A 68,610-nucleotide genomic window follows, 5' to 3' on the forward strand; every position below is an offset into this window, starting at 1 on the left:
GCCTGGACCTTCCGTGAGGGGCCTTCTTACCTCTGGCCCCCCAGGGGGAGTCCTGGGGCGCCCAGGCTGCAGGAGGTCGCTGCAGCCCCTGGGAGTTCCTGTCTAAAGCTCGTAAGGACAGCCATGCTCACGCGAAGCCGCCAGGAGCTCAGGCCTGGCACAGGGAGAAAGAAAATCCACCTGCACGGAGGTGTCCCGGACAGTCACAGCTGCGGGGGGCCGGGCGGCCATGTGGTGGGTGCGTGTCTACACCTCTCCTCTCCTGCAGTGACTACCCCGACTTCTCAGATGGAGTCAGGATCATGGGCTTAGAACTTCCTAGAACAATGCTCAGGTCTCCAGCTTCAAATAAGAAAGGGCAGAGTGTTTGGGGATGGAGCTCAGTGGTAGAGACTTGCCTAGCATGCACAAGGCCCTGGGGGGAAGGAAGAGGAAGAGGAAAAAGAGGTGGAGGAGGAAGAAGAGGAGGAGAAGAAGGAGAAGGAGCAGGAAGAGGAGGAGGAGGAGCAGCAGGAGGAGGAGGAGGAAGAAAGTTCAGGCTGTGAGGTGGAGGCTGTGTACGAGACATCAGTGTCTGTGCCTGGCTGGGGGTCAAGGCCCCAAACAGCCATTAATGCCGGGCCCACTTCGGCCCTCCCACAGCCCTGCAGCCTGGCTGCTAACTTTGGGAAGGGACCACATGGGGCAGGCTTAAGAAGGGGCGTGTCTGTGTTAGGCCTGCATCCTGGGACACTTTGGTCTGCTCTGGTCCCCAGGGAAACTTGCCCCCAGCAGGTGAGACTGGCTGGAGGCAGAGGAAGAGGAAGGGGGAGGAGAGAACGGAGCTGACCTTCCTGGGCTCAGACTTGGCTCTGGTCTTTGCGCTGAGTGCTGGGGATAGCGCCAGTTCCAGCATCTCCAGGGGAGACGTGCCTGGAGTCATGGGTCCAAGCAACAGAAAACTCTAGCTTATGGAGGCAGAAAAGTAAGTAGCTCTAAGCCGGGCACCGGTGACTCACACCTGTCATCCTAGCTCTCAGGAGGCTGAGATCTGAGGATCAAGGTTCAAAGTCAGGCTGGGTAGGCAAGTTTGTGAAACTCTTATCATCGATTAACTACCAAAAAGCCAGAAATTGAGCTGTTGCTCAAGTGGAAGAGCATCAGTCGGCTGGGGCAGCCCAGCATCTCCTAGCTTCCTGCCTCAAGTCCGCACTGTACACAAAGCACCTGGGTGGCTAAGGTGGTTCTCACGATGGGCGCGCTGCCACCTTCTGAGTTCCTGCAGGGCAGACGAAAGGAGGGATGGTGAAGATAGTGGAGGCAAACCGTGAGCTCTGCCAGGCACACAGGGAGACCCTGCCCCCCCGCCCCCCACCCTGCAGCAGCACGCCCCGAGACCCAGCACCGTGCTTCAAGTGGCCGGAGCCTAGATGGTATCCAGGGGGCACTCCAGCCACTGAGGCCCCAGGACCTTTTCCTGAGCCCGCCCTGGCTGAGAGGCTCACCGCTCTGGGGAAGAGCAGATCGGCCCGCGGCGACCGCCTCTGAGGCTGGGTCTCTCTGCAGGCTGTGTGCGGGGCAGGGCCAGAGGGAAGACAGGCGGGGAACGGTAATTATAGCAAATGGACTGAGCACAGGGCCATCCCCACATGGAGACTCCTAGGACAGCACTGCGTGCAGGCCGGCTCTGGAGCTCCGGAAAAGATGGAGGGCTTCCAGGCAGAGGGGGACAGCCACCACCGCTGACAGGGAGGAGTCTCATGCTGCCAGGGACGCCCGTGGCAGAAGGACTGGCCTGCCTGAGCTGGGCATTGCCTTCCAGTGGTTAAGCTCCCTTTCTGCTGGGCCCGGCGGCTGACCAGCTCCAGGCCATCCCTTCCCAAGGCTGTGTGACACTCGGCAACAGTCCCACAAGAGTGGAGACTTGGCACTCCAGCAAATGGGACCAGGAGCAAGCAGCCCCCTCAAGGACACCCACCAAGCCCCCTGGGTAATGCTCTGCCTTCCCGCTCCGCCCCCCCCCCCCCCCCCGCCAGCCTGGCGCTCCCTCCCTGGCTGGCTCTGCTGCCCTGACTGGCTGACACCAGCCCTACACTGGGTCACTGGGGAAGCCAGGCTGGCAGTGTGCCCAGTTGTAGGCAGTTGGCTGGGCCCAGTGGCCATGGGCCCCTTCCAGGTCAGGAGGTTGCTTGCCAAGGCCATGCTGGCCTAACCAAGTCTTTTGCCCTGGACTGTCTGTGGGACAGTGGCCCTGGGGCATTCCCTCTACAGGGTTGCAGCACGAGGCCAGGGCATGTGGGGAGGGGCCTGGGGCCATATGCTGGCTGTACTTGCTGGGTGGTACCAGGTGCTTTTTTCCACCTGGGCCTCTCTCTTCCTCTCCGCAGCTCAGTAGTGTTTGTGTCCTGATCCCTGAGCCAGGGATCAACAACTCAGGATGTGGTGTTAGGTATGCAGATTTTCTAAGCCTTACCCAAAAGCTCAGGGCTGAGTCCCCGCCTGGGCCCCAACATGCCTTCCGGGCTTCTTGGAGGACCGCTGGCCTGCACAGGGTCCTCGGGTTCCTTCTGAGCTCTTCTCCATGTGAGGTGCTGAGAGAGGAAAATGCAAAGGTCGACCAGATGTATCGTTAGCAGCAAAAGGCCATTTCTTTTCTTGGCTGGCTATGTGCTACTTGTCACTTGACACTCACCTCAAATGTCTAGCCCAGGCCAGCAGGATGTTGAGGTCCCCTCAGCTGCACACAGCCGTGCCAGCATGGCCCTTGGTGGGTGGGACTTCCTGTTGCTCATGGTGCGCCAAGGCAGAGAAGGGGGTCTTGTTCTCTCAGGTCCCTGTGCCCCTGGGCAAGCAGGGCCCTTCTCTTCTCCCTCCTGTAGGCCAGGCTAGTCCAGGCTCTGCCAGGCACCTGCCTAGTGCCTGGCCCCGGGGACCGCTATACCCACCTGGGTCTTTCCTTGGGCAAAAGCTGAGGGTGGGGACCAGGGTGGTTGGACTAATGTCATTCCTTCACCCTGTGCATGGCCTGGCTGTCACTAAAGACAGAACACACAGGGTTTGGGGTGCCCCAGCTGCATGGCAGGCAGGCAGCCAGCCACTGCAGGAGGAGGGGGCGCGGCAGCCCCTGCAGGAACAACGCAGCCCTTTTCCCAGAGGAGCATGGCTTTGAATCTGGTGGGAGCTGCCCACAGCTTGCAGCCCTGCGCAGATGCTCTCCACTGCTCTTCACAGCCCCATGGCTGCAAGGAAAGAAACCCTGGACCTGAGTCACACGATGGAGATCCCGGGCCCTATCGCTCACTAGCGGGCAAGGACCACCGTTACTTGATCTATTGCTCAGCTCCTTCATCTAGAAACTGGGGCCAACACGGTCAAAAGGGCACCGGGGCAGCATCTAGCATGATGCAGAGCTACTCTTGGTGATTGATGGCACCTCTCGTTCCAGATCAGGCATCATGATTTCTCTCCTGGGCAACATGGTCTGAGGGAACCTTCTAGGCCTCAGTTTCCCCATCTGTAAATGAATGGATGGACCAGGATGACACATGCCTCAACTACTGCTGCTAAGCCCTCTGGATCTTAGCCCCAGGGCTCCTAGGGGAGGAGCTAGGAGCCGAGGGATGGCTGCAGACTCCTGCAGTTACTCGGCAGGTCTGTGGACAGAGGGGCACCATTGGTCAATCACTTAGTAGGTTTAGCCAACCAGATCAACTACCAAGCACCCAATCAGTCTATAGCATGTTCTGGTCCCTGTGCTACTTCCAGCAGCCTGAACTCACAAGAGAAGGAGAATGGCAGGAAGAATGGGTGGACCCAAGCCTCCGCAGGCAGCGGAGCCTCCTCTCCACCTCTCCCTGACCTCCTGCCCAGCTGGCAGGCAGGTGGGGGCAGGGAAAGCAGCGGCCACAAACTGCTTTGTTCCTGGCCAGCTCCAGCGCTGGGCTCTAGTCCAAGGCTGAAACACTAAAGAGCTGTGAAGCTCAGCTAGTGGCCTGTGACCTGGAGAAGGGCTGATGCAGGACTAGAGGGTCAAGGGGGAGAGCGCTGTCCCTGCGGTCACTCCTCAGAAGCGGCTAGGCTAGGTGGGCCTTCAGTCAGCTCCTCCAAGGTCAAGGGGGAAAGAAGAGCGGCCTTGGCTGAACGTGGATTCGCACATCTGGATCAGAAGGCCCAAGCAGATCTGCTCGAGACGCCCAGGTCTGCAATTCCTCTGATCACAAGAGTTCAAACCAATTTGGGAGCTGCCATGGGGTGGGGGTCATGCTTTCTGTCACACGTCAGGTTGTTGCACGCCATCTGTGGTCACCATCATGCCATAAAAGACAGGGGGAAAAAAGGAGGATATAATCTTAAATGGTATTTTGTACATAATTTTTGTTGTTGTTGGGTCCGATCGTGGGGCTTGAACTCTGGGCCTGGGCGCTGTCCCTCAGCTCTTCAGCTCAAGGCTAGCGCTCTACCACTTGAGCCACAACACCTCATCTGGCTTTTTTTCTTTTTGCTCATGTGGTGCTGGGGAATCGAACCCAAGGCCTGAGGCATGCAAGACAAGCTCTACCACTGAGCCACCTTCCCAGCCCCTTGTACATAATTCTTTTTTTTTTTTGTCGGTCGTGGGGCTTGAACTCTGGGCCTGGGCGCTGTCCCTCAGCTCTTCAGCTCAAGGCGAGCGCTCTACCACTTGAGCTACAGCACCACTTCCGGTTTTCTGGTGGTTTATTGGAGATAGGAGTCTCACGGTCTCTCCTGCCCGGGCTGGCTTTGAACCGCGATCCTCAGATCTCAGCCTCCTGAGTAGCTAGGATTACAGGCGTGAGCCACCAGCGCCCGGCCCTTGTACATAATTAACTCTATGTTTCGTCCATTTTGAACCACTTATAACACAGTATCCCAAGCTGGGCACTTTTATAATCAACCTGCTAATATTCCAATAACACTGAAAAGATCAAGTTCAATCTCAACATTGGTTCATAGTTCTAAAGGCTGGGAAGTTCAAGTTCAAGGCACCAGTTCTGGTGATGGGCTTCTTGCAGTGCCATCCCAGGGCAGAAGTGCAAAGAGAGGGCAAAGAAAAGAGCAAGAGCGTGAGCAAAGGGCTCGTGCTTCTCCTTTTGTAAGGGCCCCAGGGGTTGAGTCCGCTCATTAGAGAATGACCCCGCATGGAGTAACAGCTGCTGCTGCTGCTGCTGCTCCTTCCTCTTCCTCCTCCTTCTTCTTTTTGTTGTTGTTGGTGGTGGTGGTGGTCGTGGGGCTTGAACTCTGGGCCTCGGCGCTGTCCCTCAGCTCTTCAGCTCAAGGCTAGAGCTCCACCACTTGAGCCACAGCGCCACTTCTGGATTTTTCTGTTTATGTGGTACTGAGGAATCGAACCCAGGGCCTCATGCATGCAAGGCAAGCACTCTACCACTGAGCCACCTTCCCAGCCCAAATAACGGCTTCTTAAAGGTCCCAACACATCACACAGGAAATTTCCAACATGTGCAAGTTGCCACGCACATTACAACCAGAGCATCACTGGGGGGAGGGGCGGGGGGAGAGGGGCTTGACATTTTTTCTTATTCATAACAAAACCACAAAAATTAATATGAGCAGAGTCCAAGGCTGCCTAGAAATCCAGAGCCTGATCCTACCTCAATTCTGCACGTCATAAGGCAGACTCAAGGACCTGCTCAAGGGACCTGCGAGTTATACCAGGACTTACAGGAACCTAATCAGTTGTCCAGGGCTGTTCTGCCGTTTGTGCTGGGTTCTTGGCACCGGGGGTGGGGGTGGGGGTGGGGGGGGGGTCGGGTGGGGGGCGTGACTGTCTGTTGTCTTTCCCACCCTCTCTGGGTCAATTCCAGCTTCTCAGGACACCCAGCCTCGGCCTCACCAGAGCCTCGCCTCCAGCCCGTGGCTGTTCCTCACAGCTCACTAAGATGGTGGAACACACATGGAGCACCCTGACCTCTCCTCAATTCTAGAATGTCCCTGCATCTCCAGCCGGCTTACCTTTCTTATCCCTGCCCCCCATGCCCACAACAAAGCAAGTCCCTTCTTCTGCCTACCCATGGCTTCCTGTCTTGTGTTCCCCTTCTCCCCCTTCACCAGCCCCTTTTCCCCATCAGCCCCTCCCTGATTTGCATACTTTTTTCTCCCCTGACTCCGCCCTTCAGTGGGGTGAAAGGTCACAGCAGCATGCTAGACAGCAGCAGCTTGTTGATCTCTGGTCATAAAACCCACACACACCCCTCTCAGAATTTTCACCTCAGCCTCACCCATAACAGCTCCAGACCTCCAACAATCCTAGGGTCAACAACAAACTGATACATTGTGGTTTTTCTACTATTCAGCAATGCCAATGAACAAAGCCCAACCCCATGTAACAGCACACTGGGAGAAATGACCAGGCCCAGAGCTGCAGCAGGCCTGATTCTATGTTTTTAATACATGAAGAATCAAGCAGTGCAAGCTGGGTGGTCCGGTGCCTCATGACTGAAATCCTGGCTGCTCAAGATGCGGAGATCTGAGAACTGCAATTCGAAGCTAACCAGGGCAGAAGAATACACAAGACTTCATCTCTAAGCAGCAAAAATGCCGAACTGGAGGCATGCCCAGGATTAGCACACGCACGCTCTCGTGTACACACATAAGCTCATTAACTTGAACACATCAATTATTATATTTTCCTATGGCCATAATAACACAAAAACATTTTTTTAAAGCAATGAAACTTCAATGAGAAAAGAGGAGGGGAGAGGAGGGAAGGGTAGGGTGGGAGGAGAGAAAAGGGAAGGGTAAGGTAGGAGGGGAGAGAAGCCAGAAAAGGGAAGGAGGTGCACAGAGCCCTTAACTCCACCATTGCCCTTCTGGGAGCTAGTCCTACAGGTATTCTTGCAAATGGGCAAACAATGGATAGTCACGATGTTCCTGCAAATGGCAAGCAACCTAAACCCTCAATGCTATGGCATATTACTTAACCATTACAAAGAATGAAACTGATCTTTAGGGCTTGGTACTCTATAGTAATAGTCCAGACCTATTGTGAAGTGCACGAGCCAGGCTCTGAAGGGTTTAGTGTGCTATGCTCTGGACAGTAGCGTGCATGCACACACAGACTGGGGAGACACACAGGAGTGGTGGCATTCTGGCTTGGGGGTTCATGGTTAAGTCTGCCCAGTAGACCACACTCTTTAGAAGAGCTATAAGGGTTTCAGTGACCATTGAATGGATAACCTGCCATGGTCTCCAGCTTATAAACAGTATCAACATCCCTGTGACTACCGGCATGGCCCCATCAGCTACCACCTGCCTGCCTGACCAGAAGATGGGCTAGCGGAGGGAACAACTGGGGCTTATCCCTGAAAGGCCCCGAGTCAATCCCTTCCCACCCAGCGTATACCTGACCTCCAAGTACAGGGACAGTCTGGGGCAAGCCCAGCTGCCATGCCAGGTCTTGAGGTCTGCAGGAGTGAAGCAGGCCGGGGACGTGGCTAAGGTTATATTGTCAGAGCATGATCCAGGTGGGCCCAGGACCCACCAGTACAGCCTTGTGCAAGCCGTACAGCCACTTGAGGGAGCAGCAGGATCTAAGTAGATCTGCACTGGCATGTTTCAGGCCACCAGTAAAACAAAGATGGTGACTTGGCCTACACTGAATGCTTGGGGCTGGAAAGGGGGCAGGAAGGCCGAGGAGAGACAATGAGGGGAGTCTGCTGGAAATAATGCAGGAAGTGCTGGCTGCAGTTAGATTAAGGGATCTCTGGCTGGTTGGATGCCAACTGAAGGTTTGCTATCATCTCTACTGCGGGAAGATCCTTCTCGTGGTGTGAGGGCAGCGTCTGGGGGTCAGGCTGGAGATCGTGAGACCCCTTGAAAGGCAGTGACAGTCACTCGGGTGAGCCAGCCTGGTGGCCTGGCCCAAGGCAGGGGTGGGTGAGAGATGTTTTGAGAGGTGTTTGGGAAGAAAAAGCACTTAATCAGAAAAAGGAAACAAACAAAGGAAGAGAAGTCAGAGCTAACTGGAACTTCTAGATCAAGGAACAAGGTACAAGATATCCACCTTGGACAGGAGAACCCCAGATTTGGTAAAATAGTTCAGAGGTGTCTGAGGTTTGCCTGGAGAGGTCAGCAGGTGTTCACCTTCGGTCACTCAGTCCATTAACAGCTGTTAAGCATGTACCTACATGGACAAGTGAGACAAGATCCCTGGAGAAGACAGGCAGTGAGCAAGCAACCAACCAGGAAAGGTACAGATCAGGAAATGTGCTATAGAGCCAATAGACAAGGAGAGGGCAGAGGAACAAGAACTAGGCCACATCTGGACTGTTGGGACAGGAGACAGGAGACCTACTGGGGAACAACAGGTAAGATCAGAGCATGTACATTAGTAAAAGCATTCTAGGAACAGAAAATGCTATTGGAAAGCCAGATGCCAATGCTCACCCCTGTCATCCTAGCTACTCAGGAGGCTGAGATCTGAGGATCACAGTTGGAAGCCAGTCCAGGAAGACAAATCCAAGAGACTCTTATCTTCAATTAATCAGGGGAAAAAAAAAAAAAAGTGAAGCTGTGGCTCAAGTGGCAGAGCATTAGCCTTAAGCAGAAAAAGCTCAGCAACAGTGCTCAGGCCCTGAGTGCAAGTAGAGGCAACCAGGCAAAACAGCCAACTTTAACTGGCAGAGGAACTTCTGGGCAGATCCGTTTTCCTTCCTAAGAGACTCTAGAGGACTTTAGGGAAACAATTAAACGTAGTTAATTCATCTGTAAACATTTCCACGGTCACTTGGAACATTTCCCTCTCTTTCTACGCAACCTGCAGGAACGAGGGCCCTGGTCTAGCTCGGTGCTGGCTGGTGGGAGGTGAGGCCAGTCGGCCTGGGTGCCAGGCTCCTGGCTGCTCTCTCGTGCTGTGAGCTTTTCTGCCTCTCGCTGGGCCGATCAGAGCTCTGCAAACAGGGGCTCCGGGGTGTCCCATTTTTGTCCTGCAGATGGGACACGGACACACACACGCACACACGCACGCACCACGGCTCCTGCTTTCCAAGAATTTAGAGCCGTATAAACGCATCGCATGCCCTGAGGTGTGCACATTATTAGTACAGAGGCCAGCTGTCGGTCACCCGAGCCAGAGACTGACCACCTGCCCTGGGAACAACCGGGACACTTCCGATACCCCTCGGCTTCCCGGGCCGCCCGGAGACGCCTGGTGCGGGGGTACCGGGTTCCGGATCTGCAGGAACGGGAACGGGACGCGCTCCTACGGCAGAACTGAGCCCTCCGGGTGGGCCTCCTCTGCCGGACCCGGCGAACTCGGAGGGAGTGCCGCCCCTCCGCGGGCTGCAGGCGGCCCGGGTCCGCGCCGTCCGTGTCCCCGGCGCGCGGGCCCGGCAGGGACTTCCCCGCCGCCGCCGCGCCGCCGCCGGGACCTTTCCCCTACTTTCCAGGCCTCAGGCCCCGCCCCCTGCCCCCGACCAAAACACGTGCCGCCTCTCGCTCGGCCTGATCACGCCGCGGCCAGGCTCCGATCACGCGGCCCTCCTCAGCGCCCATTGGCCGGCCGCGTTCGAGCCGAGCGCGGATTGGCTGGGGGCGGCAGGCCCGCCCCCTCCAGGGCGCGGTGTATTTTGGTTTGCCCGCGCGCCCCGCCCCCGGCCGCTCCCTCCGCGGCGTCCCGCCCCCCGCGCCGCGAGGGCCGCGCCGGGGCTGAGCCGCGCGGGCGGGCGGAGGCGCACGCCGGCCGCTAGAGCTCCGGTCGCCGCGCAGCCCGCGTGCCCGTGCGGCTGCCGCCGCGCGCCGAGCTAACACTCGGGGCTTTGTCGCCTCCAGGCCGCCGGCATCATGCACGCGCCGGGATCTGCGGGCCCGGGCGACGCGCGCGCGGTGAGTGGCGCGGGCGTGGACTCGGGTCTGAGTTAGGGGCGAGGTTGCGGACGTGCGGCGGTGCGGGGCCGGAGCGCGCGCGCTGGGCGGGGGGGGTGGGGAGTGCGCGGGCCCTCGCCGCGGCGGCCCGGCGGGTTCTGCGGCGGGGCGGGGCGGGGCGGCGGCGGCGCGGGGTCGGCCGGGCTGGGCCGGCCCGGGGGGCGTGCCCCGCGCCGCCGCCGCTCAGCTTTGTCTCGAGGCCCGCGGCCGCCCCTCCCGGCGCGGGGTTATTTCCAGCCATGACGTCACCCGGGCCCTGTGTGGCAGGCGGCCGTTGGGGGGGCGCGGCTGGCGGGAACGCGCCACGAGGGGGGCGGGGCCGGGCGGGGCGGGGCCGGGGCGCCTGGCGGGAACGCTGCCCGCCGAGGGCGGGGCTCTACCTGTTGGGTTCTGGGCGCTGCACTGTGGGCCCGACTGGGGTCGGGCGATGGCGAGGCGCAAGGTGATGGCGAGACCGCTTCCACCTGCCGGGAGGGCCGTCTTTGACCTCAGGGCTGGTTTTGTGACACCCTGCTGGGGGGCAGTTGCAGAGGTTGCCTTACCGCTGCCCACCCACCGGGAAGCAGGGTGGCAGAGCGCTGCCCCACCTCCCCACCCGGGGCAGGGGCAGGCGAGGCGGGAGGATGCCCTCCGACCTCCTGCTGCCAGCCGTGACCCTGACTGCATGGTTCTGAATTTGCTGAGGACATACTTGCGTTGGAGCCCGGAGAGCTAGTTCCCTCCATCCTTGGGAGATTGAGCTTGGGGATATGGGTGAGTGCTGCCATCTTTAAAAATGCTTCTGCAAGCCCGGCACCGGAGGCTCACACGAGGAGGCTGAAATCTGAGGATCATGGTTCAAAGCCAGCCCAGGCAGGAAAGTGCAGGAGACTCTTACCTCCAGTTAATGACCCAGAAAAGCTGGAGGTGGAGTTGTTGTGGCTCAAATGGTAGAGAGACTACTTTGATGACTACTGCAGAGATACTACTTTGATGACTTTGCCAACTCAACTTCATCTGAGTGCCTCTCACACCAGATTTTGCCTCCTCTTCCCTTCATCTTCCCGGTGACACACCTTCCTGCTAGCCTTTTTAGCTTAATATACCCTGGAGATAGCCTTAAGTATCATTTACACAAGAAAAAAACTTAGTCTTTAAGAGTCATAGTTTTAACCAGGTGTTGGTTGCCTGTCTTTGTAATTCTAGTTACTCAGGAGGCTGAGATTTTAGGATTAAGATTCAAAGTCAGCCCAGCCAGATAAAAGTTTGTGAGATCTTTATCTCAGTTAGCCATAAGCTAAAAATGGAGCTATGACTCAAGTGGTAGAATGTCATCCTCGAACAGGAAAAGCTAAGGGATGGCACCTAGGCTCTGAGTTCAAATCCTAATACTGGCGTGCAAGCGCGCACACACACAAAAGGAAAGAAAAAAAGAATCTGAATCAGTGCAAACCACTTCCTAACCAAGTCCAGTCTTTGTTTGTGTATGTTTGTGCTCACTCGTAGTAGTATTAAAGCTTGAATCGAGGGCCCTGTAGTCTCCTGTTGTTTTTTTTTCAAGGCTGGTGTTCTAAACTTGAGCACACCTCCACTTCTGGCTTTTTGCTGGTTAATTGGAGATAAAAGTCTCACAGACTTCTGTGCCTGCCCTGGCTTTGACCATGATCCTCAGGTTTCGGCCTCCTGAGTAGGTAGGGTCACAGGCATGGGCCACCCTAGGTCAGCTCCATCCAAGTCCAGTCAAAGCAAAGCTGCCATGAACGTACCAAGGAAGGTTTATACTAGAACACAGCTGTCTGCTCCGTAGTGGTACATGTGTGTCACTCGAGTAGTGGAGGCTGCTGGTGCGCTCAGCCGTGCCTGTGAGTATTCCTTCCCGGTTTCTCTCCTGCACTGAGAGGTCACTGTGTTGTGTTGCCTTCAGGTTGCTATCATGGGCATCTGTGAGTCGATCCTGGAGCGGAAGCGGCACGACAGCGAGAGGTCCACATGCAGCATCTTGGAGCAGACAGACATTGAAGCTGTCGAGGCTCTTGTTTGCATGAGCTCCTGGGGCCAGAGAGTCCAGAAAGGTGACCTGTTAAAGATGAGACCCCTCACACCTATCTCCGACTCTGGGGATGTCAGCAACAGCGTGCTGATGGATGCCACTGTACCTGAGCTGCCAAAGGACTTCCACTCTTTTTCAACTCTGGTAAGTGTGTGGGTGGTGGGGCGGGGCACACTTTGTGAGCTTCCTAGAGTGACGTCAGTAAATGTGTTGAAGAACTTGGGCAGCCAGGAGCTGGTGGCTCACTCCTATACTCCTAGCTACTCAGGGGGCTTAGCTCTGAGGATCGTGGTTTGAAACCAGCCCAGACAGAAAAGTCCCCAGGAGACACCTCCAATAAACTACTCAGAAAAATCCAGAAGTGGCTCTGTGGCCCTAGTGATAAATGTATTAGGCTAGAGCACAAAGAGGCTTAGAGACAGCATCTGGGCCCTGAGTTCAAGTCCCAGGACCAGGGAGGGAAAAAAAAACAAAACTGTGGAAAGATTCACTGGGGTGCTAGCCAGCAAGTAGCCTGTCCTACTCTGTGGATGCAAAAGGGTAAAACCCTTCCTCTCTTGCAAATGTTGCTTAATCCTAACTGCAATAGCTGCATGGCCGCGTGCATCTGATGAAACCTGCTGTTGGAGGATGGATGTGGGAAAGTGAAACTCACCTTGCTAGGGAGACTTGAGGTGGGGTCTTAGATTTTCCCAGTGACCCAACTTAGGGTCCATGTCGGGGCGGGGCGGGGGGGGGGGTGGGGGGGGGCAGGGAGAGGAGGAGAGATGAGAAAAGCTGGGCCTTGGCTTGTCTTGCTTGCCAAAACTGGTATCTCTGCCTGCTAGGAAAATGGATTTTGTGTGATTTAGGTGCAGAAGTGACTGTCTTTTACTTTTAATTCATAATGTACTACATGTAAGAAATAGCTTAGAGAAACTAGTATGTTAGAGTGAAGTTGAGACCTATACATTACTAACAAAACAGATGGGAGGGCTCAGGCAGGAAGCTGCCACTGCAGAAGCGCAGGTTTGGAGAGGGCAAAGGCTTGTGAGCTCTGGCCTGGCTATGGGTTGTTCAGTTCTCAGAATCGGCCCTTCCATGGAGTAGCTGGAGAGGATTTGGAATTATTGGGGAGCAGTACAGAGACAGTGGGTTCAAGCCACTCTAGACATTTTGAGAATCTGAAAGTATTGTGGAAAGCTCTAGTTTGGAAGGATGGATTTGCTTTTGTGTAGTCTTGATGCTGGAATTACTCTTTTCCATAGCCAGGCATGCAGGGCCCGAGGGGCTTATCACTCCCTCCCACAGAGCACAAGTGTTGCTTGGAGGAAAGGAGGGGTTCTATGATGGGAGAAGCCTGCCTCTTGTAGCCGGGAGACCTGCTGGGGTGTTGAATGGTTCAGACCAGCTTTCTCTAGATGCATACTTTCTGTGTGTCTGCCTGTCCTGCCTGGGACTTGAGCTCAGGATCTGAGTTAGTGCTCTACTACCTGAGTCACAGCTCCGCTTCTGGCTTTTTGCTGGACTTTCTTACCTTGTCTGGCTTTGAACTTCAATCCTCAGATCTCAGCCTCCTGAGTAGCTCAGATTAGAGTCCTGACCCAGCCGCACCTGCTAGCCACATCTTTTTTTTAAGGCATTTAGGGCAGTCTGATCGAGGAAGTTCCATTTGAACTTTGACCAAAGCATCCTGGGATTGCTACCCAGCACTGGTAAAAAGCCAACGCAAAAAGTTTAGGTAAAAATAAGAGCTGTTAGTAAATTTGGAAGATGACATAGTATTAAGAAAAAATAGCCGGGCGCTGGTGGCTCACGCCTGTAATCCTAGCTACTCAGGAGGCTGAGATCTGAGGATCACGGTTCAAAGCCAGCCCGGGCAGGAGAGACCGTGAGACTCCTATCTCCAATAACCACCAGAAAACCGGAAGTGGCACTGTAGCTCAAGTGGTAGAGCGCTCGCCTTGAGCTGAAGAGCTGAGGGACAGCGCCCAGGCCCAGAGTTCAAGCCCCACGACCGACAAAAAAAAAGAAAAAGAAAAAGAAAAAATATAACCAACCTGGACAACTGGTGGCTCATGCTGTAGTCCAAGCTACTCAAGAGGGTGAAATCTGAAGATTGGGGGTTCAAAGCCAGCCTGGGCAGGAAAGTCCATGAGACTTTTATCTCCAGTTAACTACTAAAAAGCCAGAAGCGGGGCTGTGGCTCAAATAATAGAGTGCTGGCCTTGAGCAAAAAAGCTCAGGGTCAGAACGCAAGCCCTAAATTCAAGCTGCCAAACTGGCATGTGTGTGTGTGCGCGTGTGTGCGCATGTACACACACGCACACACATGTATGTATGCATGCATGCATGTATGTATGTATGTATAAAGCAAAACAGTCTTTCACGTGGTACTTTTTTTCTGCTTTTAAGTGCATAACTCCTCCGCAGAGCCCGGAGCTCATGGAGCCATCCACAGGGACGCCTGCACCCACCCAAGTAACGGATTCCAAAGCGCCCTCCGCGGCGGGGATGTCGGTGCTCAGCGGGAGCGAGGAAAAGGGCTCCCTGGAGCCTGCCCCCAGCCTGCTGTGCAGGGCTATGGCCACGAGCGTGACCCGTCACACTGGGCTGAGTCCTGTCCCGGCCTGCTTTCCCTCCACCCAGGCTCACGAGCAGCAGCCAGCCACGGGCAGAGAAGGAGCGGCGCGGTCTGCGGGACGCGCTGGGCATCCTGAGGCTTTGGCGGATGCACACCCGGCAGCAGATGTCCTCACCACTAACTTCCTTTCCTGTCAGCCTCACTTGCACTCATTGGAAGGTCTGCTGCCCGCCTCCCAAGGCCAGCAGGCCAGGTGGCCCACGGCAGCGCAGGCCTGCTCACCAAAGAAAGTTGAAAATGACTTGCCAAGGAAAAGCACCCCTGTGGTTTCCATCCCTGTCGCCAGCCCCCCTGTCCTTTGCCAAATGATCCCCATGTCCGGACCGAGCACCGTGCTGTCAGCTGTCCTGAAGCCCCCCCTCCTGCCATCCTCGGGGACTGTCAAGCCCATCCTACCCCAGGCCACGCCGGCGCCTCCGCAGGTGCTCGTGGGCCCGCCTGTGCCTCAGGGAAGTGTGATGCTGGTGCTGCCACAGGGCACCTTTCCCCAGCCTGCCGCCTGCCCGTCCAGCGTCGTGGCTATTGGCAACACCAAGTTGCTGCCCCTGGCCCCTGCCCCGGTGTTCATTGCCTCTAGCCCAAACTGTGCCCCTCAGGTAGACTTTTCCCGAAGGAGGAACTACGTCTGCAGCTTTCCCGGCTGCCGGAAGACCTACTTCAAAAGCTCCCACCTCAAGGCCCATCTTCGCACACACACGGGTGAGTACTGGCGCAGGGCGGCGACGGTGGATTCTCTAGAACACCTCCCTTGAGGGGAGGGAGGCAGGGGACCACTGGAGGAGGGAAAGGGGGGTATAACATGCTCATAGCCGGGTGCGGGTGGCTCACACTTACTATCCTAACTGCTCAGGAGGCTGAGATCTGAGCATTGCAGTTCAGTCCAGGGAGAAAAGTCTGTGAGACCTTATCTCTAGGTAATCACAAAAAGGCAGGAGTGGAGCTTTGGCTCAAGTGGTAGAGCACTAGTCTCAGAGCAAAATATCTCAGGAACTGAGTTTGAGCCCCAGGACTGGCACCAAAAACAAAAGACGTCACATGCATGTCATGATTTGGATTGTGATTAGTGAACACATCAGTTCCAGGGCCCTCCCCTGACCCTCAGACAGCTTTTAGCAGGACTGACAATGCTCCCTTCTCCACGGTGCATTTCAGAAAAGGTGCATTGACATTAAGTATACCAGTGGTTTGGGAGAAAGTCCAGCTGGCCAAATTCACATGCTAGAATAGCTGAAAAATATGGGTGTGTTGCTTTAGAGAATATTCAAAAGAAGTCACAGGCAGGTGCTAGTGGCTCGCGTCTGTGAGGAAGTCCATGAGGCTCTTTCATCTCCAACTACCCACCAGGAAACTGGGTAGAGCTGTGGCTCAAGTGGTAGAGCACTAGCCCTGAGCGAAAAAACTCAGGGACAGCGCCCAGGCCCTGAGTTCAAGCCCGACGAAAACAAAAAGTCACACCACAGTGACCAAGTAGTCTCTTGCTTGTCCAGTCAATTCTGTCCAGTGGGTTTTTCTGCAGAGATGGGAAGGTTCTGTCCATAGGGGGAGCCATTAGCCACAGGCACTGGAAATCAATGTGACCAAGAGATAAACGTCATTAGCTAGGATTCTAGGCCTGAACCATGGTGCCCAGCCTGTATGTTCTGAAACTCCCCTACCATGGAGCCCTCTCCCCAGAATGTCCGCCTCATACGCTCCGATACAGGGAAGGCTGAGGAGCAGGAGTAACTGCTCTGCTGCATTTGAAAATCCTGTTGAGGTAGACTGGCTCCGAGGGGCACAGTTCCCTCTGACCGTGGCGGCCCCTGCTCACAGAATGGAATGCTGTCTAGTGTTCGGACATTCCAGAAGGAACTCTACTGTTCCTTCATGCTGTGGAGTACATGTTGGCTTAGGAGTAAGCCCCGACACCTGCCTCTTTGCCAGAGCAGATCCAGCCTTCTGTGATGGTCTCACTTTAGTTCCCTATTTCCACTCTTCTCCCTCAGCCCTGGGCCGCGAGCAGCTGGTGGAGGCCTTCCAACGGTCTCATCGCTTCTTGGCCTTTCTTTTTTGATCCTGGTGGTTCATGGTGTTTCACCGTCTCCCTTTGTTTGTTACTTATGGACTGGTCTAATCACACTGGATATACATTGCTCATGCCTGACACTAGTAAGTGGGTTGGCCTTAGCAAGGGGGTGGGGGTGTTGTAGAATGAAGGGGTGCTTCTAGGAATCGACCTGCTCTGTTGTCATTGGCTTGCTGGTGTGGGACGCTCTGCTGTCTGCTGAGTCTGTCTGGGTGCACTGCACATGGCAGCAGCACTTCCAGATTTGTGGAGGTGGTGAGATGAGTTTTATGGTCGGTTCCATCTCTCCTGGCAGAACTGCCAACAGACCAGCAAAAACCATGGCAGTCTAAGCAAGCTCCTTCATGCTTTCCAAGCTCAATTTAAGTAACAAAGGCTTCCGAAGAGCCCCTTCTGTGCCATATTGTAGACATTTCATTGGCGTTTTTAGGAGAAATAGAAGCTTTGGGCAAATTCTCTTGGGTAAGAAGATCCCTTCAGCCAGGCGCTGGTGGCTCACGCCTGTAATCCTAGCTACTCAGGAGGCTGAGATCTGAGGATGGAGGTTGGAAGCCAGCGAAGGCAGGAAAGTCCATGAGACTCTTATCTCCAGTTAATCACCAAAAATCCAGAAGTGGAGCTGTGCCTTGAGTGGTAGAACGCTAGTCTTGTGGTTTGGGGTTGTTTTTTTTGTTTGTTTGTTTGTTTGTTTTTTGTCAGTCATGGGGCCTGAACTCGGCCTGGGCACTGTCCCTCAGCTCTTCAGCTCAAGGCTAGCGCTCTACCACTTGAGCCCCAGCCCCACTTCCAGCTTTTTCTGCTTATGTGGTGCTGAGGAATTGAACTGAGGGCCTCATGCATGCAAGGCAAGCACTCTAAGCACTGAGCCACCTTCCCAGACCAAGACTAGAAGGCTCGTCTTGAGCAAAGCAGCTCAGGGCCAGCACCCAGGGCCTGCCTGCGTTCAAGCTCCAGGATCGGCACACAAAGAACTTTTTTTTTTTTGGTCAGTCATGGGGTTTGAACTCTGGGCCTGGGCGCTGTCCCTCAGTTCAGCTCTTCCACTCAGGTGAGCGCTCTACCACTTGAGCCACAGTGCGACTTTCAGTTTTCTAGTGGTTTATTGGACATAAGAGTCTCACAGGCTTTCCTGCCCGGGCTGGCTTTGAACTGCGATCCTCAGATCTCAACCTCCTGATAGCTAGGATTACAGGCATGAACCACCAGCGCCCCGCTAAAAATAATATTTTAAGTGAAAAGTAGAATAAGGTGGAGGGAAGCGATAGTCATTTCCGATGCGTTGAAAACGAGATGGGGAATTGTGTTAGTGCCTGTCGGGTTGCCAGGCCCGGACTTTGAGCATGCTGTCCCCAATGGTGGGGACAGGACCGGCTGCGGGAAGGTGACTGCCTGAGTCTGTCATCTGCTGCTTTAACAATACCACAGACAGGAGTTTAGCAAAGAAGAGAGGGCTGGGGGGTGCAAGCTTCCAGAACCTCTGGGAAGCCCAAGAGCACAAGCCCAGCCTCCGGTGAGGGCCTCGCGCTGCCTCAGAGCAGGGCAGAAGGCCTCACCGATGTTCAGCATGCCAGAGCGCATGCTCTGTAACTGTGCCTCCCCTCCGGGGCCTGTGTGAATCCACGGCCACCTACCACAGGGCCCACCTTGCGAATGCTGCTGGCTTTGGACTTGGGGTTAGGTTCCCAGCGTGGAAACTTGAGGGACATATTCAAACCATGCGTTTTTTGGTGTGGGCCCGTCCTGGGCTTGAGCTCAGAGCCTCTTGCTCGCTCAGCTTTTTCCATTCGTGACTGACTCTACCACTTGAGCCACGCCTCTGCTTCCACAAGCTTGCACCTACTGTGGGGTGTTTGAAATCCATGGAATTTAAGGCCTGTCTATCTATAAGGGTGTTTGCTTATTAATCCAACCAAAAAGCATGTTTGTGTCTCTTCAATACTCATTCACTTAAAACCATTTACTCACTACCTGCTAGATGAAGTTCACACGCGCACAAAGCTGCATAATTGCAGCCATCGTGCGGGTGGTGCGGGTTTGCCCCGGTGTGCTGGGGAAGGCCCTAGGGTGCAAAGCGCCGTGCGTGTCCCTGTGCCTTCCTCCCGTTGAGAAGGGCTGCCTGCCTGAGGTCTCACCTATCACCAGCCCAGCACCCGGTGGGACAGGGAGGCCTGCCAGGAACTATGAAGTTTTGATTGAATGCTAGATCCTTGCAGCTTTTAATAGAAGGGTGTCTATTTGAATATAGCACTAGCCTTGCCATTTTGAAACTAAGGTTTAATAAGAAATATGGAGATGAGTCTGGGAAGGTGGCTCAGTGGTAGAGTGCTTGCCTTGTGTGCACGAGGCCCTGGGTTCGATTCCTCAGCACCACGTAAGCAGAAAAAGCCTAAAGTGGTGCTATGGTTCAAGTGGTAGAGTGCTAGCCTTGAGCAAAAGAAGCTCAGAGACAGACAGTGCCCAGACCCTGAGTTCAAGTCCCAGGACTGGCAGAAAAAAAAAATAATAAGCCTAGGAGGAGCCAGGCACTAGTAGCTCACGCCTATAATCCTACCTGCTCAGGAAGCTGAGGTCTGAGGGTCACAGTTCAGTCAGCAGGAAAGCCCATGAGACTCTCTCCAGTTAATCACCCGGAAAAGCTGGAAGTGGAGCTGTAGCTCAGGCGGTAGAGTGCTAGCCTTACGCACAAAAGTTCTGGGACAGCCAGGCACTAATGGCTCCTGTCTGTAATTCTAGCCACTCAGGAGGTTGGAAGCTGGAGTTCTGAGAATCATGGTTCAAAGCCAGCCTGGGCAGCAAAGTTCATCAGCCTCTTACCTCCAATTAATCACCATAAAAGCCAGAAGGGGAACTGTGGCTCCTAGATGGGGGGCGGGGCGGGGAAGGGGGACAGGACTAAACCCAAGACGACCTTAGGAGGAATATGCAGCTCTCTTTTCCCCAGTCAGCCTTAGCGGTTCCCGCCTGTAGTCGAGCTGCTCAGAGGAGGTGGAGGTCGGAGAGTACAGTTAGGCAGTCTGGTAACAAGATCCCAGTAAGCTGCGTGTGGGAGTGAGCATCCATTGTTCTAGCCAACCTGCAGTGGTGAGTGCAAGGATGGTGGTCAAGCAGCAGGCAGCTTCCATGACCCTACCCAAAAGACAGAGCAGGAGGCTGGCGGTGTGGCATGGCGGCAGCGCCCACCGGCAGACAGGCTCTGAGCTCAAACCCCAGTGCTAACCAGAGCAAGAGGGATCTTCTCCCCAGAGGCAGGAGAATGGTGTTTCTGGCCAAAACGGGCTACAGAGCAAGTCCACGTCGAACAGGAGGAGGAGGGAAATCTTCCTCCTGCCCCAAGCTATAGTGAAACTTACTTTCTTTTTTTTTTTTTTTGTCGGTTGTGGGGCTTGAACTCTGGGCCTGGGCGCTGTCCCTCAGCTCTTCAGCTCAAGGCGAGCGCTCTACCACTTGAGCTACAGCGCCACTTCTGGTTTTCTGATGGTTTATTGGAGATAGGAGTCTCACGGTCTCTCTTGCCCGGGCTGGCTTTGAACCGCGATCCTCAGATCTCAGCCTCCTGAGTAGCTAGGATTACAGGCATGAGCCACTAGCGCCCGGCTTTGAAACTTATTTTCATATTTTAAAGTCTACTTTGAAGGATTCAGTTGAATCTTCAGTTGAGGAGTGCTTGCCTAGGAAGGGCAGGCCCTGTCCTGGGTTTAGTCCTCACGACTGCACATGCGCACACATAACACACACACACACACACACACACACACACACAGGTTTAAAATACATTTTCAAAGCTGGGTGAGGAGGCACACACCTGTAATCCTAGCACTTGGGACTCAGCAGGAGTGCCAGCCTCGTCTGTGTAGGAGGACCACCTATGTATGTGTATACACACACACCTATACTCACACATGCGTGTGTATGTATGCATGTACACACAGAATGTTTTCAAGTACGGTTTTGAGGGAGATCTAGGCTTGAACTTTGCCATCATGAGGCCTAGCGCATTACCCTTAGGTGTGATTGGAAGGAATGTCTTTTGGAGGGCTCCTGCCTTCTGCGGCATGCGGTGGCGGGGTCACAGGGCGCCCCTCCCCTGTTGAGTCCGGCGAAGGTCACGTGTGCACTTGCCTGTCCACAGGAGAGAAGCCCTTCACCTGCAGCTGGGACGGCTGCGACAAAAAGTTTGCGCGCTCAGATGAGCTGTCCCGCCACCGCAGAACGCACACGGGGGAGAAGAAGTTCGTGTGCCCCGTCTGCGACCGGCGCTTCATGCGCAGCGACCACCTGACCAAGCACACCCGGCGCCACATGACCACCAAGAAGATCCCGGGCTGGCAGGCGGAGGTGGGCAAGCTGAGCAGGATTGCCTCTGCAGAGGGCCCCGGCAGCCCCCCGCCGCCCTTGCCAGCCTCCGCCTGAGAGGCAGCACCGGACCCACCGCCGGCCGGCGCAGGGACTGCGCTGGCTTGCTTTTCTGGCCAGGGCCTGTGTCTTTTGTGGTTTCAGAAGGGTTTTGTTTGGTTTTGTGTTTTAGAGGAAATGGAAGAAAATTTGACCGTCTGAATCACCAGCACTCAAGCAAACATTTCGGCAATAAAGTTTACAAATTCTGGATTATTCGCAACCTTTCTATTCATGTTTTGTAGAAATGAGACAGGGTACTAATTTTTATACTTTTTTATAAAAATATTTATATTGTCGGTGCTCCAGTCGCCAGTTTCTAGATAAGATGACTTACAGCCTTTTTTTTCCTGTGTTTAGTAACAACATTGTATAATGACCCCACTTTTAGGAAGCTTGGTGCATTGTTCAGAAGTTCTGAGGTCTAAAAAGCCCTTTTAGACCTCAGAACTTTCTGGAATCATAACTGGTGAGTGAGGGTCTCTTAAAAGGGAAAAATACATTTCCTAGTCAACTGACTAGCATAGTAGCTTCGAGAAAATCCCATGCCATCAGTCCTGCAGCCCAAGGAACAGACATCCCAGCTGGCTAGAACTCGTTACCGTCACCTGTGTCCATGGTGCGGTGCTTGAGGGATGCTGGAGAGTCGTCGGGTCCCTGGCCAGCTGTGGCAGAGCCTGGGCAGGGCCCGCATGACCCACATAGAGCAAGGGAGCGGCTGCTGCCTGTGCCAGGGCACCAGAAAGACTGTAGACACTCAGACAGGGCTGCCCGGGCAGTGATGGGCTGACAGTTGTCCGTTTTCTCTCGGTGTGAGCAGAATGACTGCTGAGAGAAAAGCAAGTGCTCCTCGGTCCCTGATCTCACCGAAGCTCAGGTCATCTAAAGAGAGGTGCGCGCCGACACGTGGATTCCTTTATTAAGTATGAAAAGCTAGAGGAAAGGTGTGTCCTGTCTCTGTAACGCCACCTCACGGCCCTGTAGTTCATCTTGTTAGAAGGAACAAGCTTACCAAAACAGGGTTTCTGCAGTCTACCTAGAAAGGCGCCACAGCTGCGCGTTTCCACCCCGCCACAGACGCCGGTGCTGGGGAAGGCTGGAAGTTCAGCAGAAGCACACCAAAACAGGGAACGCACCACGAGTATTTGCGTAGCCTGGGAATTCTTTTTTTTTTTTTTTTTTTTGCGCAGTATGCATTCATTTTATATATTTTATATCTGCCTTTTAGTTATTGGCACTTGAATTTATTGAAATGATGGTAAGGGGAAGTATGGATAATTAAGTAAAACTAGGTTCTGTGTTCAGGTCTTTGTAACCCTTACCTGCTCATTCATGGTATGTAGTTGAAACCCATTAAGTGCCCTTTGTAGCAACTGCTTGTCAACACATATGTATGTATGTATGTATTAGGAAATTTTCACATTTTGGACTGTTTGGAGTTGAATGTTCCTGTTGACCTAAGCAGGTGCAATGCAAGAGAATCACACAGCGTAACTGGACAGAACATAGCTCATGCGCCCCTTTGCCCCGCCTCCCCCCTCCCCGCCCTAAGTCAGCAGAAACACTTGTGACCCTCTGTTCTAAATGGCGTCGGCTCTGATACTCGGCGGTGTTCGGCCGCAGCTCCGGTGGGCAATGGAGTCTTTGAGGATTTGGTGTTCGTTGCACAGCACTTTGTTCCCTGAACAGTACCTCTTTCTTTCTACCGAAGAGATACGTTGGAATGGTTTTAATTTAAGCTTCTATTTCCTGTTTAGATTTAGAAATGCCTCTGTAAGAGACACCCCCTCCCCATTGTCTGGTGAAAGATCAATTGTAAGTTGGAACACTTCAGTTTTGTAAGGTCCCATCTGAGAACCCTGGTTGGTGGCTGTCCGTCTGTCCATCCCGTTCCCGTCGTCGTGTCCCCCCCCCCCCCCCCCCCCCGCCGGGGCCGGGTCGGGGGCTGTGCGAGGCAGGCCCGTGCACTTTATTGCTTGAGCAGTTTTGCTTCATCTTTCTTGACTTTGAGCCTTTTCGGTAGTCATAAAATTTAAAATGTTTCATGATTATGTTTTATGTAAAGGACATTATTTAAATGCCTCTGTGTGATGTAACGTTTTTCTTGGAATCATATAAAGCTTTCTTGATTTGCACCCGGCCTCGTGTCCCTGTCATCGGCCGCGCCGGTCACCTCTCTCCTTCTCTCCTTCTCGCTGGGAGGCCTGGGAGGCAGGCCTGCGCGCACGGGGCCTGGGCTCCCCGCGCACGGGGCCTGGGAGGCAGGCCTGCGCGCACGGGGCCTGGGCTCCCCGCGCACGGGGCCTGGGCTCCCCGCGCACGGGGCCTGGGAGGCAGGCCTGCGCGCACGGGGCCTGGGAGGCAGGCCTGCGCGCACGGGGCCTGGGCTCCCCGCGCACGCCTGCTCTCAGCTTTCATCTGAACAGTTCTTTCTCAACACACTGTCGCAGGCTGTCTCTGGCGGTGCTGGCAGGGGAGACCTCTGTTCTCCCCATGCCAGGAGGCGACCTGGGAGGGGTGCTTAGAACTAAGTCCTTCCCGCCCTCCCTCCAGGGAGTACCAGGGAGCAGGTCTTTGCCTTCGCTCTGGACACATTCTCCCGCCAACACACATGGCGTGGCAGCCATGGCCCCGCATGCACCACGGAAGCTCCCCCGTGGGTGGTGCCAGGGGCCTGGGCGGCTCAGGGCTTGGCACCCTGGGCTGAGGTGCTGGGGGCTGAAGGCCGCCATGCTGCACTCATGACTCACAGCGCGCTCCGTGCCGAGCCCAGACTCATGCGAGTCCTAACCGGGGACGCTCCCTGAGCCTCGCCTGAACCTCAGATTCTTGTGCCCACCTGTGCCCTTGACACCTGCCCGTGCCTCAACCTCCCCACCTGCGTGTCCACCACAGAGCCAGTCCTTGTCCAAAAGAGCCCTGCACCCGTGTGAGACCTGAGCCACCCTGCCCTTCCCCCACTCCCGCCTGCCACAGCCTCCACCCGAGGGCCAGGCATGTGCCCCTGGTCACTGCACCCAGTGTCACCCAACAGTGGGTCCCACTGTCTCCCAGATGTTGGCCTCGCTCCCTTCTCCCAGGCCCCTTCCACCTTCTCGGCAGCCGCACAGCTGTTTGAGGTCCTGTGTGCCTAAAGCCCTCACTGGTTGCCGGCCTCCAGGGAGAAGCCCGAGGCCCATCCGCAGCCTGGGCACAGCCAGGCCCCTTCCAGCCCAGCCTGGAGCTCTCCCCCTAGCCTGCTGCCGAATCTGCCAGCCAGCATGTGGAAGAACTCAGCCCCTGCCAGCAGCCTGCGGGCGTGTCTACCTCTGGCTGGGTGCTGGGGAACAGCCCGCCTGGGTCCCCACGGGGGTGGGTAGCATGGGTCTCTCGTGGAAAGAGCCCACAGTGTCTAGTGCCACCCTTTGGGCAGGGTGTGCGACCTCCTTTCCCAGTCCTGTCCTTGCTGTCCGACACATGCAGGTATGTTGGAGCTGCTAAGTCATAAGACCTTTTGCATCCATCAATTCTGGAAAAGTCTCTCTTGTTCCCAACCCCTTTGTCTCTGGATAGCAGCACCCAGACTATGGCCATCAGCCTTAGGACATTTATCTGCTATAGCTGCTCTATTGGCCCCAAGGTTTTGTTTTGTTTTGCCAGTTGTGGGGCTTGAACTTAGGGCCTGGGCCGTCCCTGAGCCTCTTTGTGTTCAAGGCTAGCACTCTACCACTTGAGCCACAGCGCTCCTTCCAGTTTTTGAGTGGTTAGTTGGAGATAAGGGTCTCACAGGAACTTTCCTTCCCGAGCTGTCTTCAAACCATGATCCTCAGATCTCCGCCTCCTGAGTAGTTAGGATTACAAGTGTGAACCACCAGCACCCAGCACTTTTTTTGTCCTGGGGCTTGAACTTGGGTCCTTTAGCTTTTGTGCTCAAGGCTAGCACTCTACCACTTGAGCCATGCCCCCCCCCCCCCAGTTGTCTTTTGGTAGTTTATTGGAGCACAGTCTCGCAGACTTTCTTGCCCAGGCTGGCTTTGAACTGTGATCCTCAAATCAGCCCCCTGAGTGGCTAGGATTACAGGTATGATCCACCGGCGCCGGCGCCCAGCGTGACCCCAAGATATTTTTTTTTTTGGGTCCGGTCGTGGGGCCTGAACTCTGGGCCTGGGCGCTGTCCCTCAGCTCTTCAGCTCAAGGCTACCGCTCTACCACTTGAGCCACAGCGCCACTTCCAGCTCTTTTTTTCTGCTTATGCGGTGCTGAGGAATCGAACCCAGGGCCTCAGGCATGCAAGGCAAGTGCTCTACCACTGAGCCACCTTCCCAGCCCGACCCCAAGATTTGTAGTGACTTTCTGGTCACAACATCCCTGCTCCTTAGCTCTTCATCTGTCCCCTTTGTTAGGGATTTTTAGAAAAAGAACTGGAGACATCCTCCTCACAGTTGGGCCCCATCCTGGGACAGAGCCAGGAAGCTCGTCCTGTTCCATCAGGAGCTCCGTGTGTGGAGGGGACAGTCACTGTCCCCCTAGTTCCTGGAGGTTCCTGGAGGCTCCAGGATTCCCAGAGCTGGCACTGCACACAGACTACTCCTGCCGTGCGGCTCCTGCTGAGCCTGAAGAGGAACCGCCTGAGAGCAAAGCTGATTCCGAGGCAGCAAGATGCGGCCCGTGGTGCTGGAGAGGGAGGGGAATAGCACAAAGCAGCACGCGTGAAGAGCCCTTCTGCTCCTCACCCGGCACCGCTGGGCTCCGGCGCAGCCGCTGAAGAGCTGTCAGGCCACTGCCTCCACTCCTTCAACACTAGAGGCTCCAGTGGCTGGCAAGAAAAATGCCCGAAGCCCTGCCGGTGGCTCACGCCTGTAATCCTACTAAAGGATCGTTCGAAGCTGGCTCAGGCAGGAAAGTCCATGAGCCTTTTACCTCCAGTTAACCACCAGGAAACTAGAAGTAGAGCTGTGGCTTAAAGTGGTAGAATGCTAGGCTTGAACAAGAGCTCAGGGACAGCATGTAGGCCCTGAGTTCAAGACCCTCAACTGACAAAAACAAAACAGTTATAGACCTTAGGTTATTTATTGCAAATTAATTTGCCATCATAAATGTAAGCTGTATGACCGCATATTGCCTGTACACATCTGGGCACTTCCTTACGTCCTGTCTGTCCCATCCGTCCAGCCAGTATGCATTGAGTGAACTGTTGTGGTGGGTCAGAAATTCAGAGATGAATTATCCTAGCTCCTGACCCAGAGTTGAGACAGGAAGACACAAACTTCATCAAGTCTCCTCCTTCAAGGACTTAGGAGCCACACGGGGTCCCCAGGGCAGAGATACGGAAGCAGCCCACCTCTCTGTTCTCATTTATTATTATTCATTTGTTTTTGTGCTGGTCCTAGGGCTTGAACTCAGGGCCTGGGTGCTGTCCCTGAGCTTTTTTGCTCAAGGCTACTAACCACTTGAGCCACAGTTGATCTGGGTTTTAGTGATTCATTGGAATTGAGTCAGACTTTCCTGCCCAGGCTGGCTTTCAACCATGATCCTTAGATCTCAGCCTCCTGAGTAGCAGCATTACAGGCGTGAGCTGCCAGTGCCTCTGTACTCCTTTGAGTCCTAGAGAAAGGCATGGGTGTGCAGCTTTGTGTGCCTCCGGCCTTTGCCCCTCTCCTCTCCGAGTTCCCTTCCCCTGAGCACCCGCCATGCCTGCAGCTGGACTAGCCAGCACTGCGCTTCACCCCCTTGGTGACTAGGAGGCTAAGGCTGGGCTCTCTAAAAGGGTTCTTGGAGAAAGAGGCACTCAGGGAGGCCCTGGGTGGGGGAAGAGCTGTGACTCGAGAGGCCTAGGCAGTTTTTCTGTGGGATGTTCTTGCTAAAGCCCTAAGGCTTTAGCATCCTGGCACTGCATCTGTGCACTGGGGGACCCCAGCGGCTTCAGCTCCCGCTCGGGTGACCAGTGACCTGTGTGACACTGAGTAAAGTCACAAGCGCGTGTGCGGGGATGCCAAGCCCGGGGTCCCTGAAGGAACATGGATTGTGGAGCAGGCTGGAGCCTCAGGGCTCTTGAGAGGAGTCGCACCCAGCAGAGTGTGGCCAGGCACATGGCGCCCATGGCACTGCCATTCCCACAGGCCTAGACCAGTTCTCCCCCACGCGGGGCTAGCCGTCTCCTTGTCCACCTCTTGGTCCTCCATACAGGCTTCCCAGTGCAGAGACCAATGGGCCACCCGTCACATTTACCTTGGGGGACGGGAAACACAATGCCACGGGCCTTGGAATCTGGCGAGAGGGGTGAGGATGGCCTGGAGTCCGGGTCCCTGTTACCCCTGGGTTCTTGCTGCGGATAGAGGCCTGGTGTGCGTGTCTCTGGTTCCCAGGATGCTGAGTTGGGGTTTTCTGCTGGGATGTTGGGATGAATCCAGATGGCATTGCTTCCTGGCAGGCAGCTGGGGGTGATCTGCCCACTGGGTGTGTTCTACACACCCGTTGTACGAGGAGCACAGAACCTAGCCTGGTGCCAGCCTGTTTTAGAGAGCTCTCGTATAAATTCTCTAAACCCTGCCACTGCTGATCTCACTTACTCGAGGTGTCACATCATGTTCTTTGTGTCCACCCCTCTGTCCTTCTGCCACACAAGCAGGAAGTTCAGGCCATGCTGCTGCAGCCTCTGTGGGTTCCCTGGGGCTTTCTAACCTCTGTATCCCAGATTCACCTGAGGTCCAGGTCAGTGTTATTTGTGGCCACACGGGGTCGCTGTTGAGTCAGCTGAGAGCTGATCAGAGGCCTGTGAGGTCAGTCTGCTCTGTAGCGCAGGCGTCTGTGATAACTCTTGCCTGGCTCCTAGAGGTGCCACATTGGGGTGTGGGTCACATGCCATGCGCCTCTGGTAGACAAAGCACCACCAGGGGTCCACACCCCACAGAAAAGGCAGCTCCTCCTTGGAGGTTTGTTCACACCAGAGAACGGCTACCCTCTCACCCGAAGGGCTGAATTATCCCTTAAGTCCAGGCCACTCCCAGGAAAGGTTTGATTATGGGGTGTCCTCCAGGGCTCTGGCCTTCGGTGACTTAAAAACCTGATGACTGAGAACACCGTCCTCCTGCCTAATTTGGGCCAGAACCGAAACAGGAAAAATACCCAAGTCTGATGCTTCCCAGGTGACCCCTGGGTTATTCTGAGGGACACACACACACACACACACACACACGTTCTGCACAGGGCAATGGACATCCATGCCCTGCAAGTTCTGAGGGAGGGGCTCTAGGCAGGGCCTGAGCTGCACCCAGGGAAAGACTGAGCCCTGGGACTCAGCAGTGTGGATCAGAGGGGCTCTGAGTCCCCCGCATACCCCATTTCTGATGGAGAGGGGCAGGGTTCCTCCATTCCAGCCTTGGGAGCATCTCTGGGGTCTCCTACAACGCCAGGGGGCTGTGCCCATGCTCCTCCTTTCCCACACAGCACTGCGTCCTCACCGCCTCCTGGAACCGAGCTTCTTTCTAGCTCTGCCGTAGCCACGTCCTGTCTTCGTCCTGTCTTGGTGCAGATCCCACAACTGGGCTCGGGGCAGAGGCTGTGCAGGGCGCGCTTCCCAACATGTGGCAGCTCAGCAAGAGTCCCCCCCACTTCCTCCCCGGACCCCACCTCGCCCCAGGTCCTGCAGGACCAGAGAGCACACGCTTTCTTGACCTGCTTCCTGGAAGACACTTTTCCTGAATTCCGGAGACAGGGGTTGGAGGCGTGGCTCAGGTGGTTCAGCAGCAGCGTCAGATATCAAGTTCAAGTCCCAGACTTAGGCCAAAAAAATTTTTTTTAATAAAGAGAACAGTGCTGTGACTGCAGGCTGCGGGCGGTGCGTTCACGCTGGCATGGCACAGACAAGCCGATACTGTTCTTAACACTCTGCTCTCAGACTGTTGGATTCCTACAGGAAAATGCAGTGTTACCGTCTTTCTTCCTGGGAACCATCGAACACTCTCTAGTCTAAGAAAACGGTGACATAAGCTTGCCGTTCAAAGGCTGATCATCTGCAATAACATCTTATTTCTATGAGATGAGATCCTTTCTTTAAAAAAAATAAGGATTTGTATTATTTGTATTACTAAAAACAGAAAGGGCTTTGGTCCCTGCATGGAAAGGACTTTGGTCTCTGCATGGAAGGGACTTTGGTCCCTGCATGGAAAGGACTTTGGTCCCTGCATGGAAAGGACTTTGGTCCCTGCATGGAAAGGACTTTGGTCCCTGCATGGAAAGGACTTTGGTCTCTGGGAAGAAAGTGTGGGGCTCAGTGAGGAGCGGCTCCTGGCTCTGGGAGGCGCTGGGCCCTGGGCTCTGGGCTCCGGCCTACAGTCCGTGTCCCCGTGGTGCACGGGGATCAAAGGCACTCTTGTCCAGTTGGGAAAGGCCCTGCCGGAGCTGGACTGCTGGGATGGCCAAGGGCCTGTGGCTGAGGCCAGGCGGGGCGCTGTCTTCTCATTGGTTCCACAGATGTGCTGGGCTTCGTCCTGAGGTCGCCTGGGCAAGGTCTCGGGAAATGGAGAATGCTGTGAAAGCCGCTGTTGGTGCGGGAATGAGATAAGTGGGGCCTGTTCTGGCTTCAGAAAAGCTGCCAGGCACCCTGGCACCCCTTGGTGGACAGCCTCCCCGCTGTGGCCGGCCAGCTGCTGGGGGGGGGGAGCCCCGCCCCACACAGGCCACGCCCTCCCAGTTGGAGGCAGCTGTGTTCACAAGGCCTTTGGCAAATCAGTTATGAACAAGGAACCAAGGGGGAAGGTCCATGGGCATCAGCCAGGCTGCGGGCTGAGGGGACCTGGAGAGAGGGCTGCATGAAGACCTGGCTCCTCAGCAGGGCAGGCAAGCCCCAGGGGCCCCAGGAAGCATCTCCCTCCCAGGGAGGGAGACTGAGGCCCAGAAAGGCAAAGTGACAGCTCTGTACACCCCAGCAGGCTAATTCCATAGCTTGTAGCCAATGCCACAAGCTCTGGGCTCTGGGGCTCTCCTTCTACCATGTGCCAGCAGGGCCAGGGAGAGAGCAGCGCAAGGTACATAGCTCAGGACTTTTGAAATCTCGGACTACAGCAGGGCCACCGGCAGCTCCTCCTGCCTGAGAGCCTGTAGAAATGCAGGAGCTATAGCTGGCCTCACCCCTTGAGAACTGGGGTACACCAGGCTAACTCTGAGAAGTCAGCATAAAGACTCAGGGCACCCCCCCCCCCAAGCTCTACCGCAGAACCTTTCAGAAGCTTTAGGACAGGGGCCTAGAGGGTTCAGTGAGGCCCTGCCCCATCCGAAGAGTGGGGAAGCACTCCGGGCCCCCCAGAATGAGGGGCCCACACCTCTGTGCCACAGGGCACGCGGCCTTCCCTCCTGCTGCATCACCAACCCACAGGCTGGCAGGCCTCGTGCCCACGGGCCGCGCATGGCCATGTGCAGGATGCTTCACTGGGAGCCTGGGAAGGTTGCTTCGTCAGATCCGGACACAGCCACATCTGAAGGTGGCTGGGGAGGGAGAAGTCCTCCTCCTCCAACGCCCCCAGGGCTGGGCAGCTCAGCGGCAGTACTCGCGCTCGATGCTGGCCATCAGCTCCTCCTCCGCACGGTCGTAGCAGATGGCCGACTGTCCCTCCCGCCGCTTGTGGCTGCCAGCTGGGGCTCTGCAGGTAGGAAACGGGAACCTTCAAACTGGCATTCCTACAGCAGCCCAGCATATGCCAGCCTCGGCCTTCCCCCCACGCTACCCAAGGCCTACTCTGCGCGGGAAGCTGAGGAGGGAAAGATCTGGGGGCAGGTCCAAGCGCTGCCAGGCACCGCAGTCATTTGCTCCTCCACAGCCTCCCCGCCTGCTCTGGAGACCGCAGCCCCGCCCTGAGTTCACTGGAGGCACAAACAACGTGGGACGGATGTACATGGGGCCTTATGGGAACCGGAAGTCCCATGTCCACGTGCCAATGCCTCCCCCCTCGGGCCAGTGCCCTCTGGGTGTCACTGAGGCTGCTGGCAGAACAGGACGACCGCTCGGTGACCCGAGGCTTGCGGGACTCTTTGGACTCCGGAGCATCTGTGGTGTGTGGCCTTGTGCCCCGCGCGGCAGTCTGGCAGGTGGGTAGCGCGGGAGCCCAGTGCGCGTGTGGGGACGGGCAAGCCTGCAGCTGCCAGGCTGAGGCGGGACAAACCAGAGCTCCCGTGTGAACTTGGGGGCAGGATGATGAGCTAAGGCCCAGCACTGGATTTTTTGTTGTTGTTGTTGTCGGTCGTGGGGCTTGAACTCTGGGTCTGGGCGCTGTCCCTCAGCTCTTCAGCTCAAGGAGAGCGCTCTACCACTTGAGCCACAGTGCCACTTCCGGTTTTCTAGTGCTTTATTGGAGATAAGAGTCTCACAGACTTTCCTGCCTGGGCTGGCCTTGAACTGTGATCTTCAGATCTCAGCCTCCTGAGTAGCTAGGATGACAGGCGTGAGCCACCGGCACCCGGCTAAGGCCCACGACCAACAAAAATTAAAAAACAAAATAAAGTTATCTCATTCCTGAATCAAAAACAATTTATTTAAACTAATGTCCACTCCATTTCACTCCAGAAGTGTTTCCTAAAGTCATGCACGCTTAAATAAAAAGAAAACCTTCGAAGAAAAAAAAATCTAAAAGAGAATATGCCTCCCCAGAGAGAACAAACTGGTTATAATTGGGCTGCAGAAACGCATATGCTAAATGAGGCGAGGAGACACCTCACATCTGTACCAGTCTTTTGGGTGTAGAATTGTCTAGAATGTACCGGTCCTCGGGCCATGGGCCCTCCTGCCCCATGTACTCATTAGGGAAGTGGAGGGATCGCATCTCCCTCCCATTTCGCAGGCTGCACTATGCACAGCTGCAGAACGAGCCTGGGGCCAGGCTCACATCATCCACTTGCCTTCTGCTACACAATCCAAGACTTCAGACAGGAGGTGGCGCTGTGGCTCAAGTGGTAGAGCGCTAGCCTTGAGCCCAGAAGCTCAGGGGCAGTGCCCAGGCCCTGAGTTCAACTCCCAGGACCAGTAGACAGACAGACAGACAGACACACACACACACACACACACACACACACACACACAGACTCCAGCCCAATCAGAAGCACTCAGCAGAGCAGCACTTCCTCCAGCAAGGTCCCGCCCTCCCCTCTTCCCCCCTCCCCCCAGGCCTGGGGTACAGGTCCCACATAGGCTTATATTACATTGTTTCTTTCTACCAGCATCTCTGCAGCTGTGCAGGTGCCTGGCACCACAAGCCTGGCCCTGGGAGGGACCAGAGATGGACCCTCGCCTCTCCCATCCTGAGGCTTAGGAGGAGGGGCAAGGCCGGGTGCCAAGGGGTAGCAGAGTCCCAATAGGTGGGGCTTGGGTATGTTGGGGGGCAGGAGGAGATGGGGGCGGGGAAAGAGGACATATTTGAACTGGATTTTTGTTTTTTGTCCGTCATGGGGCTTGAATTCAGGTCCGGAGCACTGTCCCTGAGCTCTTCAGCTCAAGGCTAGTGCTCTACCATTTGGCCATAGCACCACTTCCGATTTTCTGGTGGTTTATTGGAGATAAGAGTCTCATGGACTTTCCTTTCTGGGCTGGCTTTGGACCATGATTCTCAGATCTCAGCCTCCTGACAGATCTCAGCCTCCTGAGTAGCTAGGATTACAGGCGTGAACCACCAGCACCTGGCTACTTCTAGTTTTTGAATGGTTAATTGGAGATAAGGTTCTGTTGTTGGGGCTGGGAAGGTGGCTCAGTGGTATAGCACTTGCCTTGCATGCCTGAGGCCCTGGGTTCGATTCCTCAGCATCACATAAGCAAAAAGAAAAAAAAAGCCGGAAGTGGCGCTGTGGCTCAAGTGGTAGAGTGCTAGCCTTGAGCTGAAGAGCTGAGGGCCAGCGCCCAGGCCCAGAGTTCAGGCCCCACGACCAACCCCAGAAAAAAAAAAAAAAGATTCTGTTGTATTTTTCTGCCAAGGCTGGCCTCAAATGTTGATCCTCAGATCTCAGCCTCTTGAGTATTTAAGATAATGGGTGTGAGCCACCAGCACCCAGCTCCTTCCTTCCTTTCATTCCTTGGGTGGTTGTTGTTGTTGTTTTTTGCCAGACTTAGGGCTTGAACTCAGGGCCTAGGCACTGTCCTGAGCTTCTTCTTGCTCAAGGCGAGCAGTCTGCCACTTGAGCCACAGCGCCACTTCTGGCTTTTTCTGCTTATATGGTAGTGAGGAGCCAAACCCCAGGGTTTCATATATACTAGGCAAGCGCTCTGCCACTGAGCCACCTTCCCAGCCCTTATTTGTTTTTTGCTTGCAGAGAATGCCACCACACTGAGCTTGTCTATTAAGATGCAGTCTCTAACTTTTTGCCTCTATCTGCCTCTTGGTGGCACACTCTCCATGGGCTGTGATGGGGTGGGTGGGACTGTCACCTCAGAGCTGTGAGCTCCTTAGGAACAAGGGTAGTCTTTGTGGAAGAAGCCGCTGTGTGCAGCAGGACACTTGAGAATCCACAGGTCATGACCTTGCCCCTCGAGGAACATGGGGACCCGAAGGCTTGGGTAGCTTTGGTCCACACACCCTCCCTGTACTTACTCAGAGGCGTGGCTGCCTTCAGGGTGGTCTTCAGCCTTCCGTTCTAGAGACTCCTTGAAAACAAAGAAAAGGCATCCAAAGATTATCAATAGGCTGGGACACAGTGTTCACACCTGTAATCCCAACTACTAGGGAGGCAGAATGGGGAGGTTTGAGGCTGGCACCAGTGGCTCACGCCTGTAATCCCAGCTACTGAAGAGACAGATCTGAGGACTGCAGTTCAAAGCCAGCTCCAGTATGAAAGTCCATGAAACATTTATCTCTGATTAACCACACACACACACACACAGCAGAAGTGGAGCTGTGGCTCAAGTGGTAGAGCACTAGCCTTCATCAAAACTGCTCAGGGACAGCACCCAGACTCTCAGTTCAAACCCAAGGACTAGCAAAAGGAAAAAAGAGAGAAAAGAAGAAAAACATCCTGACTTAATCAAACCGTAACCCCCTTTTGTACAACTACTTAATAGGAAGGAAGGAAAGAAAAGAGAGAGAATGAGGAAAAAGAAGAAAGAAAAAGGAAGGAAAAGAAAGGAAAGACATGAAGCCAGGAGCTTGTGGCTCACACCTGTAATCCAAACCTCCTGGGCTCCAAGGACCAGTGAGAAGTCGGTTTGCACTCAGAGTTTTCATCCTAAGTATTTACCACGTATGAGAACAAACCAAAGAAATGAGCAGGGGCTGAGGATGGAACTCCGGTGGCAATGTGCTTGCCTTGCAAGCATGTGCACCTGGGTTCAACCCCTAGTGCTGCCCAGTATAAGAAAGACTGGAGGCCGGGCTCAGGGGCTTGTGCTTTAATTTAAACTAGCTATTCAGGAGGCAGATCTGAGGAAGGAAGTTGAAAGCCTGCCCTGGCAGACAAAGCAGAAAGACTCTTATCTACAGTTAACCAGCAAAAAGCCAGAAGAAGCAGTATGGTTCAAGTGGTAGAACACTGACTGAGTGAAAAAGCCAAGCAAAAGAGAGGCTCTGCGTTCAAGCCCCAATACACACACACACACACACACACACACACACACACACACACACACACACACACACACACACACACACACACACACACACACACACACACACACACACACATTTTTTAAAGATTTTTTTTTTCTGAGACCAGGACTGGAACTTGGACTCTGATGTTTTGCTAGCTGGTTCTCTACCCCCTGAGCCACTCCTCCAACCCCAAGATTTTTTTTTAAACATGGACTGGGGCTGCAAAAGCCTTACAGAATTAACCAGGAACGTGAGTGTTGGGACCAGGAGATAAGTCTCAATGAACTTTTTGCCAGAGGCTGGTTGAATTCGAACCACTGTCCGCTGATCTCTCTTATATAGCTTAGATTACAGGTGTGAGCCACTGTGCGCAATCTGAATGCTCCACTTTAAACAGTACTGTGTGTGTGTGTGCATATATGCAGTCACGTGACAGACATAGGACAAACAATAGATGGCTAAGAGCACAGTGTGTAAGTTGTGAACGTACACGAACGAATGTGTAACCCACGCCCACTAAACCACAGCACAGACGAGGCCAACCGAACTCATGGCTCTCAAAGCTGTCCATGGCCCTGGTGGTGCTCTTCCTTCCCCGCCCCACCCCGGGTCACTACTGATCCACTTGGACACTAAAGATGGTGCCCGTGTCCTAAAATTCTACTCATCTAGGTTCACACAGCTCTTGTGTTCAGCTTCTCTCTCTGCATCAGTAGCATAGCCCCCTTTTTAAAACTGCATTTCGATGAGTATTATATGATCAGATGCACATAGACGTTGTGCCTTTGTGTTCTAAGAATATCCTCTTCTGGTCTGTGTATGAATGCCTGGAGTCCTGTATAATTTACCATGTCCCAGTGTATTTTAGATCTAGCTTCTTCGTAAGAGAGAAAACAGGCGCCCAACATGATTTGTTCTACATCCATCCATTTCCCTGCAAATGACATATTATTCTTTCTAACGGCTGTGTAAAATTCCATTGTGTCTAGGTACCATTTTAGGATCCGTTCATCCAGTGCAGGCTGTTTCTTCAATTTGGCTGTTGTGAATAAATAGGGCAGCAATGAACATGGGTGTGCAAGTGTCTTCACAGTGTCCTGGCTTGTGATGCTCAGGGTAGATGCCCAGGAGTGGTATGGCTGGGTCCTATGTTTAGTTTCTTGAAGAACTTCCAGACTGTTCTCCAGAATGCTTCTACTAGTTTACATTCCCACCAGCAGCACACAGTAGGGTTCTTTTTTCTCCATATGCCCATCAACATTTGTTGTTTGAATTCAGGATGTTGACCAATCTAACTGAAATGAGATAAAAATTAGAGTTGTTTTGATTTGCATTTCCTTTATGGCCAGGGATGATGAGCATTTCCTCATGTGTTTCTTTGCCACTCTTACCTCTGCTGCGAAGTCTCTCCTTAGCTCCTTTTCCCATTTTGTGATTGGCTTATTAGCTTTGAGAGGGGTTTGTTTCTTTAGCTCTTTGTATATTTTGGATATAGGCCTTTGTCAGATGTATTGCTGGTAGATACATTCTCCAGTCTGTTGCTGTCTTTCTAGTTTGGTAGCCACGTCCTTTGCTGTGCAGAAATGTTTTAGTTTGACGTAATCCCATTTGTCAAGTCTCCCTCCTCTCTGCTGTGCCCCTGGGACTCTTCAAAAACGTCTGCCTGTGAGTTCTATGCTTCTCCTACTCCCGCTTGCAGTAATTTCAAAGTTTCAGGTCTGACATTGAGATCTTTGCTCCACTTTGAGTTGATATTAGTGTATGATGACACACTGGGAACCGCAGACCCTTCTGCTCCACCGAATGGACATACTTGGGCTTTCCTCTGAAGTTTGGCAGGAAGCTAAGGTTTTAGTATGGAAACCTGAACAGGTGCAGGAGAGAGAGCGCAGCACGATGATCTCATCTCAGCTTCCACAAGTTCCCAGATTTTGCCTGTCTATTGTCGCTCACCACCAGAGGGTGCTGCTTGCCCTGCCCAGCAGTCAGTCCTCCAGGAAGCCCTGCTTCAAGCTTCAGGCCGGAGGTGGACATTGCTGGGGAACGGGGCTTTTCCCAAAGTGGCTCTGGAGACGCGGCCTGCCGTGCGCCTGCCAGGCCAGTGCCCTGTCTGTTGGTGAGGATGGTGATTGAGGGAGAAGCTTCGAGAGCCACAGAGAAAGAAAACTGAAGGGGGCTGGGAAGGTGGCTTAGAGGTAGAGTGCTTGCCTAGCACCCATGAGGCCCTGGGTTCGATTCCTCAGCACCACATAAGTAAAAAGAAAAATTCCGGAAGTGGTGCTGTGGCTCACGTGGTAGAGCGTTAGCCTTGAGCTGAAGAGCTGAGGGACAGCGCCCAGGCCCAGAGTTCTGGCTCCACGACAGGACCCAAAAAAAAAGAAAAGAAAAAAAAAAGAATAATAAAGCACAAGCCTGGGAAGGTGGCTCAGTGGTAGAGTGCTTGCCTGGCATGCATGAGGCCCTGAGTTCAGTTCTTTAGCACCACATACACAGAAAAAGCCTGAAGTGGTGCTGTGGCTCAAGTAGCAGAGTGCTAGTTAGACTTTAGCAAAAAGAGGCTCAGGGAGAGTGCCCAGGTCCTGAGTTCAAGTCCCAGGACTGGCAAAATAATAATGATAATAACAATAATAATAATAAGGCACAGAAAAATTCCAGCAGCTCCCCACTATCTACAGTTCAGCATCTTAGCCTGAAAACAGGACCATGACCCAAACCTGTGTCTCGGGCTTCCAGACACACTGACCCCAACTCTCTGCTCCTTCGCGCTGCATTCCCTGCACGCGGTTCCTCCGTGAGGCCCGCTCCGTCCTTCCACGGCTGCGCAGCTCTTCTGATGCTGTGCGGGCTGGGAGGTCTCCCTCCTCTGCTGGGATGCGGGGACGCACTTGCTGCCTGACGCATCCCTTCCTGGGCCCACTGATGGGAATCTGGCTTTGCCCTTAGAACTCAACTCCATGTTGCTCCAGTGGCCCACTGACGCCCTCCCCTGGGGGCCTCCTGGGCCTCAGGAAAACCTCACCCGACCTCATCGAAAAGCGCAGCACGTTGGCCTCAGGAGAGGAACCTCCCCACACACAGAAAGCCCCAAATAGGACAGTTTGTACCATAAATCCCAAACAACACAGTTCGAACAGTAAATCTCCCACAGGACAAAGAAATTACAAAGAAAGCGGGCGCCGGTGGCTCCGCCTGTCCTCCTGGCTACTCAGGCGGCTGAGATCTGAGGATCACAGTTCAAAGCCAGCCCCGGGCAGGAAAGTCTGTGAGACTCATCTCTAATTAACCACCAGAAAACCAGAAGTGGTGCTGGGGCTCAAGTGGTAGAGCGCTGCCTTGAGCTGAAGAGCTGAGGTACAGCGCCCAGGCCCAGAGTTCAGGCCCAAAATCCAAAGAAGAGTCTCCCCAAACTGCTCACGCTCCCCACTCTTTGTCTCCCCGGCCCTGCGTCGTGTTCCATGGAGCCCTTCTGCAGCCATGACTGACGCCTGCTCGGGGCTCTGGGTCTCGGCTCCTTTCTCTCCTCTTGCCCGCTTGATCTTTCCTAATACTCATGACTCCGTTTCCTAACGCTCACTTCCCGACATGGTGTGGGCATCCAGCTGCCACTCATCCTCTCCCACACCAATCTAAAGCCCCTTCGTGCCACGCAAGCGTGTGTTCTTGCCACAGCCCTGAATGAGGAGAGAGGGCTGGGGCGCCCCTTCCACCGCGCCAGCTCCCTGGCCCCGCCCCGCCCCGCCCCTACGCATGGGCTTGGCTAAGGAAGGGCTGGTGTGCGAAGCGCTGGCTCTTCGGGTGTTCTGAAGGAAGAGCTCTGGGGCATCGGAGGGCCTTTCCCACATCGGAAGTGCTTCTGAGGGATGGTGAGGGGTGACCCCGTTTCATAGAAACCGAGACTGGGGCCGGAGCCACGGCCTCCCGCTTTCTTCTGCCTGAAACCCCTGAAACCAGTGACACACACACCTCAGGAAAACACACCAGTAAGGGCCATGTAGGGACGAGCATATTTTTTTTTTTTTTTTGTCGGTCGTGGGGCTTGAACTCTGGGCCTGGGCGCTGTCCCTCAGCTCTTCAGCTCAAGGCGAGCGCTCTACCACTTGAGCTACAGCGCCACTTCCGGTTTTCTGGTGGTTTATTGGAGATAGGAGTCTCACGGTCTCTCTTGCCCGGGCTGGCTTTGAACCGCGATCCTCAGATCTCAGCCTCCTGAGTAGCTAGGATTACAGGCATGAGCCACCAGTGCCCGGCAGGGACGAGCATATTAAACAGAGATTACGCATCTGTGCTTCCGGTGGAAGCGGCTCACCCTGAGCAGACACCGGAGTGGGCTGCTGACCCTGACCTTCAAGCTGGGACAAGGGTTCGAGACATCTGCTGAGCTGATTAAAATATTAGCTACCAGGAAGCAAATGGAAAAAAAAAAAAAGATAAGCTCCATTCCCATCATACTTTCCTTTTAAACGTTAAATTACAAAATTAGGAGCTACTGCCTGGGCTTTATTTATTTTACTTTTTTTTTGGGGGGGGGAGGGGTCCAGTCACGGGGCTTGAACTCTGGGCCTGGGCACTCTTCAGCTCATGGCTAGTGCTCTACCACTTGAGCCACAGCACCACTTCCGGCTTTTTTTTCTGCTTATGTGGTGCTGAAGAATCGAACCCAGGGCCTCAAGCATGGAAGGCAAGCGCTCTACCACTGAGCCACCTTCCCAGCCCTTATTTATTTTATTTTTGGTCAGCCATAGGGCTTGAACTTAGAGCTTGGGTGCTGTCCCGGAGCTCTTTCATCCAAGGCTAGCACTCTACCACTTTGAGCTACAACACCACTTCATTTCCTGGTGGTTTGTTGGAGATAAGAGTCTCATGGACTTTCCTGCCCTGGCTGGCTTTGAACCTCAAGCCTCAGAACTCAGCTTCCTGAATAACATAGAATTACAGGTGAGAGCCGCCGGGGCCTGGCTCCTAGGTTTTCGTTGAGATGGTAACAATCTGGTGATTCTCCATGCGCAGGTAGATAGAAAGCATAAAAGGCATAGACTGCAAAAGGAGATCCTGAAACTTCCCAGTGTGTGGGCCTGCTCCGCTCACACACTCATTGTTGGAAAACTGGAAGTGACTAGACAGATCGCCAGTCCTAACAAACTAGGCCAGAGCTCCCTGCTCCCTCGATAGTTCCAAAAAAGTAAGTTCTAGGATTCATTCATTCGAGAAACAATACAGGAGATATCCACAAGGTAGTCCCCAGGATTATTTACTTCCTAAGCGCATCCTGCGCTGCTGGGGTCCAGGCCTCGGTCACCTGGATGACTTTAGGGGCCCAGGTGAAACCTTCCAATACCAAGTTCCCGCCCCTGACTCTTCCAAGACCCCCCCACCCTCACAGTGAAGTCCAAATGCCCTGATGTCCACACATAGCAAACGTAATGGAGTCTGGAACACAGGTCAAAAACCTCCTCAGCCCATGGCCACACCTTCCTTCCCTCACTAAGGTCGGTCCAAGAGCTTTCCAATGCCTTCGGGAACACCTGGTCCCTCCTGGCGGGACCTCATCCAAAGCCATGGAGATCCAAAGTGGATTTTTTTTTGTTTTGGTAGGTCATGGGGCTTGAACTCTGGGCCTGGGCGCTGTCCCTCAGCTCTATCAGGGACAGTACCAGCTGCTCAAGGTGGGCACTCTAACACTTGAGCCACAGCGCCACTTCTGGTTTTCTGGTGGCTCTTTGGAGATGAGAGTTTCTCAGACTTTCCTGCCTGGGCTGCCTTTGAACCATGATCCCCAGATCTCAGCCTCCTGGGTAGCTAGGATGACAGGTGCCTGGCTTTTTTGTTTTTCTTTAATCAGTCCTGAGGCGTGAGTTCAGGGCCTAGGCTCAGTCCCGCGCTTTTTCCTTTAAGGCTAGTTCTCTACCAGTCTGAGCCCCAGCTCCACTTCCGTTTTTCTGGTGGTTCTTTGGAGTTAAAAGAGTCTCACAGCCTGCGGGGTGCAGGTGGCTCACGCCTGTCATCCTAGCTACTCAGGAGGCTGAGATCTGAGGATCGTGGTTCAAAGCCAGCCGGGGCAGGAAAGTCCATGAGACTCTTATCTCCAATAAAGCACCAGAAAACCGGAAGTGGCGCTGTGGCTCAAGTGGTAGAGCCCTTGCCTTGAGCTGAAGAGCTGAGGGACAGCGCCCAGGCCCACAGTTCAAGCCCCACGACCAACAATTAAAAAAAAAAAAAAAGTCTCACAGACTTCCTTGCCCGGGCTGGCTTCAGACCTCAGCCTCCTGAGTAGCTAGGATTACCTGAGCCTCCAGGGCCATTTGGCTCTGCCTGCCTCTTCACCAGGGCTTGTTTAGGGAGGGTGGCAGGTGAGTGCGGCCAAGGGGTCCCCGGAGACAGGTTCCCCCCCAGACAGGGCCGGCCAAGGGGTTCCCCCCAAGACAGGACTGACCAAAGGGTCCCCCCAAGACAGGGGCGATCAAGGGGTCCCCCAAGACAGGACTGACCAAGGGGTCCCCCCAAGACAGGGCTGGCCAAGGGGTTCCCCCAAGACAGGACTGACCAAGGGGTCCCCCAAGACAGAGCCGGCCAAGGGGTTCCCCCCAAGACAGGGCCGACCAAGGGGTCCCCCTAGACAGGACTTTGGGAAGCCCATTCTTGCAGTTTTGGTCAGGCTCTGGACCCTTCTGGAAGTCTTTACATAAGGAGGAGGCGAGGCGGCCGCAGGAATCGGGTTATGTAACAGGCGCCTGGCAGCTCTGCTTCCTCTCCCAGGGCCTGGGGCGCCGGCCAGGGAAGGGGCTGCGACCCCCGGGCCCGGCGCCGCAGGCCGCTCCCACACTGGCGGCGGCCACCCACTTACCCCGGCCTCCCCGTGTCCCCCAGTGGTGGGGGCAGGGGGCGCCCCGCCCGGCCCCCCGAGATCGCCGCCCCCCATCGCCCGGTCCCCCCGCCGCCCGGCATCGCCCGACTCCCCCCACCCAGCCTGCGCCCGGCTGCCAGGACGCCCCCGCCGCCACCCCAAAGGGGAGGCCGGGCCTCACTCGAGCGGGGAGAGGAAACGCAGGGCCGCAGGAGCGAGGATGCGGGACCAAGTCGGGGTGCGGCCCGACCGCGGGGAGTGGGGTGGAGTCGGGGTGCGGCCCGACCGCGGGGAGTGGGGTGGAGTCGAGGTGCGGGGGGAGGGATGGAGTCGGGGTGCGGGGGATGGAAGGGACGGAGTCGGGGTGCGGGGGGGTGGCAGGGACGGAGTGGGGTGCGGGGGAATGGAAGGGACGGAGTGGGGTGCGGGGGGGTGGCAGGGACGGAGTCGGGGTGCGGGGGGTGGCAGGGACGGAGTGGGGTGCGGGGGGGTGGCAGGGACGGAGTCGGGGTGCGGGGGGTGGCAGGGACGGAGTCGGGGTGCGGGGGGTGGCAGGGACGGAGTGGGGTGCGGGGGAATGGAAGGGACGGAGTGGGGTGCGGGGGGGTGGCAGGGACGGAGTCGGGGTGCGGGGGGTGGCAGGGACGGAGTCGGGGTGCGGGGGGTGGCAGGGACGGAGTCGGGGTGCGGGGGGTGGCAGGGACGGAGTGGGGTGCGGGGGGTGGCAGGGACGGAGTCGGGGTGCGCGGCGCGAGCCCCGGCGCCCACACTCACCGCGCGGTCGGCGGGGCGCTCGCGGGCCGGGCGGCGCGGGCCGGGCTCCGGGGGGCCCCAGGCCTCGGACTCGGCCAGCAGCTGGTCCAGCAGGCGCAGGGTCTCGGCCCGGCCGTCGGGGGGCGCCGCGGGGCCCGGATCGCCGCCCGCCGCGGCCTCCGCGGTCCCGGCGGCCCGCCCCGCTCCCGGGGGCCCCCGCGGCCCGGGCCCTCCCGCCGCCACCGCCGCTGCTGCGTGGCCCGCAGCCGCCGGGGGTCCGTCGGGGCCGCGCCGCCGCCGCAGGGCCCGGCCGCTCCGGCTGCTCCCGCTGCCCATGGCGCGCGCTCCCGACCCGGAGCCCGCGGGCCGGCGGGGCGGGGCGGGGCGGGGCGGGGCGGGGAAGGGGGACCGCCGGGGGGGGGGCGCGGGGCAGTGGGGAGGGGGGCGCGGCGGGGCGGGGAGGGGGAGCCACGAGTAGAGGCCACCAAGACTGCGGGGCTCGAGGGGGCGCGTCCCAGGCCAGAGTTGGGGATCTGCGAGGGGCGGGGCCGAGGCGGCACGGGGGGGGCTCCGGATGGGGGCGCGGTGGAGAGGGCCGCCGGGGGCGCGCAGCAGCGGGGCAGGGGGCCGTTGGGGGGTGGGTAGTGGTGAAGGCCGCAAGGTAGGGGGAGGGGGAAGGGATCCGAGGGGGAGGGGAAGAAGGGGCGGGCGTTATTGGAGCCCCACCCACTGGGAGTAGGGGGGGGGCTGCACCCTGGAGGCGGCACCGCAGGGGCGCGGGCGGCCTGCTGGGGGAGGGGCGGGCGCCGCCTCCCTCCCCGCCCCCTCCCGCGGCCGGCCCGCCCCCCTCCGCGGCCGGCCCGCCCCCTCCCCCTCCGCGGCCGGCCCGCCCCCCTCCGCGGCCGGCCCGCCCCCTCCCCCTCCGCGGCCGGCCCGCCCCCTCCCCCTCCGCGGCCGGCCCGCCCCCCTCCCCCTCCGCGGCCGGCCCGCCCCCCTCCGCGGCCGGCCCGCCCCCCTCCGCGGCCGGCCCACGCTGGCTTTCGTTCCCCCGCACCCGTGGGCTGGTCCCACGCCCCGGATGACCTGCCGCCCCCTTCCCCGGGGTTCCCAGACCTAGGAGCCACCCCTACCGAGGAGCATGTTAGGGGAGTGTCCGCCTGTACCCCAACACCTGGAGGCTGGCTCCCAAGGACCGGGAGTTCAAGGCCCATGATTGGAAAAACAACACCAAAAACCAGCACTCCTTTCCCAGGTGGGGCGGTGGGACCATCGGGAGGATGACCTTGAGGATGACCTTGGCTTTGACCCTGACTCTGGTTCAGACTGTTGTGAAATGGAATGTGGGCGCACCTTCCCCAGCCATTACTGCGCGGCTTCGGAAACAGACATTATAGACTGACCCCCGAGTCAGACCTTTTCCTGGTGGACTGTGGAGCCTGCTTGCTTCAGACGGCTGCTGAAGGCGTCCGGATGCCCTGAAGTCCTGCAGTGCCCAGGTACAACTGCGGAGGTCCACCTGGGCCAGGTATGAGCTCCGCACATCCTTTAGTTGACGGGAGTGCTGACAAAAGGTGTGGCCTGGGAAGGTTCAAGTCCCTGCGCGAGGTGGTCGTGAACCAGCCCTCATGGGTACACGAGATCAAACGTCAGTCAGTCAGCATAAAGGTCAATTAAAGCAAACTTTGTCAGATGGCCACCAGGAGCATTGGGGAGCCCTCCTAAGGACTACCATCCACTGGGTGCCATGAGTACAATGTATCTGTGAGATAAAAACAAACTTCACACCCAACAAATGGCTCTAATCCACGTCCAATTATTTTCATGTATCAAGAGAATTAAGAAAGCTTTGCCCCAGTGGCTCTTGTCTGGAATCCTAGCTACTCAGGAGGCTGAGAAAAGTCTGGGAGACTCTTATCTCCAATTAACCAGCAAAAAGCCGGAAGTAGAGGTGTGACTCAAGTGGGAGATCACCAGAAGCAGAAGAAAAAACCAAGAGAGAGCTGAGGCCTTGAGTTCAAGCCCTAGTACCAGCACCAAAAGAAAAAGTGGGAAAAGAAGAAAGCATCTGTATCCTCACCCCACCCCTCCCCATATTCTTAACCAGGCAGTTGCGGGCAATGGGCCAGATCCATTATTTGCTGCTATTGGGTGTTCCAAGTCCACAGATGTGTCTAGTCTGGAAGCTAATGATAGCAGTTTGCACTTTAAGAAAACAAATCACATCTGAAAACCCTTTAAGCCTGAAAAAAAAAAATTCAGTGGAAAAGAAAATTTTCTTGAACTAAGTTCAACTAAGTTTAATCATTTAAAGGAAAACATGTTTTCTGCTCCAGTCCAGTCCAGTCACGTGACTCACAGTTTAACTATACCCACTGCTCCCTGTGCTGGCCTTTGAAGGCTGCTCAGGGTTCCAGCCCTGACTCCTCAGACTTGTCTGCCTAGCTCTGCTTAGCAGGCCCCAACCAAAGCCTGTGTCCTTCTTGCTCCGAGCGCCCCTCCGCCAGCCACATCTGCACGCCTGGTTTCTGCAAAATATGCTAAAAGCCCAGGCTGCGTTTTATGAGAATCACCCCACACTAAGCAGAGAAACTTGAGCTTTTCCCACACGACTGAGACCCCAAAACCATGTCTGGAGAGAAATAAGCTCTGCTCCCAGATCCTTAGTGAAGTTCCAGGACTCTTGGAGAGTTTGTTTTCCTAAGGAAAGACTCTGGCAGCTAAAAAACTTTTTTTTTTTTTGTCAGTCAGGGGGCTTGAACTCAGGGCCTGATCACTGTCCCTGAGCCTCTTTGTTCTCCTAGCTACTCAAGAGGCTGCGATCTGTGGATCTCGGGTCAAGCCACCCTGGGCAGGAAAGTCTGTGAGACACTTAGCTCCAATAAGCCACCAGAAAACTGGAAGTGGCGCTGTGGCTCAAGCAGTAGAGCGCTGGCCTTGAGCTGAAGAGCTGAGGGACAGCGCCCAGGCCCAGAGTTCAAGTCCTGTGACCAACAACAACAACAAAAAAAAGAAAGAAAGAGACACACCCCTTCCCTTCCCCTCTTCAAGCTGGGAATTTAACCCAGAGGAAGTACTCTACCTCTAAGCTGTAGCTTCAACTCAGGCTTGCTTTTTTTAATTTTTTATTTTTTTGCTTATGTGGTGCTGAGGAATCGAACCCAGGGCCTCAGGCATGCAAGGCAAGCGCTCTACCACTGAGGCACCTTCCCAGCCCCTCAGGCTTGCTTTTAATCAAGAAAAACTTTGGGCCAGGTACCAGTGGCTCACGCCTGTAATCCTAGCTACACAAGAGAATGAGATCTGAGAGTCCCAGTGTAAAGCCAGCCAGGGCGGGAAAGTCTGTGGGACTCTTATCCCTAATTAACCACCAAAAAGCTGGGAGTAGAGCTGTGGCTCAAGTGGTAGAGTATGAAGCTTGAGCATAAAAGTTCAGGGGCTGCATCCAGGTCCTGAGTTCAAACCCCAGGACTGGCACAAAAAAAAGGAAAGAAAGAAAGAAAAAAAGAAGGAAGGAAGGAACATTAGGAGAGAACCACGGCTGATGATATTTTCAGTCGCTGAGCAGAGCTGGCCTGGCGATAGGAAATAGCTCTAGTCCCCTCCCATCCCTTCCCTAGCACAGCTGTGGCCAGTCTTCCTGTAATTGGGTAGCTAGCACCTCACCCTGCCCGGAGCCCCATTGGAGTGGGTCTTCATGAACCATCCTACATCCTCATCCTACTCCACCCTGCTCAGATGGGCCGCCACAGTGCTCCAGCATTCACGAATGCCAGCCATGACAGGACAGATGCATTAAATAGGTGCTGGTTATTACTGATTGCACAAAGGTACTAGTTGTGAACTGAGGGTGTATATGAGGCTCTGGGTTCCCCGTCACCATAAAAAAAGACAGTATTTCTATTCAGCTATGGTGAGACAGGAGACAGGACTGGAAACATGAGGAAGCCAAGCTCCTCCTCTAATATTCAATGGTAACTTGAGAGGATGAGGTGCTACTCTTTAGTGCTGATACGTTTGATCAGCAAGATCCCAGGTAATACTTGTCTTTTCCCCCCCAAAGTATCTACATTTTTGCATCTGGTTTCACTACTATGAAAAGGGGAAAAAATGTAAGAGAGAGTCAACATTACTCACTAAGAACAATGAATAAACTGCAGAATCCCTGTGCAGTATTTACTCAGAGCTGGCAGGTGGCGCTCACGGCTGAGGCAGCCCGCACCCCAGCATGGGCAGGACACACCCCGTTTAAACAAAATGGGGGATGGAATCGCAATGAGAACCTTGCATAAATCAGCCCGTTGTCATTGCTTAAACATCTCGGGCGGCCACTTCAAAACAGGGTCAGGTGCATTGTTTGCATCTGTTACTTGATACATTACGATGAAAGAAAACAAGGCTAAGGAAAGGTAGGGAGGAACAATTTCTTCTTTTTTTTTTTTTTCCTGTCGGTCGTGGGGCTTGAACTCTGGGCCTGGGCGCTGTCCCTCAGCTCTTCAGCTCAAGGCTAGTGCTCTACCACTTGAGCCACAGCGACACTTCCACCTTTTTCTGTTTTATATGCTGCTGAGGAATTGAACCCAGGGCCTCATGCATGAGGGGCAAGCACTCTACCATTGAGCAGCTTCCCAGCCTGGAAGGAACAATTTCTTTGTTTCTTTCTTGGAGGGGTCCGGTTGTGGGGCCTGAACTCTGGACCTGGGCGCTGTCCCTCAGCTCTTCAGCTCAAGGCTAGCGCTCTACCACTTGAGCCACAGCGCCACTTCCGGCTTTTTTCTTTTTGCTTATGTGGTGCTGAGGAATGGAACCCAGGGCCTCATGCATTCAAGGCAAGCGCTCTACCACTGAGCCACCTTCCCAGCCCGGAAGGAACAATTTCAAATGAACCCTCACTACATTCTGGAAGATGGGAAACAGGGGTAGAGTGCTGTTGGAGGGCGCGAGAAGCGGGTTTTCCACACGCAGTGTCTGTCAGAGCTGGAGAAGGAACTCTGCCAGAGGGTAATTGAAAAAGACTTTTTTTTTCGGTGCTGGTAGTAGGGGCTTCAACTCAGGACCCAAGGCTGCGGCTCTACCACTTGAGCACAGCTCTACTCTGTCTTTTTGCAGGTTAACTGAAGGCAAGACTCTCATGGAGCTGGGTGCTGGGGGCTCATACTTGTAATCCTAGTTGCTCAGGAGGCTGAAATCTGAGGATCACAGTTCAAAGCCAGCTTGGGGAAGGAAAGTCCATGAGACTTTCCAATTAGCTACCCAAAAAAAACAGAAGTGGAGCGGTGGCTCAAATGGTAGAGCATTAGCCTTGAGCAAAAAAAGCTCAGGGACAGCGCCCAGGCGCTGAGTTCAAGCTCCGGGCTCAGCACAAAAAAAAAATTTAAAAAATGTCACAGACTTTAGCACAGGCTGGCTTTGAACCAGGTTCCTCAGACGCCAACCTCCTGAGTAGCTAGGATTTCAGGTGTACGCACCAATGCCCAGCTTAGTAAAAGATTGTTGTGTCAGATGGGGGCATTACCCTCCCCACCTGCACCCCTGTTTGTGTTTAAGGGAAGGTGTGAGGCAGGTAGCAATGTGTTTCCACTGAGCCGTAATGTGAGAACTCCTGCTAGGTTTTTTCCATGAGAGGAAATGAGGGGAAGGGAGACCAATGGGGGGAGGAGTTTACTTGCTGGGCATGCTGTGATTGGCTGGATGGGCTATGATTGGCAGCACAGGCAGGAAGTTGGGTTCCCGGTTTCTAGCTAGGATGTTGCTTTGCTCTGGGGAAGGACTGTCCCTTCTACTGGGGTTAGGAACCTGGTAGATCCCTGGACGGGCTAGCCCCCGGCAAGGCAAATACAATATCCGTTCTCACTGGCCAGGAATCTTCTGCAGGTCAGCTGCACAGAGATGAGCCTACCCTGGCTCACTCTCCACAGCAGGGCAGAGGTTGACCTTCTTCTGGAAGGATCACCTGAAGGTTGGGGCGGGGGAGGGGAGGAGAGCAGAACAAGCCTGTGAAATCACAGTTTGGCCATGAAAGTTTATCACAGTTGATCTTGGCAATGTCACTGGCCACAAACTGCAACAAACAGGAAATGTCCAAACTGAAGCACGAATCAGCAGCGTGGATAGCAGCTTCTCCAACGCGGGAACCCCAGGGATGGTGACTCCTGGACACCACCAGCTGGGGCTCCCACAGAGCCAGGAAGATGCTAACTCCTACTCAGTAGAGATCTGACTTGGCTGGTCCATTAATTTGCTCAGAGGAATAGAAGTCTCCATTTAAAGCTCAGGTTAAACATTGAGAGCTTCTAGGTTCCTGGTTGCTCATTAACTGGTTAAGTGACCTGCAGTGCCAGCCCACTGCCGGGGAATGACTAATGCCAGTGTTCGCTGTACAAGCCCTGGCAGTCAGGGTTACCTGACCTTGAGTACGTCACTTTCATTCACCAGCCAATCTGGCTTCCTGAGAGGCTGTGGGCCTAAGGGCCTTTGTGCAAAGGCCCTCACAATAGCCCTATATGATAGAGTGCTTGCCTTGCATGCATGAGGCTCTGGGTTCCATTCCTCAGCACCACATACACAGAAAAGGCCAAAAGTGGCGCTGTGGCTCAAGGGGCAGAGCGCTCTCCTTGAGCTGAAGAGCTGAGGGACAGTGCCTAGGCCCAGAGTTCAAGCCCCACAACTGACATACATACATACATGCATGCATACAGGATCAGTGTCCAGGCATGCGCACAGGCAGGGAGTGAGCGGAGGTGTGGAGCGGTGCCTGGTCCCGGGTCTCGGGCGTGGTATGGCCACAGGCCAGGAGGACAAAGGCCTGACTGGTGGTTGGAACATTATGGAACAGGCCTGAGGTGGGGGTGGCTGTCGGTTGAGTGGTGGCTAATTGGGCTTTGCCAGCTGGTGGAGAAGCACTCCACACAGCCCCCCACATCCAGGCGCTTTTTGGTGCTTACGACTGTGTTCCTGTGTCTTCTACATGAGGGACCACTGTGCCACTGCCAGGCCTTCAGACAACACCTCCTAGCTCTTTGTCAGGTCGGAAGGTGAAGGGAGGTGTAACTCCTCTCCTAGAAGGCAGAGCCACTTTCTGAGTGACCATCCAGTCTGCAGGCGCCCTCTGGTGACCACTAGTGGTACAGCCTCCAGCGAAGCGCTGGACTCAGGCTCCAGCCAGGTACTGGCGGGAGGGGTGCAGGGGACTGACGCTGTGGATCACTGTGGCCTGAGACCTGAGATAAACGCCGTAAGGGAGGAAAGGTTTATTTTGTCCAGGTTTTAGTGCATGATGGATCCTGGGCCGTGTGGAGAGGCAGCGTCATGGCGGAGAGAGTGTGGTGGCTTCTGGCCTCCTGCTGAACTTTGGGGCTGGGGGTCTAAAATCCTAGCTCACGAAGGCTGCCTCAGGGCTGCGTGTTCCCAGGGGAGGTAGGGCCCTGAACTGGCAGCCAAAATGGCTGCTGTCCTTGATGCTTCAAGAAAGCAGCCTAAGAAACTGCTAATAGTGACCCCCCAACCATGGCCCCCCCCCCAAAAAAAAGGCACAGGAGCAAGTCTCAGACACCATCTATTTATTTATGGGTCTTGAGCAAGTCTCTTGATAGTAAAACCCACTGCCTAGGTAGGACATAACGTGTGTGTGTGTGTGCGTGTGCGCGAGCGCGCGTGTGTGTGTGTGCCAGTCCTGGGGCTTGAATTCAGGACCTGGGTGCTGTCCCTGAGCTTTTTCACTCAAGGCTAGACCTCCACCACTTGAGCCAAAGCTCCACCTTTGGCGTTTGGGTGGTTAATTTGGAGCTAAGAGTCTCAGAGACTTTCCTGTCTGGGCTGGCTTTGAACCCCAATCCTCGGGTCTCAGCCTCCTGATCAGCTAGGATGACAGGTGCCTACCTGTGGCCTCTTCAGAACGTGGCTTTTCCTGGGTCCTCCAGCTCTTGTGACAGGCAACTGGGACCAGGGGGCGTTGAGTCACTAAATGCCACAGCCGCCACAGAGGCAACAGGACCCTGTTTTTCCTTTGATATAAACAAAGCTCACCACAAACCACCTGACACTGACACAGACTGGGTGGGGAGTGAGGCCCAAAGGGGAACACGCCCACTGTAAGTGGTTTTGCTTCCTAAGAGCTGCAGGACGGCCAAAGCCTAAAGCACTCACCATTTTTGTGGAGGCTGATGACCTGATCTGAGGCACCGAGACGACTCTGAATTGCGCATCCTCTGAGAGAATAGCACAGATGAAATCAGCACTGCCAGCGAAGCACCCACAACCCAGCACCCAGAACTCAGTTCCATCTTGGAACTGAGCCCTAGAAAGGAAACAGGAGGTGGGTACCAGATTGTAGTTGTTTAGCTTAGAGGTGACAGAGATAGAGGATGGATGAATTCAGCCACCAAACTTTTTTTTTTTGGTTGTGGGGCTTGAACCCTGGGCCTGGGTGCTGTCCCTCAGCTCTTCAGCTCAAGGTGAGCACTCTACCACTTGGGCCATAGCGCCACTTCCGGTTTTCTGGTGTTTAATTGGAGATAACAGTATCACAGACTTTCCTGCCCGAGCTGGCATTGAACTGCGATCCTCAGATCTCAGCTCTAAGTAGCTAGGATTACAGACATGAGCTACTGGTGCCTGGCTAGTCACCACACACTGAATGGCCAGGTTAGGTGTGAGGGCACAGAGACCCAAGATTTCCTATCTACAGGTGACAGCGGCCCCAAGCAGAGATTTAGCTGACATAGGTGGGGTATTCCGGGCACATGGTGGAGGAGAAAGGGCAGGCAAACCCCAGACTAATGCAGAAACAATAATTCTTCAAAAGCTGCTCAAGATCTGCCCTGTGCTGGAGGCTCACGCTTGTTATCCGAGCTACCCAGGAGGCTGAGATCTGAGGATCCTGGTTCAGAGCCAGCCCAGGCAGGAAAATTCATGAGGCGCTTATCTTCAATGAACCAGCAAAAAAGCAGGAAGTAGCTATGGTTCAAGTGGTAGAGCTAGCCTTGAGCCAAAAAACTCAGATATAGTGCCCAGGCCCTGTGTTCAAGTCCCAAGTTCAGCACAAAAAGATAATGGTGAGTAAACACTGTAGAACAACCCCCCCCCCCCCCCATGAAGCGGTGGGAAGTGAGGGATGGCTGCACTCTCCTGGCAGCAAGGTGTTCAGTGAACTGCCATGCTCGTTGTGGTTTGAATATGAAATGTCCCCCACTGGCTCCTGTTGTGAACATTTTGGTCTCTGTTCATGGCTCTATTTTAGGAAGGTGGGAGAAACTTCCGGAAGTGGGGTCCTCACTTGCTTGGCTTATTCACTCAACGCTGCTGGTGCTCTACCACTTGAGCCACACCTCCACTTCCAGCTTTTTGGTACTTAGGTGGAGATAAGTCTCTTAGATTTATCTGCCTGGGCTGGCTTTGAACTGAGATCCTCAGGACTCAGCCTCCTGAGCAGCGAGGATTACAGGCGTGAGCCATGGGCACTGACTGAAGCCTCCAGGCCCCACCCTGGAGATGTCTCCACAGGCTGTTGGTTCTGGCCAATTGCCCTTGGAGGGACCATCCAGGCAGTCAGGAAGGCGCCTGGGAGGAGTCTCCTCGTAAGAAGTCCCCGGTATTCTATTAGTCACACAGAAGAGATGGAGTCCTTGTGAGGGAGAGGTCACCTGGCTGTAGCTACTCACAGAACACGGGCATCTACCACGGAAGCCAAGTTTCCATTATCAGCAAAACCCAATGCTTCAAATGGCCGAAAAGAAGAATCTACAGTTCAGCAGAGTATCTTCATGTTGGGGTAAGGCCGTGCAATTAAAAAAGTGGAGGATCGGGCTGGAAAGGTGGCTCAGTGGTAGAGCGCTTGCCTTGAATGCCTGAGGCCCTGGGTTCGATTCCCCAGCACCACATAAGCAAAAAGAAAAAAGCCGGAAGTGGCGCTATGGCTCAAGTGGTAGAGCGCTAGCCTTGAGCTGAAGAGCTGAGGGACAGTGCCCAGGCCCAGAGTTCAGGCCCCACGACCGGACCCAAAAAAAAAATTAAAAAAAAAAAAAAAAAAAAAAAAAGTGGAGGATCTGGAACTAGTGAGTCCTGGGTTCCAGTCATTGTATATCATCACTATGGGTCTTCACAATCTTTGTTTGTTTTTGTTTTTGGGCCTGGGCACTGTCCCTCAGCTCTTCAGCTCAAGGCTAGCGCTCTACCACTTGAGCCACAGCGCCACTTCCGGCTTTTTTCTTTTTGCTTATGTGGTGCTGAGGAATCGAACCCAGGGCCTCAGGCATGCAAGGCAAGCGCTCTACCACTGAGCCACCTTCCCAAGCCCTTCCTGCCACAATCTTTGTTTTTTGTTTTTTTTTTGGTCGGCCATGGGGCTTGAACTCTGGGCCTGGGCGCTGTCCCTCAGCTCTTCAGCTCAAGGCGAGCGCTCTACCACTTGAGCTACAGCGCCACTTCCGATTTTCTGGTGATTTATTGGAGATAGGAGTCTCACGGTCTCTCCTGCCCGGGCTGGCTTTGAACCGAGATCCTCAGATCTCAGCCTCTTGAGTAGCTAGGATTACAGACCAGATGTGAGCCACCAGCTTACAGGCGTGAGCCACCAGCGCCCGACCATCCTGCCACAATCTTAGTGTTAATAAAGCTTTTTGATCTGACATCCATTTTGCCATGGATTCAATGTTGGGAAAACTATGAAACAATGTAGAAATATGGGCTTGTTCTGTGAGAAAACTGTCTTGGGTTTTGACATTTCAAAGGGGAAAGAAGTGGAGAATTTTCCAATAAAAGAAGATAAAACCAGGGCTGGGCGCTGGTGGCTCACGCCTGTAATCCTAGCTACTAGCTGAAGAGCTGAGAGACAGCACCCAAGCCCAGAGTTCAAGACCCACGACCTACCCCCTCCCCCCCAAAAAAAGATAAAACCAAATGCAATTCAGGCACTTAGCTGGACACTGCAAAAGACGTTTTTAAGCAAGTAGGACCACTGGAATATGGACTGTGTCAACCTAATTAGAAAAGAACAATCAGAAATCAGCCCGGAGCCGGGCGCTGGTGGCTCACGCCTGTAATCCTAGGTACGCAGGAGGCTGAGATCTGAGGATCGCGGTTCAAAGCCAGCCCGGGCAGGAGAGACTGTGATACTCCTATCTCCAATAAACCACCAGAAAACCGGAAGTGGCGCTGTAGCTCAAGTGGTAGAGCACTCGCCTTGAGCTGAAGAGCTGAGGGACAGCGCCCAGGCCCAGAGTTCAAGCCCCATGGCCGACCAAAAAAAAAAAAAAAAAACAAAGATTGTGGCAGGAAGGGGCTTGGGAAGGTGGCTCAGTGGTAGAGCGATTGCCTTGAATGCCTGAGGCCCTGGGTTCCATTCCTCAGCACCACATAAGCAAAAAGAAAAAAGCCGGAAGTGGCACTGTGGCTCAAGCGGTAGAGTGCTGGCCTTGAGCTGAAGAGCTGAGGGACAGCGCCCAGGCCCAGAGTTCAAGCCCCACGACCGACAAAAAAAAAAAGAAATCAGCCCGGGGCAGTGGCTCACGCCTGTAATCCTAGCTACTCTGGGGGCTGAGATCTGAGGATCGTAGTTCAAAGCGAGTCAGGGCATGAAAATCTGTGAGACTCTTATCTCCATGAACCACCAGAAAAAGGAAGTGGCACTTTGGCTCAAGTGGTAGAGTGCTGGCCTTGGGCTAAAGAGCTGAGGGACAGTGCGTAGGCAGAATTCATGCCCCACGACTGAAAAGAAAGAAAGAAAGAAAGAAAAAAAGAAAGAAATCTTGCCAACAGTGAGGTTTATTTAGTTTTTTTTTTTTCTCTGTGTGTGTGTGTGAATACTAGGGCTTGAACTCAGTTTGAGCTGTTTTGCTCAAGGCTGGTGCTCTACCCCTTGAGCCATGCCTCTACTTCCTCCTTCAGAACAGTGTTGCAGGGCTGGGAAGGTGGCTCAGTGGTAGAGCGCTTGCCTTGCATGCTCGAGGCCCTGGGTTCGATTCCTCAGCACCACATAAGCAAAAAGAAAAAAGCCGGAAGTGGCGCTGTGGCTCAAGTGGTAGAGCACTAGCCTTGAGCTGAAGAGCTGAGGGACAGCGCCCAGGCCCAGAGTTCAGGCCCCACGACCGGACCCAAAAAAAACCAAAAAAAACAAAAGAACAGTGTTGCAATAGGAGTAGCAGGGCACCTGATGAGAATTTGGCACCATAGTAAACTATGTGTGCACTAAAAGATACTAGGGCATCAGGTTTTTGTTTTTCTCTTTTTCTTTTGAGCTGGTTCAGGGGCTTGAACTCAGGGCCTCATGATCTTCCTCTCACAACTTCCCTGTTCATTGTTGGTAGTCTATGATTGAGCCACATCTCTAGCACATGCGCATGCGCATGAACCAGTCATGGGGCCTAAACTTAGGGCCTGAGTGCTATCCCTGAGCTTTTTTGCTCAAGGCTAACTATCACTTGAGCTATAGCTCTACTTCTGGCTATTTTGGGTGGTTAATTGGAGATAAGACTCTCACATACTTATTTGTTTGGCTGGCTTTTTTTTTTTTTTTTTGATTGGTCATGGGGCTTGAACTCTGGGCCTGAGCACTGTCCGTCAGCAATTCAGCTCAAGGCTAGTGCACTGCCACTTGAGCCACAATACCTCTTCTGACTTTTTCTGTTTATGTGGTGCTGAGGAATGGAACCCAGGGCCTCATGCATGCAAGGCAAGTACTCTACCACTGAGCCACCTTCTCAGCCCCCTACTGATGTTTTGTGAGTAGCTGGAATTCTAGGTGGCTTTACCATCACACCCCAGCTTGTTTATGAGCAGGCTGGCTTTGAACCTCAGTCCTCATGATCTGCACTTCCTAAGTGGCTGGGATTACAGGCATGTGCCACCGCATTGAGTGCCAGAAATCTTTTTATGTATAAGGCTGAGGCACCTTCTGTTCAAGTTTGTAATGCTAACAGAGTAGTTTGTGACAGTGGAAGGTGATCATGAGAAAATTTCCTTTATAATCTAATGGCTTTTCTTTTTGGTTAGTGTTGACACAGGCAAACTCACTTTGGTTTTGGTCACTTTTAAACTTTTACTACTGGGTACTAGGCTATATTGCTGAGTTATTGCTGTTTTTCTTCTGACTGAATTTCTAGCATTTTGGTGGTGGTAGAGAATGTGTCTGTTTTTGGGAACTAGCCTGTTGAAAAGTTTGTGAGTGCCCGGGACAGAAAGCGAACGTAGCAACGCCTCGGGTGGCAGGTAAACCCTGGAGGACTCGAGTTTATGTTGACAGCGTTCTAAACTGGGAGATCTCATTTGAGATCTGAGGATGGAGGGTCAGAGCCAGTCAGAAAGCTGGGTGTGGAGCTGTGGCTTAAGTGGTGGAGCACCAGCCGCTAGCAAAAAAGCCAAGCCGGAGCCTGACACCTGTCCCCGCAGGGCAGGACGCGGGTGACGGGGCGCTTCCTTTGCTCTGCGGCCTTCCTTTCCTCACCTAATACACGGGCCTGAAACCCCCACTGCCCACTGCTGCACTGGGTTAGAAAGGATCCGACATCACCTGATCCACCTGCGCGGGGGTGGTGGGTGCTGTGGCCATTACTGCCAAGACTCCCAGCCCAGGGCGCGAGCGGAGTGGACTCGGAAGGCACAGCCCGGGCCTCCGCCTCCGGTGCTGGAGACGCGGAAGCATCAGCTGAGAAGCCGCATTCACGCAGGCGCACTCTCCTGTGGGGGCGTGGTCGCGGAGCGCGGGCCGAGGGGGCGGGGCCTAGTCGCCTGTGGGCCAATTGTGGAGCAGACGTCTTGTCAAACTTGGCGCGGGAAGGAAAGGGCCCTTCCAAGTGGGTCAGTCTGGAACCTGATGCCCGCGCTCGGCTCGTGGTGTGGCGGGGACCCCCTCCCCTGTCCTGCGGTGTGGCGGGGACCCCTACTCCCCGTATCTCACGGGCTTCCTGGTGGAAGCCAGACCAGCTGGCTTAGAACGGGGAAAGGGAGGAGAAACGAACTCCAAGGCTGTGGGCAGGGTGGGGAGGGAGGGCGACAAAAGCGCATCCCCGCCTCTTCCGCTGTCCAAGTTTTCTTTCACGGATAGATGTTCAGAGAATAATCCAGAATGAGAGCCCCATTTCTGCCTACCTTAAGCGTACAGTTACTGTCTATCTTAAGCTAAATAAAGCACACGGTGCCTAAGAGCAACCAAGACCAGCACTTTGGATTTTTTTTTTTTTAAGCAGTCCTGGGGCTTGAACTCAGGGCCTGGGCGCTGTCCCTCAGCATTTCAGCTCAAGGCAAGTGCTCTACCACTTGAACCAATGCACCACTTCCGGGTTCTGGTGGTTCATTGGAGATAAGAGTCTCACCGGCTTTCTTGCCTGGGCTTGCTTCGAACCATGATTCTAAGATCTCAGCCTCCTGAGTAGTTAGGATTACAGGCCTGAGCCACTGGTGTCCAGCTGTACTTTGGGTATTGATTCCAGGAACTGAGTGTGTTAGGTATTAGATGATACCAAAAAACATATTAATAGTTTTGTTGGATATAATAGCTTCAGCCTTGATGTTAACAGTAAAAAAAAAAAATCATTTCTTTGGAGACAGATGTTGGAATAGGAGAAATGGATAATTATCTGCCAGTTGCTTTAAACTGGTAGTGCTAGTCCAAGATTTTAGTTTTTACTTCATGTAAGAGAAGTGTTTTTCACTGCTGGCTATGGTGAGAGGACCTTGAACAGCTGTTAGTACTCCAAGAAATGGCCGAAGTAAGGCCAGGTGCCAGTGGCTCATGCCTGTAATCCTAGATGCTTGGGAGGCTGAGATCTGAAGATGGTGGTTTGAAGAAGCCAATCAGGGAAAGAAAACTTATTTCCAGCAAAAGCCCAGAAGTGAATGTGTGGCTCAAGTAGTAGGGTGCAAACCTTCAGCCAAAAAGATAAGGGGCAGTTCCCAGGCTCTGAGTTCAAGCCCCTACAGTACTGGCACCAAAAAAAAAAAAAAAGGTGGCAGAAATAGACTTGGGGGATTGGTGCTTCCCTACCCCACCCTCTTTAACTTGTTCTCTGCAAGAGGTTTTGGAAAGGGTCTTTCTTGGGTCTCTCTGTGTGAGCCTAGGGGTTGTGAGCTGCAGTTCCCAGCTTAATCGTTTGTTTCTTTCTCTTGACTTATTTCTGGAATTTTGCCCTTTGCAGGGCAAAGGTCTGGCAATACAGAAAGCCACGCAAGAAAGGAAATGAAAACTGTCAGAGTTCCTGCCCCGGCCCCTTCCTTCGCCTGTTTTCAAACTCCCCTTCCTGAGATTTGTTGTTCAGGGAGTCGTGAATGAATTCCTAGTGCTCCCACCATTCTCTGAAGGTTCTGGGATTTCTGGCCAGATTCCAAGTTTGAAACCAAGTGAGATTTTGAAGACGGGGGATTGGAAGGGCTTTCTCCCCCTGACTTTGTGGGCCAGGAGGTTTACAGAGGGTCGCACAAGTTACAAGGTCCTGTCCTCAGGGAAGGGCCTCCTCCCGCCTTCATACCCCGGGTAGGTCGGATCCAAGTCCTGTCTTACCCTGGGGACATCGAGATCAGAGCACACGTCCCAGTCCTGGCGACTGCAGTTGGGGAGGCTCAGCAGCCCTGAGACCGTTGGTCTCAGATCGCGCCCGGGTCCCCCCACTTTAGGCACAGGAATGGCAGCCAGGCCTCTCCCGCAGCCAGCTAGGTGCATTTCTCAGGCAACTTACAAGTCCAATTGCAAAACTGCCGGCCCGCGCGCGGACATGTCCGGAGACGTTTTCGGGGGGTGGAGCTGCGGAGTGGGGGGCATCGCTTCCCGCTCTCGCGCGGGCTCCAATCGCCGCGCCTCACGCAGTCGCACACAGTTCCGGATCGGCAAGCGGCTGCGCGCTCCGGGCCGCGGAGGCGCCGGGAGGCGGTGTCTGGGCCGAGGGTGGCGAGGTCCTCCCGGGGCGTTGCGGACGCTCCCGCGCGGCGCGGTGCTGCGCTTGAATCTCCCGCGCTCTGCGCGAAGGGGGCGTGGCCGAGGCCCGCCAATAGGGAGCGCGGGAGCGGGCCACGCCCCTCCGGTGCGCGCGCGCGGTTTGACGGCGATTTAAAGGACGCGGGTCCGGGACGCCGCTTGTGCGCCGGGTCTCAGCTGCTGCTCTAGTCGCTCCCTCAGCTGCCACCACCTCCGCCGCCGCCGCCACCTCCACCGCCGCCGCCGCCGCCGCCGCCATGCTTTCCGTCCGCGTCCCGCTCGCCACCATCGCAGACCAGCAGCAGCTACAGCTGTCGCCGCTGAAGGGACTCAGCTTGACGGACAAGGAGAACACGGTGAGTGCCAGGGGGAGCTGGGGGCCGGGGCGAACCGGCCGGGCGGCGGGCCGCGGGCTGTCCGGGCGGGGAGGAGGGGGCTCCCGCCGCCCCTCACACGCGTCTCCCCGCAGCCCCCGTCCCTCAGCGGGACCCGCGTCCTGGCCAGCAAGACAGCGAGGAGGATCTTCCAGGAGCCCGCCGAGCCGGTGAGTGGCCGGTCCCCGCGGGCGCCGGAGCGCGGGGCCGCCGGCAGGGGGCGCCCGCTCTTGGCGCCAAAGCCACATTGTCTGCTCCGGGGTCGGCCCGGCTCCCCGCCCCCACCCTTTCCCGCCAAAGGACCCCGCCCGGGCGCCCCGGGGCCCGCGCCTCCCGGGGCCGCGGCTGGCCCCTGCGGGGGCTGCCTGGGAGCCGCCGGCCGTCGGTGGCGCGCTCCCCTCTGGTGCTCGAGCCACGCCGTGTGACAGCTGATGAGCATCGGAGCCCCATGAAACTGCCGGTCACGGGAAAGTGCGTGGCCAGGGGAAGCGTCAGTGCCACAGGTTCGATCAAGACTTAAATCCTTGTTATTCCTCCTCCCTTCCCTCCCCGCTCCCCCCAGAAAACTAACGTTCCAGCTGCCCCCAGCGCGGAGGACGAACCGCTCCTGAGAGAAAACCCCCGCCGCTTTGTGGTCTTTCCAATCGAATACCACGACATTTGGCAGATGTATAAGAAGGCCGAGGCCTCCTTTTGGACAGCTGAGGAGGTAATCCCATCCCGAACACCCTGCGGGGCGGGGCGGCGGCGGCGGCGGCGGCGGCGGGAACTTCATTTGACCGGCACTTAGCATTCCTCCTGGACGGTTGGTGTTAGGGGAGGGGAATGGGGGATGCAGAATGGTGTCAAGAGTTGTGTGTAGTCGACTTCAGAAGCATATTTCCAAGTGTTGGCAGGAGCTCTTGCACACTTGGATCTGCTAACATTGCCAATTTTCTATTTTTCTGTGGGTGGGTGGGTGGATGGATGGGTCATGGGGCTTGAACCATAGGGGTTTGTGTTCTGTGGGTTTTCATTCTACTTGATCCACAGCTCCACTTCCTAAAATGGTCAACTTCTGAATTTCAGGTGGATCTTTCCAAAGACATCCAGCACTGGGAAGCCCTAAAGCCTGAGGAGAGATATTTTATATCTCACATTCTGGCCTTCTTTGCAGCAAGTGATGGCATAGTGAATGAAAACTTGGTGAGTCTTCACACTTATCTTCCATTGACTTGAAGATTTAAGGAATTCAAGCGCTTTCCTTTTTTTCGTTCCGTTTTATTTGACAACACATTGCAGTTGCTTTTCCCTATGGTATTTTCCCCGATGTTGACTGGCAGAAATGACTTAGGAAAGAATGAGTCAAACAATCAAGTGTTGACAGGAACCCTACAAAATATCCATTTCCTGATCACATGCCATATGGAATGCTGAATTTTATCAATAAGCCATGAAAAATCACATTAAATATAGAATTTTTTTGTATATGTGCTGGTATTGGGGCTTGAGCTTAGGGTATGGGCACTTTTAGCTTTTTTTCTCAAGGCTGGTGCTCTATGACTGGAGCTATACCTCCATTTCTTGCTTTTTGCTCTTTAATTAGAGGGAAAAGTCTTAACTTTCCTGTCCAGTTGGCTTTGAACTATGATCCTTAGATCTCAGCCTCCTGAGTAGCTAGGATTTACAGGTGTGAACCACTGGACTCCAGCTAGAAGAAACTTTTTTTTTTTTTGGTCGGTCGTGGGGTTTGAACTCGGCTTGGGCACTGTCCCTGCGCTCTTCAGCTCAAGGTGAGCACTCTACCGCTTGAGCCATAGCATCACTTCTGGTTTTCTAGTAGTTGGAGATGAGAGTCTCATGGACTTTTCCTGCTCGGCTGGCTTTGAACCGTGATCCTCAGAGCTCAGCCTACTGAGTAGGAGCCACTGGTGCCCAGCTAGAAGAAACCTTTTAATGGTACAAAGGGGAGGGTGATGCTGCCAGCATTCATTGACTGAGTTACCCCTGCAGATGAGTGTTCTTCAGCTTAGCTCTGTATTTTATTTCCTCTAGGTGGAGCGATTTAGCCAAGAAGTACAAATTACTGAAGCCCGCTGTTTCTATGGCTTCCAAATTGCCATGGAAAACATACATTCTGAAATGTACAGTCTCCTTATTGACACATACATTAAAGATTCCAAAGAAAGGTGCGTGTGCAGAGGGTATGCCAAGAGATGTTCACTGTTCTTTATTCTGAGTAATTTAGTTAAGGCTTATAGAATGCACTAAGTCATAGATACTTGTAGCACCCTAGCACCTATGGTCAAGCCTGCTCTGAGCAAAGGGCCTAAAACCACTTTACCAACCAATTGCTTAACCAAGTTAGCTTTCCTTTCTTTTCCCTTTGTGCTAGAACTCAGGGTCTGGGTGCTGCTCCTGAGCTTTTTTTTTTTTTTTGCTCAAGACTAATGCTCTATCGCTTTGAGCCCACAGCTCCACTTCCAGTTTTTTGGTGACTAATTGGAGAGAAAAGTCTCATAGACTTCCATTCCCTGGCTGGCTTTTGAACCCTGAACCTTAGATCTCAGTTTCCTGAGTAGCTAGGATTAAAGGCTTAAGCCACCAGCACACCTGCCTTCCATTTTTACAGTTGGAACAACTAATGTCTTTTTTTATTTTCTAGTCGTGGGGGGCTGAACTGAGGCCTTGGCTCTGTCCTTCAGCTCAAGGCTAGCACTCTACCACTTGAGCCACAGTGCCACTTTGGCTTTTTTTTCTGCTTATATGGTGCAGAGGAATTGAACCCAGAACCTCATGCATGAGAGGCAGTCACTCCCACTGAGCCACCTTCTCAGCCCTAATGTCTTCTTTTTTTTGGGGGGGGGGGGTCCGGTTGTGGGGCCTGAACTCTGGGCCTGGGTGCTGTCCCTCAGCTCTTCAGCTCAAGGCTAGCGCTCTACCACTTGAGCCACAGCGCCACCTCCGGCTTTTTTTTTTTTCTTATGTGGTGCTGGGGAATCGAACCCAGGCTTCATGCATTGCAAGGCAAGCGCTCTACCACTGAGCCACCTTCCCAGCCCAGCCCTAATGTCTTCTCTTTGAAAGTTTTTTGGTGTTAGTCCTGAGGCTTGAACTCAAGGCTTGGGCACTGTTCTTGTGCTTTTGTGCTCAAGGCTAGCACTCTACCACTTGAGCCACAGCTCCACTTTTAGCTTATTGGTGGCTAATTGGGGATGAAAGACTTGTGGACTGTCCTTCCTGAGCTGGCTTTCTCAGATCTCAGCCTCCTGAGTAGCTAGGGTTACAGGTGTGAGTCACCAGTGCCCAGCTTCAGCAGCTAATTTTTTTTTTTGGTCGGTAGTGGGGCTTGAACTCTAGGCTTGAGCGCTGTCCCTCAGCTCTTCAGCTCAAGGCTAGCGCTGCTCTACCACTTGAGCTACAGCGCCACTTCCATTGCAGCAGCTTATCTTTACTGAGATAAAAGTACTGAACCTGCCTCAGGCCTGGGGCAGAAGGATAGGAGGAAGATATAAAATGATTCTCTTGAATCTAATAATGCAATATAGAAAGTAAGTTGTAGAAGTCTAAGGGTATTCATTTATACAACCAGCAGTGAGCCTGAAGATTGATTTAGGCATAGAGCAGCTGGCTGAAAGGATAGTTCACATCAGGGAATGGTAGCAAAATACAGGTAGTTTAAACGTTTGTATGGAGGTGGATCAGAGGACTGAGGCAGAAATGGGCTGTTTGTGGGATTTTAGGGCAGGTTTTAGGAGAGGAGCCTAACATGGAATGAGATCTAAACTCTCATCTGTGGCCTGCTTGGAACAATTGAGTATGGAAGGCTAGCATGATGGAAGACACTGCAGAAAAGAGATTTGGACAATTTGAAACCTGAAAAATCACCTTTGGGGAGCACCCATTTAGAGGGTAGCGAAGAATGGCAGCCAAGACTTTCTGGTTCTTAAGCTTTAAGGAGGATAGAGCCTATGATCTAGACTTTAAACAATAAATAGATCATTGCTCTGGGTACAATGAACTGTTTTGGAATAAGTAGGCGTCATGAACTGAAGACTCCTTACTTAAATTTCAGTTAACTGGCAAAAAACAAATGAGTATTGTGATTTTTTTTTTTTAAGTCTGGAGGGGAAAACTGGGGCTTTCCTTGGGGGTGGAATTTGTAGATACTCAAATGTGGGTCATCAGTGTTCTGTCATTGAAGCTTGGGGTTAGATGTCTAATCATTGTTGATCTTGTCAATCCATCTACACATACACATATATTCACATACATATGCCCACAGGGAATTTCTCTTCAATGCCATTGAAACAATGCCTTGTGTGAAGAAGAAGGCAGACTGGGCCCTGCGTTGGATTGGGGACAAAGAGGCTACCTATGGTAAGAACTCCCTTGGCCCTACTTAAATTGCGCTGTGTCCAGTAGTGGTGAATACCAGCAGTTCCTCACCAGAAGCATTGTGGTATTGCCCCCACTTAGGAGAACGAGTTGTAGCCTTTGCTGCTGTGGAGGGAATCTTCTTTTCTGGTTCTTTCGCGTCGATATTCTGGCTGAAGAAGCGAGGACTTATGCCTGGCCTCACGTTTTCCAATGAGCTTATTAGCAGAGACGAGGTGGGTAAAACAGGAAACACGCTAGCCTGTGCCCAAGCACTTGCAACCCCTTAGCATGCCCTTGTGTTTGCTTTCAGGGACCCAAGCTATCAGTGGCATATGTAAATAATATATACATATAATTACATAAGTTACATAGTATATAAGTGTGTTTGTATATATATATCTGCTTTTTTATTTCATGGTGGTGCTGGGATTCAAACAAGTAATATATGGCTGACCTATACCCTCAGTCCTATAAGCTACATTTAAAGTGAGTTCAGCTGTTTATATACTCATGCACTGGCAATACTCTTAATGGTATGATAATCCTCAGATTCTTTGTATAATGCATTTGTTCATAGCCATTATTCTGTGGGCTTGAATGCACAAAATTCAAAGGGCGCTTGAAAAGATGTTTGATTATTTTTTCTTGGTATTGTATGTTAACCTTTGTTCTTAAAAGATGGTAAGCTTCCTGATGAAGTAGGGTCTGTGTTTGGGTCTGCTGTATGAACTCGGGTTACACTGAAGGGCGAAGGTGCCAGCTTTTTTAGTAAAATCCTATCTGAAAGACTTGAGTATGATCTTGGCAGAGAGCTCAGTGGGCAGATCAGACATGGCTGGTCTCCCAAAGATGAGCTCTGACGTTTACTGGGGTTTTATTTAATGAATGGAGATGCAGATTCTCCTCACTTGAAATGGAATCACTAGGGCTGGGAAGGTGGCTCAGTGGTAGAGCGCTTGCCTTGCATGTATGAGGCCCTGGGTTCGATTCCTCAGCACCACATAAGCAAAAAGAAAAAAAGCCGGAAGTGGCGCTGTGGTTCAAGTGGTAGAGCACTAGTCTTGAGCTGAATAGCTGAGGGACAGCGACCAGGCCCAGAGTTCAGGCCCCATGACTGGCCTCTCCCCCCACCCCCCCCCCCACACACACAAAAGAGAAATTGAATCACTAGTTCCTGCCCATCTTGGAAGCTAGCTGGCTGTTCATGCTGGGAGTAGTGGCAAATTAGACATGCTGACCAAAGGCCAGCACGTTGGGTGCCCTGTAGCTCACACCTGTAATCCTAACTACTCGGGACTGAGACCTGAGGATCACGGTTCAAAAACCAGCACAGGCAAATCCTCTTGTTACCCCACAAAAAGAGCACATCCTGAACTTGAGTTCAAGTCTCATTATTGGCACACATGAAAAAAGGAGCAAAAAGTTCTGCCTCTGTTGAGCAGCAAGAAAGGATGGTCCTGGATCTTCCTTATTTGGTGGTAGCTTTGAGGGCAGTGGGAGGGACTGAAGCTCCTCAGGGACATCAGAGTAGGCAGACAGTTGTCTTCCTTTCCACAGTGGTGCTCTGAGCATAGCCAGGCCAGTCACACAAGGAAATGAAGAGTAGTCCACGTTCCACATTACTGCTAGAAATCTGCTTTGTGGTGATCTCGACCTTTCTTCCAGGGCTTACACTGTGACTTTGCTTGCCTGATGTTCAAACACCTGGTACACAAACCGTCGGAGGAGAGAGTGAAGGAAATAATTATCAATGCTGTTAGGATAGAACAGGTGGGTGACAGGTGCGGGCCACTGGTGCTTGCTGGAAGGTGTCTGCGAGTCTACACACTCAGTGGCTTTGTTTTGTTCTCTAGGAGTTCCTCACAGAGGCCTTGCCTGTGAAGCTCATTGGGATGAATTGCACACTAATGAAGCAGTACATTGAATTCGTGGCAGACAGGCTTATGTTGGAGCTGGGGTTTAGCAAGGTAAAGCATCATCTTATAGCCTGCTGCATGCAGCCTTTTGGAAATTGGTAGTGTTTGGTATTTATATCTTGATGTGAACTTTTCCAGGTTTTCAGAGTAGAAAATCCATTTGATTTCATGGAGAATATTTCACTGGAAGGGAAGACTAACTTCTTTGAGAAGAGAGTAGGCGAGTATCAGAGAATGGGAGTGATGTCCAGTCCAACAGAGAATTCTTTCACCTTGGATGCTGACTTCTGAATGAACTGAATGCTCTTAGTTTGCTGATTTTTTTCCCCCCTCTTCCCCCCCCCAAAAAAAAAAACATCAGCTAAAGTGAATCAAGAAAGCTACACCATGAATTGTCATTAAGGTTCATTAACAGCATCTAAAACTGTGTAGCTACCTCAGTCAATCCTGTTGATTGATGTTACAGCGTCACCTAGAAAGACAAAGCCTATTTCAAACAAAAGCTACTTGGATTGTTAGGAAGAACTTGTCCCGGTTGGCTTTTGCAGGCAGGCAGGCAGGCTGGCTGTGACTCACCTTAGCTCGCTGGGTGGCAGTCCAGGCTTCAGAGGGAGGTGGCCTCAGACTCATGATCTGCAACCTCACTGCTCCAAAAGCAGGCTTGAAAGTTTACTTAAAACTAGTTTGTAAATAAAACTGGCACTTTTTTTGTACACAAATCAACATTGTTCGTACTGTATAGGGAAAAATATTTGGTTTTGACACAAATACCAGAAGTGTTCAATTGACCACAAATGGTAGCTAATTCACAATTTATTAAGTGACTCAAGAGTTAAACTTGCATCAGCTAAATATGCAATTTCTAAGCTTGTTTTCCTGAATGAATTGAAAGGCTCTGATCAACTTTAAAGCGTGTGCTCTAGAGGACAGACTGGCATCTACTGGTGCTAATAACGGGCAGGTAGTATGGGGGGGGGCGGGATGGAGGGGCATATATGATCCTGTAGCCCAGGTGTGCCATTGCCATACCTGCTCCAGCCAAGACCTTCCTGAAAATACCATGGCGTTTGGTGCAAAGACCTCTAACTGCATCATTAGGAATTGAGACCTGATCTGGGCATACTGCCAGTGGTTAGGTCTTAATCCTTGGGAAAGGCAGTAATGTCGTTTTCCAATTGTACTTTGCCCAGTTTCTGGTGGGTATAGATTCTTTGAAAGGGCATTGTAGGCCTGATTTAAGGTAGTATTAACAAGCTTTTAGATCAGCCCTGAACAAAAGGACCCTCCCAAGTTCCTGCTGTTGCCACCAGGACTGAAATGGGCTCTTCTAAAAGTTGTGTTTGTTCTGATTTTGTGTTTGAATAGGTACTGTTGAGACTTGATCGACTTATGTTTACTCTGTTTCTTAAATTTAGAACTTTTTAAAAAGTATGTCTTTTTAGGTTTAACCTATTTGTACATTGAAAAAAAATGGCCCAGTATTATCTTAAAGTTGCTAACGTTGTTACTGTAATGCTACCATTTGTCTAAATGCCAGACCACCTGGTGGTCTCCGTGGTGGAGGGGGCAGCGGCACGTTAGCGCTTGGTGCCCTGCCAGTGTGTGTTCCTTTCAGATGGAAGTAGGAACTCCCGACGCAGTTCATAGAGCTAGCTTGGGTTCATCTGCTTTTGTTGGGGAGGGAAAAACAGGATGTTATGTGGAAGATGCACAATTGGCAGTTGGCGCCACTCTGAACATTGGTAACTGATTGTATTGTGTTTGACCTCTGATCAGTTTTCATCATTTGTCAATATTTCATTTCCTGTAATGGGATCCTTTTCTGCCTTTAAATTATTGTTGTCGAACGTTAATAAATCTGGGATATGTGGTCCTTATGCTTGTGTGACACCAAAGTGATTGCCTTAATTCCAGATGGAAGTTGCAGCCCACTTTTAGAGTTGACTTTTCTGCCTAGGCTGGCTTAGAACCATTATCCTCTGATCTCAGCCTGCTGAGTAGCTAAGACAGCCCAAAACAGGGCTGACCATACACCTCCACCAACCCCATGACAAGCTCAGATGTCCCTTCATGGTGCCCCCAGTGGAGAAAGCAGACTTTGTATGGGGAGGGTGGCAGATGGCCTGTGGGAAAGCTGAGAACTACAGGAATCCCAGGCTCAGTAATGAAGGTGTTAAACCGGAAGCTGTTTACTGCTGCTAGTCTGTGTGTGTGTGTGTGTGTTGGTTGTGTGTTTTTGCCTTTTGTGTCCTGTGGGTCCCTAGCACAGACTGAGAAGGCTGGGTGGGGTCAGGTGCCTGGGCTTCTGTGTCCCCAGGGGCTAGATGACCCAGGATGGCTCCTCTCCTTCCACTAATCCTGTCTGGGCAGTTGCTGTGTCTTTGGCTTTGAGAACTGCCTTGTGCCGTCACTGAGTTCAGGTGAGTGCTTGTGAAATATCAGATCCTTGATTTTGATCACAGAATAAATTTTTGGACAAGTCACAATGGTAAGAACTTGGCAGAGCTTTTGTTAAGTGAGACTTCAAGCAGGCAGGCAGAAAGGCAGAGAAACACGAACTGGTTCTCAAAGGGAGACACCCAGCCATTGGACGGTTCTCAAAGGGAGACACCCAGCCCTTGGACATCTGGGTTTATATATGATGAAGGCAGGGGCTGGCTGACTTAAAGTTAAACAAAGATAAGTTTATCTTTGCTTTTTTAGTCACTTTTCGTGCTGTATTTTTTTATTGGAGCTCAGGGCCTCTGAGACTGACCTATACTGTAAATATTTGACCATTATATTTGGGTATCCCTTTTAGGAAAGAATACATCCTACCATTAGCAGGTTTATCTTTTATATTCAGAAACAGTATAATTTAGAACCAAGGAAGATAATCTTGTTTTTTTTTTTTCTTTTTTGGTCATGGGGCCTGAACTCTGGGCCTAGGTGCCGTCCCTCAGCTCTTCAGCTCAAGGCTAGTGCTCTATTTGAGCCACAGCACCACTTCCGGCTTTTTCTGCTTATGAGGAATCAAACCCAGGGCCTCATGCATACAAGGCAAGCACTCTACCACTGAGCCACCTTCCCAACCCCTAGTCCTGTGTTTCTAGATGCATGGCTTCTTTCTGAATTCTATTCCTCATGCCTCATTTCCCCTAATCTATACTGCCTAATCCTTTTTGAAAAATGCATTTCCTTAGTCTACACACAAGCTTTGGGTCTAGGAATGTCCTCTGACCTCGCCTCAGTTTCCACATTGTGATCAAGGCTAGGAACCTACTGTGAGAAGCAGTAAAAGTATTGTTTTAGAAAGGCTTTATGGAGATAAAATTCACATGCCATCCAATTTGCTCATATATGGCTCAGTGGCTTTGAGTATTCTCAGTTAACGCCCTGCCATTACCCTGCTGCCATGGGACATTTTCCTCAGCCACAAAAAGCCTGTGGGTGCAGCCACTCAGCCTCCGTCCAGCGCGAGCCTTTGGGACCTCATCTCCACAGCATCTATCGCATTGGTCTGGCACAGCTTTCAGACACTCAGTAAGTAGAAGTTATTCTTGGCGAAGGCGCTAGATTTTATTTAGAATGTTAGAGGCAGCAAAGAGGCGGTGGGTCTGTCTGGGACAGAAATTAGATTTGCATTTCACAAAGCTCTTTTTTTTTCTTGGCTATTAGATTATTATACACTTAAAAAAAAAAAAAAAGGATTTGTGTGACCTAGCTTAGAAATAGACTTCTCCACTGAATCAGAAAGCTCTACTCAGCCAGCTATTCAGAAGGCTGAGATCTGAGGATTGTAGTTCAAAGCCAGCCTGGGCAGGAAAAAGTCCACAGGACTTAGCTCCAATTAACCACTGCCAACTCAGAAGGAGAGCTACAGCTCAAGTGGTAGACCTGAGCAAAAAAGCTCAGGGACAGTGCCCAGGCCCTGAGTTCAAGCCCAGTACACCACACACAT

General features: G+C 53.6%; 3 protein-coding genes across 3 annotated transcripts; 2 read left to right on the forward strand and 1 right to left on the reverse strand.

Moving 5' to 3' along the window:
• The first annotated feature begins 9,754 nt into the window (after positions 1 to 9,754).
• Positions 9,755 to 22,166, forward strand: Klf11 (Kruppel like factor 11). Its single transcript, XM_042680760.1, has 4 exons — positions 9,755 to 9,840; positions 11,783 to 12,052; positions 14,303 to 15,230; positions 20,726 to 22,166. Exons 1-4 carry the CDS (start codon positions 9,799 to 9,801, stop codon positions 21,004 to 21,006), a joined length of 1,521 nt encoding a protein of 506 aa, XP_042536694.1. The 5' UTR covers positions 9,755 to 9,798; the 3' UTR covers positions 21,007 to 22,166.
• A 6,578-nt stretch (positions 22,167 to 28,744) lies between these two features.
• Cys1 (cystin 1) lies at positions 28,745 to 42,459 on the reverse strand. Its single transcript, XM_042680761.1, has 3 exons — positions 42,145 to 42,459; positions 33,537 to 33,589; positions 28,745 to 30,605 (listed from the first exon to the last, which is right to left on the reverse strand). Exons 1-3 carry the CDS (start codon positions 42,457 to 42,459, stop codon positions 30,500 to 30,502), a joined length of 474 nt encoding a protein of 157 aa, XP_042536695.1. The 3' UTR covers positions 28,745 to 30,499.
• Positions 42,460 to 58,200: 15,741 nt separating this feature from the next.
• Rrm2 (ribonucleotide reductase regulatory subunit M2) lies at positions 58,201 to 65,007 on the forward strand. Its single transcript, XM_042680763.1, has 10 exons — positions 58,201 to 58,377; positions 58,491 to 58,565; positions 58,958 to 59,104; positions 59,464 to 59,580; positions 60,430 to 60,563; positions 62,660 to 62,754; positions 62,854 to 62,987; positions 64,420 to 64,524; positions 64,608 to 64,721; positions 64,809 to 65,007. The coding sequence occupies exons 1-10, from the start codon at positions 58,279 to 58,281 to the stop codon at positions 64,959 to 64,961; spliced, it is 1,173 nt and encodes a 390-aa protein (XP_042536697.1). The 5' UTR covers positions 58,201 to 58,278; the 3' UTR covers positions 64,962 to 65,007.
• Positions 65,008 to 68,610: the final 3,603 nt, after the last annotated feature.

The sequence above is a fragment of the Dipodomys spectabilis genome, unplaced genomic scaffold (genome assembly GCF_019054845.1).
Source record: "Dipodomys spectabilis isolate Male_0828 unplaced genomic scaffold, ASM1905484v1 ptg000066l, whole genome shotgun sequence".
Lineage (NCBI taxonomy): Eukaryota > Metazoa > Chordata > Mammalia > Rodentia > Heteromyidae > Dipodomys > Dipodomys spectabilis.

Excerpts from the sequence above, each read along its gene's own strand:
- Klf11 (XM_042680760.1), top strand. The coding sequence starts at position 9,799 with ATGCACGCGCCGGGATCTGCGGGCCCGGGCGACGCGCGCGCG. Across the intron at positions 9,841-11,782 it reads GCCCGGGCGACGCGCGCGCG|GTTGCTATCATGGGCATCTG; the intron begins GTGAGTGGCGCG and ends TGTTGCCTTCAG. Across the intron at positions 15,231-20,725 it reads CCATCTTCGCACACACACGG|GAGAGAAGCCCTTCACCTGC; the intron begins GTGAGTACTGGC and ends GCCTGTCCACAG.
- Cys1 (XM_042680761.1), bottom strand. The coding sequence starts at position 42,459 with ATGGGCAGCGGGAGCAGCCGGAGCGGCCGGGCCCTGCGGCGGCGGCGC. Across the intron at positions 33,590-42,144 it reads AGCGCCCCGCCGACCGCGCG|GAGTCTCTAGAACGGAAGGC; the intron begins GTGAGTGTGGGC and ends TTTGTTTTCAAG. Across the intron at positions 30,606-33,536 it reads GAAGGCAGCCACGCCTCTGA|AGCCCCAGCTGGCAGCCACA; the intron begins GTAAGTACAGGG and ends TCCTACCTGCAG.
- Rrm2 (XM_042680763.1), top strand. The coding sequence starts at position 58,279 with ATGCTTTCCGTCCGCGTCCCGCTCGCCACCATCGCAGACCAGCAGCAG. Across the intron at positions 58,378-58,490 it reads TGACGGACAAGGAGAACACG|CCCCCGTCCCTCAGCGGGAC; the intron begins GTGAGTGCCAGG and ends GTCTCCCCGCAG. Across the intron at positions 62,755-62,853 it reads GGACAAAGAGGCTACCTATG|GAGAACGAGTTGTAGCCTTT; the intron begins GTAAGAACTCCC and ends GCCCCCACTTAG.